The sequence below is a fragment of the Vanessa tameamea genome, chromosome 3, assembly GCF_037043105.1.
Source record: "Vanessa tameamea isolate UH-Manoa-2023 chromosome 3, ilVanTame1 primary haplotype, whole genome shotgun sequence".
NCBI lineage: Eukaryota > Metazoa > Arthropoda > Insecta > Lepidoptera > Nymphalidae > Vanessa > Vanessa tameamea.
The window spans coordinates 2,072,721-2,133,022 of NC_087311.1; the positions used below are offsets into that span (position 1 = coordinate 2,072,721).

General features: G+C 31.2%; 2 protein-coding genes across 2 annotated transcripts; one reads left to right on the top strand and one right to left on the bottom strand.

Moving 5' to 3' along the window:
• The first annotated feature begins 333 nt into the window (after nt 1-333).
• LOC113397370 (proton-coupled amino acid transporter-like protein CG1139) lies at nt 334-43,341 on the top strand. Its single transcript, XM_026635681.2, has 9 exons — nt 334-474; nt 3,102-3,221; nt 6,223-6,373; nt 19,533-19,654; nt 23,283-23,367; nt 33,926-34,170; nt 35,387-35,599; nt 41,757-41,926; nt 43,020-43,341. The coding sequence occupies exons 1-9, from the start codon at nt 461-463 to the stop codon at nt 43,259-43,261; spliced, it is 1,362 nt and encodes a 453-aa protein (XP_026491466.2). The 5' UTR covers nt 334-460; the 3' UTR covers nt 43,262-43,341.
• Nucleotides 43,342-46,597: 3,256 nt separating this feature from the next.
• Nucleotides 46,598-52,200, bottom strand: LOC113397406 (uncharacterized). The gene is made up of 6 exons (XM_026635725.2): nt 51,425-52,200; nt 50,648-50,885; nt 50,196-50,439; nt 49,006-49,239; nt 47,882-48,059; nt 46,598-47,484 (listed from the first exon to the last, which is right to left on the bottom strand). The coding sequence occupies exons 1-6, from the start codon at nt 51,935-51,937 to the stop codon at nt 47,317-47,319; spliced, it is 1,575 nt and encodes a 524-aa protein (XP_026491510.1). The 5' UTR covers nt 51,938-52,200; the 3' UTR covers nt 46,598-47,316.
• Nucleotides 52,201-60,302: the final 8,102 nt, after the last annotated feature.

Consider the following 60,302-nt stretch of genomic DNA (forward strand, 5'->3'; position numbering starts at 1 on the left):
AAATATGAAAGATTTAAACCCACTTGAACACAAATCTCCGCCAATGACATATTTTAAAACATCCCAATAGTGTCTCACGTTAGCCTGTATTTTCTACACTATTTAAATTATTGGAAGGAGATAGTCTTAATTTTAACAATCTAATATCTCTTTAGGATATGATAAATCATATATAATACTCGTTTATATTTAAAAAGATAATTAGTTTTTCTTTTTCTTCGTTATAAAAAATATGTACTGGACGTAAAATTATGTATATAGCATTGTCACCCTACAATCAATTAAATATCTATGACAAGTTGCAAATACGCTCAGTCATACCTAACCATAATACAATTCTATACGTGTTATAAAATTAAAGCGCCGCTGTGTAATATAATTAAAAAAAGTGTCGAATGTTTATTTATATTGTTGTTATTTTAGTGTGACAAAGTGAAGTGTGCTGTATCTTAACCTCAATATGACAGAAGAGAGGTTAATATATAATTTATATACATTTTATTATATATTATAGTTGATTTTGAATTTATAAACAGAAAAATGACGATTAGTACTTTCATAACGAATGTATAATGTTGCGTAATATTTCAATTTTAAATTCATGCAAAACGCGCAAAATATTATGAGCATGTTTTAAAAGTCCTTAAAAAATAAAACAATTAATAAAACGAAAACTTCCCGACCAGTTACATGGTATTAAACACATTCCGATCCGTTATTGACTTTATATAAATAAATTAATAAAATCGTGAAAAAAATATTTATAATAAGTTCCTTTTATTATTTCATTATTTTCATTTTAGTTGTATTATTTTAATTAAAAAATTAATTAGATTTTATATCCGATAATACATAATATATTAAATTACTGTGGATATTACGGTTGGCTTAATCCGTGGTTATTTTTTTGCTATTGAATAAATCAAGTTTTTGATTTCGGTCTTGTAAAGTAATGTTACTAAGTGCAAGGCAAGTGCTAAAAAATACCTTCAACTACTTAATACGAAATGAATAGACGATAAAAAACTATGGAGTCCTTTAATGATCTCTTTTTAAGACATAAATTTAATCACACGTATGTAATGCATGTGCATTTGAGATAAAGACTACAAACTACTAGTCCTTTGTAGTTTATTCTCAGTAGAGTTTACATTTCAAAATGGCAGTTGCCTTACATATTTATTGCATACTTAACACGTATACAGGTCTTCCTTACTAGACTAAAGTTTGATTAAACGGATATAACGTACTGGTCGCTCAGTTTGTGTGGACTACTTTTACGTGGCAGCTTCACTCGCTTGGCATTTATGTTTATCTCAGAAAAAAAGGCAATATCAACCGGCCCTGTACAACATACATGTATCGAGTCCATCCTTGAACCATTCAGTGAATGAAGAAAAAAAAACAAATATAAAATTGACGCTATTATATTAAAGTATAGGAATCTACTAATTAATTATCACTCGTATTTATCGTGAGACAAAATGTGGATTATAATGACGTTTAAACCTAAAATCCTACACTTAACAATGAATCTTTTTTTATGCGGAGACTGTTTATGTCGTGATTAAGGAAAAATCAAATATATTATTAAAATTGCGTACGTTTTATTTATTAGTTCATCATTATTTCATAAATAATTCATTAGTTCATAAATAGCTATACAGATATTTTATCTAGTCATAATTAATATAATTGCTTACAATATTGAACATTGATAGAAAAATACAGACGAACAATCACATCACTTCCGAGTGAAGGATGCTCTTCGCGACACAATAACATTGGCCCTTGAAGGTACTCGTTTCTCCATATACTCGTATATACACGTTACTACGTTACAAACGTGAGAGAAATCCGAGTTATGATATCCATTGTGTGATAACTATAGTTCATTCCATAACAATATATGTGAATTTAAAAACACTATCAAAACAAACTATTCAAAAAGACTATCATAAACTTTTGAATTTTAATTTTATATAGTTAATCATACATTATCGTGACCACAGTATCATTGATCACTTTAATATAATCAGTAATAGTCATTGCATGGCGTATAAATAATCTTATAACGCCAAGTTTCCGACTCCGCAAATCAATAAAACCTTCTTGGGGCCAGGTATTCGTTTATATAATGAAATTCCGCAGATATTTTTGTCTTTTTCGATTCATACATCAATATCATTTGTAAAATTATATAATATTTAAGCATACTATTCAACAAAAGATTATATAGATGACAGGTTCTATTATATACATGATAGTATTTAGCTAATATAACTTCGTATTTTAAATGTTGGAAAAGAGTTTCTTGTCGATTCTTCTCGGTAGAATCTTTATTACGAACCGGTGGTACCATTACTTAATATAGTCTTGTAAAATGACAATTAAAAACAGGTTGAAATAAAAAGCCCAATTGAATAAAGTATATTTTGATTTTGATAAGGCTAAAGCTTTGAATGTTGATTTTACCGATAAGAACTGGCATCCAATTTAGTATTAACGCTTTAAGGCGGATTACAGTAAATGCAGTGATGCTTTTGCACGATACAATTTCATGCGTTTGACATATCACATGCCTCCTGAGTAACCAATTACCGTACAATTGTCAATACCTAAATGGATAGATGAATTTGCTCTAAATAAATCTTATACACAATATAATTATTACCATAAAAGAGGAGTAGGATAAATATTCAGCGAGACATCTCGAAGACTTATTTCTGCTAGACATCAGAAATCTAACTTCGAGGTATTTTTTCGTTCTGTCTCAGTAGCCGCAAACCTAACAAAAAATTGATCCATACATTTATTGCCTTACAAATCTGCCGCTTTAGGCTCAAGTATCTCACCCTGCTGGTAAATCGACCACTGAGTTTCTATAATATAATATAATCATAATATAATCATTTGATTTAACATCAAATTTGATATGACTAAAAGATACGTACCATGAGTAAGTATCGTTAATTTTATTCGAGTTTCAATTAATGAAATGAATGATAATTCAAGTGTTAATCCCATACCTCAGTTGAATACAAGATCAATATCATTTTGACACACGGCTTATAAATTTTTTGTTATCTATTTTCGTATAGCTCGGAGCAAAAGAACAATGTTTTTCGAATGGAATCAACCGTTGCTTTGGACAGCAGCAGTTTGGATGAAAAGGAAGAGTATAATCCTTTCGAAAACAGAAACGTAACACACCCGACTTCGTAAGTACCTATCAAAATATACTTTTATCGAGTAACCACTTTTTACGTAACTAATATCAATTTAAAAAAAAAACCTAACATCTGTCCGTACAACATAACTAATTAGTTACTCTTTTCCATAAAATTAAGTTCATATATTTCATTTATTTCCATCAGTTTTCGACTTTAAAGAATCGTTAAAGAGCGTTTGTGTGCTAAAGGATATTACAACACTAATGATTTTTTAGTTGACTGCACACCTTGGGAATGAAATGATCGCCTTCAGGCTGCTTCAAATAACTAAAATATAATTATCATTGTACTTGATAATGGTTAAAAAAATATATATATATATATATATATATATCCCGCTGAGTTTCTTTCGCCGGTTCTTCTCAGGTCCGAGGTGCTAAATTCCGAACCGGTGGTAGATTTTTGACAATCAATAAGCAAGTGTAAACACTTCTATATTGAATAAAGATTTTTGACTTTGACTTTGACTTTGACTTTGAGTTTTCACTGCTTTGTTTACGCGAACATGCTGATTTCAAATTACGCCTGAAAATCGGGGAACCAATAGGCAACCATACGCACGTGGGATTGCGTATACGCGAGCGTGATCTGCATTGATAAAATATAAATAGGAAAGTATGTGTTTGAAGTTGCTGTTTGACAGTAGATAGGCTTGCACAAGGTATGGATGGTAGGGTCCACCAATTTGTCGTCGCAGTCCACATTATACTATCGCTGCTTCTTAATAAATTAAATATATTAAATTAATAAAATTAACTTTGAAACATAATTATGATGGCACGATGACGAATTCCACGCTCAGCAATCCGCGGATTCTGCTTGTGTTATATAATCCTGTTTTCTCAATTTAAAAAGATTTATCATGTATCTGGTACTGGTGGTCTGTACTTGATAGCGGTTTTGCCATAATAACAACTAATAGAGTTTTTTTTTATCTATTATCCTAATAGATACACGTCGTATGAAACTGTCGGCATCATTCTTTCCATTGAGCCCTGCCATGACAAAACATTTTAATAAATTATACGAGTATTTTTTATATGAATTTCAATTCAAAAGTTAATCTCTAAAAAACGTGCAGAAATAAATTTTAATATTTCTGTCACAAAGGTTGCCTGGACGTGATCGTTGTATTAGTTCTTTACGTGTGATTTCAATTTCACATAAACAGCGACGTCAAAGAAAAATCGAACGGCGTTAAAACAAATGAACAATTGTTCTTTTTTTTACTGTTTTCTCAAAGGAATATAATATTTATATTACGAAATTAATTTGAATTTGGAATTCTGAGTTGAATGAAAATATAAATTTTCACGCTAATATTGATACTTCAAGTTTAGATATGTAATTTTTATGTCATATTAGTAGGCGGTCTGGCAAACGAGCCACCTGACGGAATGTGGTCAACACAGTCAATAGACATCCTTGGGAACTAAGATTCTATACTAAGTCATATAGGCGGTAGAATGTGTGATGAGAAAGTGGTACCTTTCCAGACGGGATTGCACATAGCTACTAAGTAAAATTAATATATTTTAATTCGAATAATATCATTTTACTATGTTAAACGTACAGCGCTTGCTTGAATATCATATGCATATAGCAATCAAGCTCAATACCGTATCTGTTGCGGAATCACGTATCTGAGAATGTCTTTACAGTCCCTGTGTCAACGGTTTCTAAATATAAATGTCAAGATAAGATTTAGTACTAGTCCGAGGATCTAATCAAATAGCATAAACTGAGAGCTCGCATGCTTATTCATGTGGATGTTGCTATGTATTCTAATAATATAAATGCGAAAGTAACTCTATGCAAACTGCAAAAGACTTATTTTTAGTATTAACGAGTAATAACCGAGCAAACTTTAATCTCTCATATTATATGTAAGTATAAGAACATAACTATCTCACATACAACGCACAACCTAAACCAGTGGGTACAGGATGTAATTTTCTAGAGAAATTCCTTATAAAACTTAGATTCGGACTAAAGATAACTAAATAAGAATTTTTCAAAATTTCTTTCTCTAAGATGGTTATATGTCAGATGGAAATCGGTATTTAGGCGTCTGTTATTGAGGTAAAAACAGTTGTTAAACCTTATTTGAAAATTCATCGTCTAAAAGATTCTTCGTCATTTTTGAAAGTTATCAATATGAAAACCGATATTTAGGCGTATGTCTATTGCATGGACCTAAAACTCTTCAACTTCCCCTGTACCAAAAATAACGGCGTCTTCTGATTTCAACTTCTAACTTCATTTTCAAAAGATCATTAACCATTATCATTTTTACTTAATGACGGAAGCTTTAACACTAGTCTATTTATCTCTAACACCAGAAATCACAAATTTCAACCCCAATTTATCCCTCTTAGGGAATATTTTTTATATGCTTCGTATATGATATAGCCCTCACAGGTTCTTGAAGAATTATTAAATATGAGTGTAGTTTGGTTACACAATTTCGAAATCGTCCTTAGAAATACCATAGACTTGTAGAGATACAATAAAGAAAACATATTTACAAATCCATTATTAGGAACGTTAAAACCTCTAGAATATGGATACATAACGTTGATGCCACGATTAAATCGAATACAATAATATTAATAATACTAATGTCATATTCTGCTTCCGCCACTATTTGATATAGCATTGGTAGCCGAAATATTAACCATTCCTTACGTCGCCAATGCGCCACGAAACATGGGAACTGAGATGTTATGTGCCTGAGGTTACACTGACCTTGACCTTCAAACTATACAAGGGTAATAAGTATTGTGCTTGGTTATGTAATACATGAGTGGATAGTACCTAACCAGACGGGCCTCTACAAAGCCATTAAGTATTGAGTATAACAATCAATAATAAAACAAATCATGAATCGACAAAAAATGCATAGAGCAATTTAAAATTAGTTAATCTTTCATAAAAAGTAACAAAAACTTCCTCTAAGATCTTCAGTAAAAATTCTTATATTTTACAGGACTTTAGGTTCATTCTTCAACTTATTAAAGTCATCGCTAGGATCAGGGTTGCTTGCAATGCCTGCTGCCTTTAAGCACACGGGTTTGATACCAGGCTTCCTTGGAACATTCCTAGTGGCAATCATCGCTACCCATTGTGTTCATATATTGGTAAGTAATAACATATATACTTTATAACATGAGCTCTAAATCAAGATATTTTTAACTGAGCCTTTTAATAAATTGAAATTCCCTGTATATTTTTTTTACTTTTTTTTTTTTCATTTTTGAAGATTTATTTTGAATCAAATAGGTTTGTGACCACGTGATGGGTAGTACTTACAAGTGACAACCACCTATATATATATGTACAATTATAAACATTCGCAGTGTTCACACTGAAGTCAGTGCTTAACACGGTTCCAACGAATATATAAATTTACTTGTACATCTACACTCAATAGGTAGATTAAACGAGGGCATACATTTAAAAAAATTATATTGAGCACATCATGAATAAAGAATATCTTCTATACCGATGTGTCATTTTATAGGTGTGACAAATGAATTTCTTGATACCCGTGAGACTATTGCGGTTCGTCGGTTTCAATCGCTGTTTTAATCTGGTCACATGTTCATGTCATTCGATAGTACAGCACGCCCAATAGTAGCTTTCATACTTGGAAGCGTTCTGTTATAAAGACACCTATTTGCTGAGTAGTTACCATCCGCGGCTTCGCGCCCATGTGAGAGGCAGATGTTAGGAATATACAATTTTGTGTATACCTGACAACGCGTAAGCAAATTTTCATGATGACGTTTGGTAGTTGCGATGTGAAAGCGCGTGAGGGTTTGGAAGTCAGGTGTAAACATAAGAAGAAACTTGTCTTTCCTTGAGGTTCTAGCTTGCTTCATACCAAATTTTATCAAATTTTGTTCAGTAGTTTAGCCGTAAAAGATCAACAGACAAGCAGACTGAGTTTCGCATTTATAATATTTTTAAAGATTGTTTAGTGTAATATAATTTAAATGAATATTATTATTTATTAACTAGTAGAATACTTGATGAATAATCCCGTCGGAAGCATTGGAGCAACTTGAACAAAGCGGTTTTTAAAAAAAATTATAATCCATAAAATTAGAACACTGATTTCAAAAAGTTCGTCATCAATTTTGCAATAACGATATATTTATTTAATATTAATACTTCAGCCTTTCTAGTACAAAAATTAACGAACTTCAATTCAAAGTCCAAAATATCACCCTCTTGGGTGGTTTATTTTGAGAAGCACCATACCAGAAGCATTTTATTTATGAACAGAAGCCTTAACGCCGATTTCTATATTTCTCACTTTGAAAAATAACAAACTTTAACCTCTTAAGTGATAAATTTCAAGAAAGCTTGAGCAACTGTTTTACCATTTCATATTTCGTTAATCAGAAATGTAAAATTTTCAAACAAACTTCTATCCACCATTTAACCTCCTTTGAAGATGAATTTGGATAAATCGATTCCTTCTAATTACGTATGTTTCTACGTCATCCGCATGGATCCATAAAGGCATCCAAAATGTTCATCCTGTTGGTACCAGTTTAGGAACTGTAAGTATATTAGACATTTTTTATTTTTTTTATTTCGGCAACAAGAAAGTACAAGTTCAGAACTGCCACACCCTTAATATGTCTGGTTCTGATATATACGAGTTCAAATCAATAAGTCATCACATCGTTAAGTATCGTGTCTTTAATTTTCTCACCTATTATCATGTTTAAATTTACGACTAAAGTTAAATTTCCTTATATTACATGATACAACATAATAATTACAATTAATACATTATAGTTACAAATTCGTTTCTCGGAAATTGAGATGAATTTCGTCAACCATACGGTGTAACCTTAGAGATACAACGTTTGTGATGCTCGGAATCAAATAAGCAGAAACTGTATCTAAAACGCTGCCTAAACTAAACGGCATAATTTCAACATTTATTCTCCATAAATGTATTTCATAATAAACCATCCCCTAAATTGGTTTTTACGCATCTTTTCGTGTACGAAATACGAATTTTCGTAGAGTTTTATGGATGTTCGATGCGTAATATATATAATTTAGCGTTAAATCGAAATCAAACCAATCAAAACGGACAATTGGAAAATATTTGAAAAAGGTTATGTACTTAGATGTTCGTCCTTGCGCGGGAAAGAAGCGTTGACTTTGTGGCCTTAACGAAAAAATTCTAAAGAAAAAGTTAAAAAAAAACATAAATGACAAAGAGAATAATCTCAGGCATTCTTTTAAAAATCTAATAAATTAATGTGAAAAAAAATCTTCAATTTGCAAATCGTTTTTAGATATTCTCAACGAATTATTTGTATTATTGTACACGTACAAGTATTGTAGTTTATAATATGTTAAAGGAGTTTTTTTTATACATAAAATACAAAAGTAGGTGGCATTTGTATCTGTGTGCGTTCAAAGAGAAGATGGTTCTGATATATATTTTGTAGAGAGAAATATTTTTTATTATAAATTAGATTCATTTTAGTTTCAGAGCCAGACCGTGTACTTTTTATTTACGATTATGAAGCGAGTTTTACATTTTGGAAATATGGTGCTTATAAGATAATCAACAGCATTGTTTTAACTTTTTTAGGAGTTTTAGTAAGATTTTCGAATAATATGGACATATAAGATTTTAAATTAACATGGTTATTTTTATTACTAACAGTATCTAAAACGGGATATTTACCAGGAAACATGGTAAATATCCCGTTTTAGATATTGTTAGTAATATGGACATATTTATCTACCAATAGTTCAAAGAGACTATTGTTAGAACTTTACTAAATCTATTCTACTCTTATCTTAAAGGAATTCCCATGACAGTATAGACCCTCGTCAAGTGTTCCATCAAAACCAAATTTGATTTATCATTTTATAACATAACCGATTACTATCTGCAATTATAGCGAGATGATAACTTCACACATGACCCTTTACATGCTCGATTCGATCTATCTCGTAGGGTTCAGCCAGCTTTTGCAATGTAAGCGCAAAAAAATGTGTTTATTCACATCAATTTAGAAACCTCTAAAATTCTTAGTGTTTCTCTACTATATTGTGCACGTATTATACATATAAACCTTCTGAATCAATCTATATATTGAAAGCCGCATCAAAATCCGTTGTTTAACTTTAAAGATCTAAGCATACATAGGGTCGGACAGCGGTAAGCGACTTTGTTTTAAAGTATGTAATGTGTTGATAATCCGGGTGAATATAATAATATCTACGCTGTTGATTTAGCTCTTGTTTTATTATATTTTTCAATAAAATATTATATAAAACTTTGGGAATCACATGTATGAATAAAATTTAGTAATGATATTCTCCTTTGAATGAAGCAATGAAAAAATTCAAATATATCTATTGCACAGATAATTATGTTAATCCTACTCATATTTGACAATATTTACTTGTTCGGTTGTAAAAGTGTGAAATTATAACACAGTCTAAAAACGTTAATTTTGTGTAGTGCCCTTATTACCCTACTTTCTACTTCAAATACGAGATATGATATTAGTTATAATTCTATTTTACACTTAAATTTAATGTAAGCGCCAGACAGTAGTCTTGGTGATAAAATTACGACCAGAGGGTGAGGTGACCTTGGTACATTTTGGTGATCTGTGTCAGCGGGGAATAGAAATATCTATCTTAAAATAATCATACCTTATCTTTCTCAATCTTTTACAAGAATATCTTTTTTTAATTGAAAAGAAATTCATTAAGAAACAAATAAAACTAGCAAATTTATTCTTTCAAATTGGTATAATGAGCAGAAATGGCTAAAGGGAACAGAAAATCTGAAGCCTTTAATCGGCTGAATAAATTCAAATTAAGATATCGTCTTTAAATAACTTTCGCTTTGTTTCACTCCTTAATTTAAAAATGTCTCAAATATTTAAAAAAATATATATATATATATTTATTCACCTTATTACGGTATACACAGTAAAGGTTGGAGCCTTCTTTTAAGTGCAGCAGGGCACCTGTGCCAGAAGACACCGCTCTTCCATATCAATATCTTACAACAGCATATATTATAAGCGTGTGTGTGTGTCTGTGTGTGTGTGTGTGTGTGTCTGTGCGTGTGTATGTGTGTCTGTGTGTGTGTGTCTGTGTGCGTGTGTGTGTGTCATGCACCTACATAAATTATATATACATGTATATATTATTAAGTGTGTAAATTATAATATGCGTTTTAATAGTGATTCTACCTCATCATAATTGAGGGCTAGTAAATATTTTTTTAAGATGTCTTTGCAAGCATGAAGTTTTAATGAATATATTTTAAGTTTCATGTTAATCACGTTATACAAGTAACTTGATTGCGAAGCGTATTGGTTCTGGGCAAAAGCTGTTCTCGTACGAGGTGTTTTTGCAACATCATATCTATTTCTCTTGCTAAGAGGTATAAAAGGTATAGATTTATGCTTTCTTATAACTATGCCGAAAACGTATAATTTTCTAACAGAAAGTATCCTAGAGGCAGTGTAGAGTTGTGTAGTGGGAAACATATAGGGTTTAAATAACATGACTTTAATAAGGGATCGTTGGGCTCTCTCTAGTTCAATAAACATTGTTTTAGCCGCACCGCCCCACACAGTAATGCAGTATGTTATAACTGATTGAGCAAGTGTTATATATATTGTGTTTAAAACTCTTTTAGAAGCTATGTGTCGCAAGTTTTTAAATATCCATATTAATTTTCTTATTCTGTTTGATACTAAGTTTACATGTGAGTACCAAGTCATCCGATCACCGAGGTACTTTATTGTCGAGACCTTTTTCAAAACAGGACAATCACATCTGACATTTACTCCGAACTGTGCACAAGAATGTATCTTAATTTCAAAGTTAAAAGCAGGTTGGGAACGCTCGGACAAGGTAAAACACATGTAATTTGTTTTAGCAGTATTAAGTGTTAAAAGATTAAAACTAAGCCATTCAGCAATATTAGCGAGCCCTTTTTCGGCGTGATTACGCACATAATCCCAAGATTCTCCTGTAAAAAAAATGGCAGTGTCATCAGCATAAGAGAAAATTTGCCCATTCTGAATTTTTAGGTTACATAATTCAGATAGATATAAATCAAAAATAATGTTGGTCCCAACACGCTACCCTGTGGAACGCCATAGGTAATATCTGTCTCCTTGCTAATATATTTATCAATCTTAACCATTTGGGTACGCCCACTCAGATAGCGTCGGAATAAGGACAATGCAGACCTCTTATTCCTATAGACTCCAGTTTTTGCAATAGGATGGGAGCTGAGACGGTATCAAAGGCTTTTTTGAGGTCTAGAAATATTGTAAGGCATTTGTTTTTACTATCTAACTGTTGTGCTATTAGGGTGCTGAGAGCAGATACAGCATCTTCAGTTGACTTGCCACGTCTGAATCCATATTGGGAGTCAGATATAATATTTCGTTGGTCTAAATAATTAAGCAACCTATTATTAACTAACTTTTCCAATATTTTCGACAAAGCAGGAAGAACTGAGATCGGTCCCTTGTGTATAGGCGTTATGATAGATTTTTTTAAGTTTGCGGGGAAAATACCTTTACTAAAACAGATTAGCAAAATGAGTGATTATGGGAGTTATTAATTTGTGAGCAAGTTTCAGGAACTCTGTTGGAATATGGTTCCATCCTGATGCACTGCCTGTCTTTAAGTTCATAAGTACATCATTAACTTCTTTAGAATTCGTATCAAGGGGAACAAATGATGAATAATGGGAATAGGATGAATAAGAAGGAAGAAATTTGGAGATTGCTGTTTCGAATTGTTCTGGAGAACATTTTCGGGCATTTTTTTTCCAATACTAGCAAAATAGTTATTAACATAATTAATAGACTCAATAGGAAATATATAGACTAAATAGGAAAAAAAGCCTTAGTGCTTAAGAGATCTGTATTTTTATTATTTAAAATTTAAAATTATGTAAAATTTTTAATATTTTTCCACAGTAGTTTGTAGTTTTTGGTCAATTGAGGTTTTTTTTATCAAGTTATTACAGTGGTTGCGATATCTTTTGTAAATATTCCTTAAGTTGTCATCAGTGGGGTCAGAACGCAGATTTTTTTGTAGATTATTTCGGTGCCTTATGCAGCGCAAAATTCCTGGATTTATCCAAGGTTTAATTGCACGTTTGTTTTTAGGAATAAGTATTTTTTTTGAATTTGAGTCTAGAGAATCTTTAAGTTCGTTTGTATTCAATTATTATTTCAGGGTTTTCGCAATGAAGTAGACGAGAAATATTTTTACGTTCAAAACTTTTAAGTGCCTCATCAAAATTTGTAATGGTCTTAATTTTTGGGTATCTTTTTTCGTTTTTACTGTTCGTTAAGTGCAGATATATCATGGAATGATCAGTAATAGTAGTATTTATGACCGCTACAAATGCATTACATTTATTTTTTTCCAACTTTAAAATAAAATGGTCTAGGCAGTTATCTTCTCTAGTTGGTAGAATATGACCTGGGAGTAATCCATGATGTGAAATCATGTTTAGGTAATTCTATTATTACGTTCACAGGTTTGTACCACCGATTTAGGGATAATATTAATATTTATATCACCAAAATATTAGCCTGATGGTAAATCCCTGAGACGTAAATTACACCGTCTCACCGGTTCCGCCGTCAGGCTTCTATAGACACTATTATGAGTAAAGGATAAACACGTAATGTTATGACAGATATTTGCATGAAATTGACTGATAAATATCTCGAAAATTACCTTTTAACGTCTAACAACAATCATTCATTTTATGTTATTAAAATTAAAAGATGATATACGCATTGTTCATGTGAAAATATTTCCTATATTTGTTGGTCAACTTTTTTCATTTGGTTAGTTTAAAATAAAAAGCCTAAATGAGAAGATATTAATATTGTGTATGTTATTGCCCTAGCTCACTCAGCATTTACACCGAAGCTCAACGATACAAATTCCTGCTATTTAACGGTAAAATAAATGATAGGAATAAAACTCACCTACTCCCTATAAAGTGTGGTCCTACGAGTAAATAAAATATTTTAATATAATACGTGTTATTTATTTCAGTACAACAATCAACCTTCTTTTAATCGTAACATATAATATAATTACAATAAAAACGATAAATTGTATTGATTACTCATTACTACGAAAAATTTATATTAAATTATTAATGAACACATTTTTATTAAATCTTTCTATCTAATAAAATGCATTGCGTGTCAACAAATTAACGCGCCATTGTGATTCTCAATTTGAATTTTAATCCTATAATAATTAATTAAATAACACTTTTAATTTATTGAAGTAAAAAATATTATTCAAATTAATAGAATTAAAAATAATTATCATAAATATAAAAACAATAAAGTTACGATTATAATATCGTTTCAAATGCAAGTTATTTACATAATAAGTTATTCATAACAGATAGATAAGACTTATAATTCGTTAAAATTTAATAAAACGAATCAATATTTCTTAGAAGAGACTTCTTAAATGTAGTATAAGATTTTATTTTGATTTCTGATCGATATTTATAAACAACCCCAAGTGAACAAATAAATAACTTCGACATTTGATTGATTGAATTCAATTCGAATTGATTGACTGATGCGTTATCTGTGGTCTTGAATAATCTATGATATTACTCATTCGCAAAAAAATCAGCGTTTTGAATGTAGTTTCGTTTTTTCGGAACTTTAAGAGTAAAATATATGTAAGTTAAGTGGTATAGTGTTGAAATTATAAATTATATTTTTTTATGAATTAGCCATGACGTAAATGGGCCACCATAATATTATAGATTAGTGGTTACTAACTCCTAGACATTGGCGTCCCCCTTGCCTATAGTTACACTCAAAACTTCAAACCGGAAGACAACAGTACAAAGTAAAGTAAATATTAATCAAGAACTGTCTGTAGTGCACAATATAGCAGAGCTATTAGCAAATAACAGGTTATATGTAACCTTTGTTCGATTGGAATCAACTATATGTATAATAGTATTTCAAACTCATTATCCCAACTGTATCAAATTTTGTGACGTCATTCTTATGATACTAACCAATCCAAGCGACATTTTAGTAGCCGTAACTTTTTTTAAGGTATTTATAGCAAACAAAAATAAAAATATTTACAACTTTCTGTAAATAAAAGTTGTACCTCATCTTATAAAAGTAATAGAATAGATGTTATAAAATTTAAAAGAATATAATAAGGAAATATCACGTGTATTATCTGGTATTGCCAGGTGCAAAGTATTAATAGTGATTTTTACTATTAATTCAAATTCATATTTTAATATAGAAGCATTACATTACACATACTTGTTATTAGTCAGAGGAGCATATACCTTCGGCTTAAAAAAACAAAGATATAAGAAGGACCGCCGAAAGAAACACAAAGTATATAAAAAGTTCGTTTGTATTGAATTCTATTATGGCAGGTGGTGGGTTATTCTAACATATCAAATACTAACCAGCTGCACACGAGATATACTTTTGCGTGAGGCCACAAACATTTTCTTCCCTATCCTATCAGCAAATTATCACCCGTCCAAAATAAAACGATGGTAACACAATTACTGATTACAATAAAATATTATTTTTTAAAATAAATCATCCAGGATCAGACAAAGATATATTTTTATTATTTTGCTGTCCTCTATTTTAAGTTAAGTTTTCATGATAAACCCTTATGACTTATGTGACTGGAAAAGATTGCTTCGTATATGGCGTATTTTTTAACCTTAAACCTGCTATAAATATATATTGTGTTCGTATGCAATAAAATTCATAAATAAAAAAATAATACATAAAAATATCGTCATGAACAAAGTCCTACGATATGAATATATGAAAACAATCAACTACACCACTTGTAATTTTTGTACGTAGATAAATACGAGGGTTTTATCTCTTTTTAAGAATAAATTCCGTGAACATAACTCTTCACTGATAAAACATTCCATTTAAAAACACTCGTATCTTTTTATTTACTGTTTCACATTCTCGATCGACTCAGTGAAATTTTTCGATTCAAGCTTCAGTTTATTACATTTTTCTCGGGTCAAATCCCTCATTACCATAACGAAATATAAGGCGTATTTTGTTTATTGTTACTGAGATTCGAAATGTTTTCATGTATGATTTAAGCCTTTTCAACATTGAGTCTGATTAATTGATTGAGATCACGGCTACATACCAATTTAAAAATAAAATCTTTGATATACATTTTTTGGTAAACTATCCGTTAATCAATATATCAATTGTTAAAAACTCTATAATAAATATAATTTTAGTCCGTACATCTAATACTAAAAATGACGGACTTCCATACAAAAATTCATATCCAGTTTACCCTATGGAGGGATTAATTTCAGAAAACATAATACCGACTATCTTATTCATAAATAGAATCCAAAATACCGATTTCCATAATTCAAACTTTCAGAAATGAAATTTACAAAAAACTTTAACATTTGCTATTCACTCATTAACATAAGTACTAATTTCCATATACAGAAATAATTAATTTCCATAGAATCTTTCATATACCATTTAACCTCATTAAGAGGTGTAAGTTTAAAACTCCTTTCTTAGGGTTCATCTACGTTCAATAAGGATTCCTGTGCAAAATTATTCCCGTTAAACTCATCAGTCTAGGCTGTGCATTGTATGTCAGACAGTAATGTTAAACTTAACTGTAGATCAATTAAGTAGATTATTTTATATCTACACTTTGTCATAACTTATCAAAGTATTGAACTTTTTTAAATACAATAAATTACAATTTAATATATCTCAACACGAGTTTATCATTACACAATTTCTAACCATCTAAGTCTTAGAAGCTGAGTTACACTTCAAACTAAAATACAACAATGTATAATATTAATGGAATATTCGATGGAAACCATTATGAAATTATAATATTTAATACAAAAATTACGTGACTAAATTTCTGATTTATCAATCGTTCTTGGGATTTTTCTATTAATAAATCATAGAACACGTGGATGAGTTATTTTTAATCAGAAGTCCCTGAACTTTTCAAATCAGGCATGCACTGCGTAAAGTTTCTATTTTATATTGGAAAATATCACAATACCACTTGGTGGTAGGGCTTTGTTCAAGCCCGTCTGGGTAGGTACCACCCACTCATTGGATATTCTGACGTCAAGCAGCAATACTTGGAATTGTCATTTTCCGGTTTGAAGAATGAGGTAGCCAGTGTAACTACAGGCACAAGGGATATAACATCTTAGTTCCCAAGGTTGGTGGCGCATTGGCGAAGTTAATATTTCCAACAGCGCCAATGTCTATGGGTCGTCGTGACCACTTAACATCAGCCGTCAGACTAACGGTCCATATATTCTCCTGCTCTGAAAAGAGTACTTTTACTTTTATTACAGATAATAATATCATAATTATTATGAAATACTTCTACGGATAGTAGTTGAAATTAAAATAAATACAAAAGTGTAGATAACAAATTTACACGTATAATAAGAAACAGAAATTGTGACAGAGTTTACGAGCACCGTTGTAAATGTTATCAGTACAAATACAATAAATTGCGGGGTCTTCGCTGTTGACTTATACTAAAAGGGTTTTTTTATTTCATTCGTCCAAAGAAAATAAATATAGGATGTCGTAATTTGGCGTACTTCCGAAAAGTCCGTACCATTACCCATAGGTAGTGCTTCGATTCATCTGATTTTTGCTAAATATATTGAAGACCCAGCTTCAAGTAAATAGGAACGTCAAATAATTAACAATATTTAATATAGTTCACAATATTTATTTTTCCAGTTTTTGTTACAATCATCCATTATCTTCCGCTTTTCAACCCAGATTAACAATTCCCAAGTCAAATTCAAAAATATTCTTCTTCTATTTTTATTATAAAAGTGTCAAACCAAAAAGTATTCATCACATTTATATAATTCTGTGATTGAATATAACTCAATAGCTAAAAGCTATACAACCTTAATGATTATTTATAAATATTTTATATAAAATAATTTATAGGCTTACAATATGTATTTCTAGGAGCTGATAACGAATTATTTATGAGCAAAATATCCGCATTTTTTTTTATTTTCAAGCTGACATGCCCTCTAGCCAACAAATAAATTTGTTAGAATGTGCTTTTTTACTATTGAACATTTTAATTAAAAATATTTATAAAAAGTTGCGAAGTAAGATGTTAGGGCGGAAATATTTCTTAAATCAATTCTAGTCGTGGATTGTTTTATGTTATATAATATATAAAATTTCAGTGATTAAAAATTTATATCTTTACTCATATAATATATGGGATGGTAACTGTCAAACCGCTAAACCGATTTAGATGAAATTTAGCGTGGAGATAGTTTGAGTCCCGGGGAAGGACATAAGCAAACATATTTTAAGTCACCCCTCGAGAGGGTGAAATCTGGACTGACAGTTTGTGTATTTTTTAGGTAGAGTTTTATAAAATTTGCGCGGGTAAAGCCGCAGGTTCAACTAATTAAAAAATAAACAAGTATGTTGAAAATGTTCAAAAGTGTATTAAATAGGCAGATGGGTGGAGTAGGATTCAACCAGCCTTAAAAAAGTTAGTTTGGGTAGCCGACTATGTCCCAGCCAAAAGGAGAGTTATAATTTCATTGGCATTATAATCTTTCAAACAATCCTCATTTTCTATGTTTTTTTGTTCTTTATTTAAAATAGGTAGTCAAATAGTGGTCGCTATTGCTCTTATACAATGGGACCGTAAGTAATAGTTACCATTCCTTACATAGTCATTGCACTCCAACTTTTAAAACGAAGACGTCACGTCTTTTGTGCCTTTAGTTTCATTAGCTCACTCACCGTTTAAACGGAACCAAACAATTTATAACCCACCGGACTGGCTTGCACCGAAACCTACCACCAAGTGAGTAGATCCCTAGACGAAGTAGAACGACTTATATACGATATCTCTAACTACAGTAATTTTGACTGACTATGCTATCTCAGTTTTTCTTTTCTTTCGAATGGACAGTTGCTGTTGGCCAGAGTGGCCTCCACAGCGTCACCGGGCGTGCGGGCGAGCCGCGGAAGACTCTGCCGGAACTATCTCAGTGAACATTTTGTTCAATATTATATACACTTTGTGTGTTTGTTTTAACTTTTATGTTGACGGTCAAGGAAGTTTTGAAAGAAAACTCGTACTAATACATGTCAAGAATAATATAGAAACTCCTCCAAAATATATTACAAGTATTCTGCATGCATTAGCAGTCAGTAAATTTCCCATTGCTGGGCCAAGGCCTCCTCTCCCTTTGAGGAGAAGATTTGGAGCATATTCCACCACGCTGCTCCAATGCGGGTTGGTGGAATACACGTGTGGCAGAATTTCGTTGAATTTAGACACATGTAGATTTCCTCACGATGTTTTCCTTCCTTGTTAAGATGCACGCGTTCTAATCACTGGGCCACCTCGGCTTATATATTACAAATAATTATAACGAAATAGTGTTCAGTTTTAGATCAGCGAGAGCCTTCTACGAATTGGGTCTTTTCGGATAATTATTACGTTACAATTTTATTGATCTGATGATGATGAATTTCTTCGAAAGTATTACTTAATTATTAAACTTTAAAAGAAAATACAATGAAACGTATTGTTATTACGTTACAATTTTATTTATCTGATGATAATGAATTTCTTCGAAAGTATTACTTAATTATTGTATTATGATTATAACCAATATACAAATAACAATTTCAATTATGTTTATCCTAATGAAACCCAAAATTATAAATAGCAAAAATATCATCGTATATTATATTTTTAGCATTTTTGTTACTTACGTGATTTGATTTATTACTAAATGAAGACCAAATATTCTGTACGGACTTATTTAGAATACACAGAATTTATAATAAAATCTTTTTCTATACAAATCGTCTTTAGAGTAAAAGACTCACTGCTGGGCAAACGAAATTCTTGAGGGCTTTGAGCATTACACCAATTTACATGTGGCAGATTTACTTCAACATACAATGCAATGAATTACAATATCCCATTAAGATTCACGTGTTCTAGCTAGCATCTAGGCTCTCACTCGTCTGCAGTAGTTGAGCATAATATTATACGTGTAGCATTACAATGTACGTAACGACTATTATATTTTCATTTACATAAATCTTATGTCACTGTTTATGATTAAAATAATGTCATAAAGTAAAATTTCCTCGCCTTCTTTAACAACAATTTGTATGGTTTCAGGTACAAACATCAAGAGACATTTGCAAGGAATGTCGTAGGGGTTACCTGAGCTACACTGACACGTGTGTTGAAGTATTCAAACAGGGACCGAAAAAATTGAGGTCATACTCGGAATTTGTGAGGTGCTTTTAATTGTATAAATCTATTTTATATTATATTTATTTACCACTATGAAACTATCTTGTTGGTCGAGTGGCTAGTTTATAAAGTTGTAGAATACAATTCTCGGTTGAAATCGAAAACATCTGAGTCAGGTCAATAAAAAATTTTCAACTTTTTCTGTCAATCTTTGCTTTAGTTCAAAAAATAACTCCGTTTCAGGCCTCGGTCTCGAGTCGAATTAGGGTTGCGTCAAGATTTTCATACCCAGTATATATTGATATCTCTTGCACGGTTAGTTTATACTTGAGATAGTTCGCAGTTGCCATTCATTGAGGAGTACTTCAATATACATATGAAATTTCCAGTGCATAAATCATGCAACTCTTAAAGGTAGAGCGTGAACTAACATGTTCAAATTATTTGAACAATTAAACTAGCTCAGTTAATACTGTGATAAATTTAAGTTCTTGATATACTTAAGAACTTAAATATATCAAGAACTTAAATTTATCACAAATTATTATAACAAGATTTTGCATATTCTTTAACATACAGATAAATGGAATGTTTACATTTAATTTTCTTCGTAGAGGTTTTCGCAGTCGAATATTTAATATATATATATAAAATAAATTCATGATCTATATAAATAATATCGTCATGTTTTTGTTGACTACAACAAAATATGTCTGATATGAAAAAAGTATCATGTCAAGATTTGTTTAAAGTTTAGTGATTCATTGAAAGTGATAAGGAATAAAACTGTATTAAAATACAAATCTTTATAAGGTCGTTAAGTAAAATTAAAAATGTTTCTCTTGATGATATTTTATTTTTAAGCCTTAGTTCTCGTATTATTATCTAACAATTAAATAATAGATAGCCACCATAACAGACCATACCTCATTCCAATATCAATAGCATCTCATAAAAGGCCTTGCGAAACCTAATCAAGCTTTCTTAACGCAATCCGACCGAAATCCGAATCGATCGGAGGATATCAAACATCAACAAAAACCAATTTTTTTAGCAATTTTTATCGAGTAAAATATATTGAACTACTTCATCAACAACATAATTACCGTTAAATACTAGCATGCTATTAAATACCACCGACAATTAAAAAATAGCAATTCACACACGTAACACTTTAGTTATTGTAAATTGCATTTTATTACAAAAACTTGTTATTAAAATATGCAGTAACTATTTTATTCATGATTAAAATAACGAATGCAACTTATTGTATTTAAAACAAAGTGTTTTTAATTAAAACTGTAAACAATTTATGAAATAACACAATAAGAACTGGATATACCTTGAATAAATATTGTAGCAATATTAAATTAATTTAATAGATATTTTTATTTAATGTAGATTAGGCAAATAAAGTCTATGATGACGATTATAAACTAAACTAATATACTTTTAAATATTTTAAACTCTCATAAAGCGTGTACAACTGATATGACATCATGTCGCTGAAATTTGACTCTTGTCGAAGAAGTTTCAATAAAGACTAGCGGGTCGCACGCGAAACTTCGCGTTCATGCAACAGATTTTTACAAATTTCGAAACCTGTGACACGTTTGTTTTGATTTAATTTCATTGTAAACTGACGACGTCTATTCGCACGTTTTACGTTCGTTTTTGTTTTTTATGCAGCCATAGCGCCGCTCTCTACCCGACCAGTAACTTTTAAAATGAATCCTTTATTAAATCGTAACAATTTAATAAATTTCAATAAAGAATCCTCTTTAATTTTCTACACATTTAAGACTGGAGCTCTTCAATATGAGACCATAACCGATTTTTTATGTGCAACTATCGTCCCATATTCACTGGGACGAAAATCGGCTTACGCTATAAATATATAAGATGTAATCTTTATGTAGATCTGGTATCATTTCCTGTTCAAATTACCATTTAAATATCATCATAAAAAAGAGTTCTTAATGACAATTGTTTGTCTCTCTCTTCCGGTAGAAGCAACTCTTTTAATACGAAATTGATATGATATCAATTAATGATTTTTAATAAATCTACGCTATAAGTAGTTAAATGGAAGATATATTATCTTATGTCCAAAAGTCGTCTTGTACTGCTTAATATAACGGAGCTATAAACAAATCTCATAATTGGTATTTTTCCATATAAAATTAGTAGGTCGTCTATCCAATGGGCCATCGCACACAGACATTGGGGCCATAAGAAATATTAACATTTCCTCAAAAATCATTGCGCTACTAATGGGTGCTAAGATGTTATGTTCCTTGTACCTGTGGTTGTACTGGCTCACTCACCCTTCAAACCGGAAAAACCATACTAAATGATACTATTTGGCGGGAGAATATCTGATGAATGGGTGGTACCTACAAAGATGGACTTGCACAAAGTCTTATCACCAAATATATACCAAGTAATCTACGGCTAAGGCAAGCTACATGAATTTATATGCACTTTTCTTGGCTGATTATTTACCCATTGTAAATAATCATATTTATCATATTATTAATAATCGTATATAACATTATTGTATTAGTCGTTTTTGAGATAACGTCAACTACTCGTAGTAGAAGTTTTCACTTTTGTTATGCACTTTAAGTACAAGTACCTTCATAGAATAATCGTCTTACGATATAACTAAAATATACATCATTTTAATAAATTAAAAATGAATGAAATCGAAGATTGATGAATAATAAAATACGTATTATTTATTAATAATATAATTATTTTATTTTTATAGACAATTATTATTATCTACTAAGTGGTAGAGTCATTATTGTTGTGTTTCAGTTTGAAGGTTGAGTGAGCCAGTTTAACAGGCACAAGGAACATAACATTTTAGTTCCCAAAGTTGGTGGCGCATTGACGGTGTAAGGTATGTTTAATATTTCTCGCAGCGCTATTGTCTATGGCCGGTGGTGACCACTTACTATCAGGTGGGCCATTTGCTCGTCCGCCAGCCTATTACATAAAAAATATATATTTAGTAATAATAATAATCGTCTTAATAATAATATATTAATATATATTCAAATTAACCTGATTTAGTTCTTTAGCTTTATTACAACTTCGCGTATATTATTTGCAACAATTAAAAAGCAAAATTCTTCGGTTTCGAGTATCAAATTCTGTGGTCTGACTCAGATCCGTTAAATTAAACTATATATATATATAAAATTTCTGCGTTTACTAAATAAATTTCTCCTCGAGGTCGTCTGATAGACGCCTTAATGGATGGATGGATAATCACAAAGAGCCTTCATTTTTTATTCTAAGGCTTCACAGCTGTAACATATTTTATCCCCACCGACATCTATGCTAATATTATAAATGCGAAAGTAACTCTATCTGTCTGTCTATTGGTGAAATTTTATATAAAGCAAGTTTGAACTCCAAGGCATAGGCGAATACAATGTATTTTTGCGTAACACCCGACGACCAAAGGATAATTACGACTAGTATGTTTTATGTAGATTGATTTATTCATATTCATAAGGTGTAGATTCTAAATGAAACAATAGGATTCAATATTAAAACGACTATGATTTTTATCCTACTCTACTTTTTGAATGTTCCCACTGTTGGCAATAAGGTAGAAATATTTAAGCCATGTTAAATATTGAGCTTACCTGTTTACAGGCACTTCGTTGATTACGCAATGGCAGGAGTGTGCCTCGGAGGTACGAGCGTGTACGTGATTTTCATTGCCTCTTCTTTGAAAAACGTGAGTAAACCTTTCCTGAAATTACAATTAAATGTCAAAATATTTACTGATACAAGCTGACAGTTTATTTTTATTGCTGTTCATCGGGTTGAATGACGACTGAGTCAGAAATATCACCGGAACAAAGGACATAACTTCGGAGTAAACACAAGGTTCACCTTAAAACGAAAGGAAAGACTTACTTAAACTTGATGGAATCTAAAATATATATAAAATCAAATGAGCGGGTAAAAAAGATACGAAGTAAAATGGCGTCACAGTTCACCTTACATACGTAAAAACAAAATAATCTTGCTATGGGAGACTAAATTGCTTTATTGAGTTATGTTATGATATATATAGAATATTTATTAATAAATATCTGTGTTATTGATAAATATAATAATTTCTTGTTGAACTCTAAATTTGTAGCAGAATTCATGGTCAGTATTTTCTGAAAATTTGAACTGACTATAACTACTTAGCTTATTAAATCCGCTAAATTTTTATATCATATCTCTGTGATTGAAAGTGACTACATATCAAACTCAATTTTTCTGTTTCAAAACTCTTTTAAAATTGTAGAGCATAAAAAATAACTTGACCGATAATAATACCTATGAATCGTTTAGAATACGTGTATCTTATAGTCTACACACATGTACGTTAAATCGAAAATAAAAAATAATGAAAGAATACAAAAAATAAATATATTTTTGGAACATTTACTGTTTTCAAGATCACTTAATCGGACTACAATTCCAAAATAGTCCACGCGAAACGGCAATCAGCGAAGCGATATATTCACTCTCTCTGTAGCCTCGGCCGGTACTAATCACTAATATTAGGGTATTAACTTGCATAGAGCAAGAAACAAATCATATCACTCAAAAATCAAAATCAAAATATACTTTATTCAAGTAGGCTTTTGAATCTTCATTTAACAAACTATATTAAGTGAATCTATCACCGGTTCGGAATGTATATTCTACCGAGAAGAACCGGCAAGAAACTCAGTAGTTACTCTTTTTCAACATCAAAAAATACAGTCATGCTAGTTAAATATAATTATATATCCTGCCTGGAAGTCATCAAGCATTAACTCCACGCTTTTTTATCATCTGTATAATCTTGTAACTAATCTGTATTTATAAAATAACACATCCTGCCTGACTATTTAAGCGTTTCTGGATATTCTAACTCTAAAGGGGTGCAATAAGAGTTGAAAGTGTCCATGGAAGTTAGTCATTAGATACGTATTTAAGCGTTTCTGGATATCCTACCCCTAAGGGGGTGAATAAGGGTTGAAAATTTGTATGGGAGTCCGATATTTTTTAAGTTAGAAAAAAGGAACTTTCATTTTGGAATACTGATTAAAAATGAGTAGATACGTATTTAAGCGTTTCTGGATATTCTACCCTAAGGGGTGAAATACACACCAATCATATAAAATCTTAAATTAACGTAATATTTTAAGTTAAATATATTCAATTACTACACGAGCAAAGCCGCGGGCAACAGCTAGTACTATTATATAAATTGAAACATTGTTTTAATTTATAACAATATAAACCTAGTATTGCATAAAATTATTATATTTATCAAATTACGAGTATTGTTTTGTATTCGTAATATCGTTTTGTTTTATTTGAACTTAAATTAACTGGTGGAAACTGTATAATAACATTTATAATAACTTTAATAATATTAATAAAATTAATAAGCAAAATAAATACAAGCTAATAACAAAAAAAAATTGTTTCAATGAAAACAATCGTATCTTTTGAGTGTATTAAATAATCCTATAATGAGATTAGGAAAATCTCATAAAAGTTGTCTAATAAGATTAATTTTAAAGATAAGTATTAAATTCAAGGTCAAAGTTAAATGTATCTTTTCTGATGTTATTTCTTCTCTCTTTCACATCACATATTTGTCACGTGTTAATACATATAATAATTTTTTAACGTCATTCAAAAAGTTTTATACATCAAAAAGTGCAGTAAAGACTCTGATAAAGTTTTCGGTACAGTTTCAAGGCAAAAGGGTAAATATGAGATAACTCAGACGGTTGTACACAGCAAACAATTATTTTATTAACAGAATTGATGTTTATGAAACTTATTTTGATATTCACAAAGGATGTCTATGTCGCTAATAGTAAATAATCTTTCGTCAAAATAAAATCAAATATATAGAAAAAATATAAATATATATTCTGTAAAAAAGATTCAAACAATACACGAAGATTAGCCTCAAAACGAGATAAGCGCCACTGAATTTTCACGTACTTGAATCATGTCAATAATATTTATTTCTTGTTTGACAGTGCTGGTAAGCATTGTAAGAAAATATCTGTATGAAATTCTGCCACATAGCTAACGAGTTTTGGTCACTCGAACAGCGTGGTGAAAATACGTCTCAACTTCTCCCCTTAAAAGGAGGGGAGACTTTTATCAAGCAGTGAAATATTTTATATGACAAACCGATATTATTTAGAAAAATATTGTTTCTGCAAACTCTACCCGGCCAAGTTCAAACACTTGATGTTCATGAAAAATCAATGACTATCGTATATGAGTAGATATAAAAAAGTTTAACAAACAACGACGACATCAATCAATTATTCATATTCCGAAAGGTTGGATGTAAACGCGAAGGTAAAGTAGGGAAAAGCCATTATAGGTGCTCAGTGTCTAGTTTATTCTATATGGAAAGTTAATATTGTGTAAAATATTCACAAACTTGACGGCATTTTCGTTGGAACACATTGCTGACGACCGAAAAGTTGAAATTTGGTATATATATTTATTTTAGTTCCGCAATCTTGAACCGAAATTGCCCAGTAAATATAAGGAGCGTACAATTTGAACCGCAGCGTGTCAGCTTACACGGCGTATAAACGATAAGTATTCTCGTTCTTAATTAAACGAGAAAATATCGTCCTGCGAAAACAAGCACAATTCTAAATACATTTCCAAATCATAGTGAATATATTTGTTAAAAGACAAGATTGAGATTAGCAGTGTGACATTTATGTAGGTAGGTTAGGAGCGACTATATTGAAGATATTAATCTAGGTTTATATTAGTATATAAAAGGTACAGCATATAAATATACAGCAGATATATATATCTGTAATAGTACAATTAGGTTTCAGTGAAGATATTAGACTATTCCCTGAAGAACGAGAAATCGCACGAGCATAACGCCGCGTTAGTATAGTTCGACTTCGGGCTTCTCAAATAAGAGCAATGGAAGGCATTCCGTGAAACCGCTCGAATCTGCCTCTGTCTGACATGCCTCGAGCTGCCTCTCTGACAAAGTGAAATTGCCATTATTGACTTAGCCACCCGAGCCATGCATTCATTCATTGCTTCCTGGCGAAATACCAGAATCACGACAATTTCTAGCGAAAATTCAAAAATTACTTCATTTGCAAACATTATCAAAGAACGCAGATGTTGAAGAGATTAATTTTTCTTTTCAATAAAAGTTTTAAGAAAAAAACATGCTTAAATTTAGTTCCGAATATAGTTGGAAAAGTTTTGTTACATCTCTGTAATTGTCTCTAAAGTAAACTGATATTATAAAAATATATTTATTATAATTATGTATCAGTAATACAGTTTAGCTCGAAATGTTTAGGCACTTTCAGAAAAAACAAAAAATAACTACCTGAACAACTTACACAAACCAGAGGAAGACAGATCCACGAAACCACGAAACTTAAATTATTGAGAAGGCTAAATCACCTTCTGATAACTTTACACGAAGAAATTTTATCAAAACGGCTGTTTCTCTGATTCAACCATACCTTCCTCAACGAATGTCTATCGCAAACATTCCACAGAATATCAAAACTCGTATCCGACATATAATACCTGCTATAACAACTGCGACATCAAACTCAACAACCCCACCAATGTCGCAAAAAAATAATAAAAGTGTTCTTTTGCATAAAATGCATCATAGCAATTCGTGGAGAATACATGAAACACGTTTGCTCAAGTTGTTATAACTAAATTAGATGAAAGGAGATACTGAACAATGTGGAACTAAGATTTTACGCCAAAAAATATATTTTAATTTCGTTAAATATCTTAGTAGATTTTTTGTTTTCTATAATTATTGATCTCTCATTGTTATTTACCCTAAAAAGGTACATCATACTAGTATGAGAAAATATAGAAGGCGTTGTTTAAAATAATCACAACACAGAAAATTTAACAATTATATCTTATCTTGTCCTATAGATGTAGTGAATAACGTTCATAATAGCTTTTTGTATAAGAAAAAAATAATAAATATTTGTATTTCATTCAATATTGTCTTTATATATTAACATATTTCCATAAAATTAATTATCATCCATTTTTATTATTCGTTAAAAAAAAGAACATAAGATATTATACTGAGTCCAGTGCACCCGGTAGCAAGTATGTGTGTTACATTAAGACGCGAGTCCTTAAGTAAAGTTAACATACATTGGTCAAGCTCCGTTGGTGCACATGTCAAATGATGACTGCAAAGACGTGATCACATTAGGTAAGTGCAGTTGGAGTTCACGAACGCTGATTTACGGCTCCAACAATAGATGAATTTGTAATACTAATTTTTGGTGGTAATTTAGAAACATGTAATATTTTGCTTAAGCGTATGTATGAATACACTGTTCATATCACGCTCCAATAGCCAATCACTAATAAGCTATTGAACTTAATAATTTATTATCTACTAATTTAATTACGTTTATAAAATTCTAAATAAATTTAAGATAAAAGTTAACAAGACATTTTTTACTGTTAGGCGTGCGTTGCCCAGTCTAGTGTGTAAGATATAAATATTATGATAAAGATGCTTGAAAGTTTAAAATAAATATATGAAACGATACTACTATATGACATAATATCTTACAATATATTCGCTCGATGTCTGCAAACAGATGTCATGAATCGCATTTACTTGAAACGAACGTGACCAAGGTTAATATTGTTTACATAGACAGTATGAATTTTGAGTATAATAAACACATGTAATTTATTTGTACGTTTCAAGTCATTTCATTATCTAAGTACTAAGTTTTCGCATGCGGCTTCGTTTGCGTGACAAAGAGGGGAATGTCAGGTGTTATTAGTATAGTCGTTTTAAACGTCAGCACAAACATTTCAAATTCAAATTTGAAAACTTTAAGATATTTCACCTGCACAGAAAATGCTTACGCTAAATACCCATTAATCTCTAATTCTGTCAGTTAAGGTAAGCTTGAAAGGGTGTCCAGAGTAAGTTTTGTAAAATTGATTCGTTACTGATCAACTGTTTCGACATTAACTAAATGAAAATTTGTTTACGATGCTTTTCGTAAACAAATTTTCATATATAGCGAATATTTTTAAACAAATTCTATTTCTAAGAAGGTAATTTAACATTTCAGTGTAATGAAGCATTCGTTTCACATGACTGGTTATTTATTTAATCGTTTAGAAACTGACTGTAAAAGATAATCTTTTCAAATTATGATAATCATTATAAATAGAATAAAATATGCAACTAATATACGCAATAACCTAACAACATAACATAAAAATAACCGAATCCATCCAATTAAACTATTAATAAATTATATAAATAAAATTAAACTATTAATAAAATATATAACTATTGATAAAGTCTTGTCTCAGCAGATTTTTAAATTAAACCTTATTATACAAGTTTTGAGATTTTTGAGCCGAGATGACCTAGTAGTTAAAACGCGTGCATCTTAACCGATGCTTTCGGGTTCAAACCCAGGCAAGCATCACTGAATTTTCGTGTGCTTAATTTGTGTTTATAAATGAATTATACTCGTGCTCGGCGGTGAAGGAAAACATCGTGAGGAAACCTACATGTGTCTAATTTCAACGAAATTCTGCCACATGTGTATTCCACCAACGCATTGGAGGAGCGTGGTTGAATATGCTCCAAAGCTTCTCCTCAAAGGGAGAGGAGGCCTTAGCCCAGCAGTAGGAAATTTACAGACTGCTAATGTTATAAAATTTTTGAAATTCACTAATAAAGAATTATACATGGCAACATGCAATTAACGACAAAAATCGATACTATTTCATACTTACAAATATCGAACGACATAAATGGGACGCCATCTATAACTGTCACTTGCAAAATTTTATATAACAATAACACGTTTTTTATTATTATACAATTAAATACACTCGATTGATGAACGTTTCATTCAAAGGACGATCGATGACTTGCAAAAGTTTGTACGGTAAACGCGTAAAATATCTAATCTATACGCTCGCGTGACAACAACATTTTTAAACAAAACAAAACATTGAAATCATTAGAAAAAAATTGAATTTCGAATTTCGAAACTTGGTAAGCCTTAAAAGAGTCCCTCTTTTAAGGCTTACCAAGTTCTTCTACATTGACAGGATCATAAATTTACGATTGATGATGACTATTTTGTAAATGAGATTAGTGCTAATTAGGAATAAGAAGATTAAAAATCTATTAGTACCAAATAGGTCACGTTTTGTGGAATACCAACTATCGCCGGTAGAAATAAGTCAGTTCGGTAGAGGCCTTTACATTTATTAAAAAAAATACATGCAAATCATATTTTGATATGAAAACATACCTCTATGTACTATTAAAGCGGTGCCGTTTTATTGGAACCGCAACAACAAAATCAAAATCGAAATATACTTTATTCAAGTAAGCTTTTACAAGCACTTTTGAATCATAATCATAATCATTTAACAAACTATATTAAGTAAAGCTACCACCGGTTCGGAATGTAGATTCTACCGAGAAGAACTGGCAAGAAACTCAGTAGTTACTCTTTTTCAATAGCTAAAAATACAGTCATGTTAGTTAAATACAAATATATATGTATGTAATATATCCTGCCTGGATGTCAAGAACACATTCACAAATCGAATCCAGAGTCATTCAAATCATAAGGTAGTACTTTTCAAGCTGTACATTATATAACAAAATATCAGGAAATGTATTGCGTCGTGTTTCCAGAAATTAATTGAATTGAGTAACTTTTATTGAATTTTCTGAAGTAACCTCAGAAACCTGGAAAGAATACTCAACCGCTTCGAAATGAATTATCGGTATAATTAATTGATGGAATATTTTCATAACTGTTTCTCGCTCATAAAATATTATTTAAATTACCTAATAAAATACATTTGAACGTGTAATGGCCGAGATGGCTCAGTGGTTAGAACGCCTGCTTCTTAACCGATGATTGCGGGTTCAAACCGAGGCAAGCATTACTGAATTTTCATGTGCATAATTAGTGTTTATAATTCAGCTCGTGCTCGGCGGTGAAGGAATACATCGTGAGGAAAACTGCATGTGTCTAATTTCAACGAAATTCTGCTATATGTGTATGCTCCAATATATGAATAAGCTCCAAACTTTCTCCTCAAAGAGAGAGGAGGCCTTAGCCCAACAGTGGGAAATTTAAAGGCTGTTAATGTTGAACGTGTAAATATTACCCATAAATAATTAAATTAAACTAACGACATATTTCGGTAAAAATCATTAATAACATCATATATTATATTGCTCAGTATATAGCAGTAATTTTTAACAACAGTCTGGACACGAGTTAATTTCCGAAATTGTTAAAACTTAAAATGTAGACTGGAAACAGAAGCGATCCCAATGATTACAGGCCTACTTCTATAATCGTAAGCTGCAAATATGAAACTGCTGACAATTGTATCCATCGTGGCCATTCTCAACGGCGAGTAGCCGCAAGAAATATTACGGTGTACTGAGTAATAAGACTCTGTGCAAGCCAGACGGGTAGGTACCACACACTCATCATATATTCTACCGCCAAATAGCAATACTATGTATTGTTGTGTTTCGGTTTGAATGTTGAGTGAGCCAGTGTAACTACACGGCACATAACGTCGTATTTCTCAAAGTTAGTAGTGCATTGGAGAAGCAAATAATGGTTAGAATTTTATGCAGCGCCAATGTCTATGGGCTGTGATAAATGCAGAGCTAACGTCTTTACCTGCGTGTATTCACTCTGCTTATTTCGAAACTCTAAATTCCAGGCTTCTATTAAAAATATCTCAAGAAAGGCAAAAAAATATTTTCCTTAGCTTGTGCTATAAACCTACGATAATCTGTGATTTAATTTCAACGTTCAAATCGTCTTGAACACGTCTAGTCTTTAATACGTTGACCCACGAAAAATATTTTACTAAGCCTTTTAGCTTGATATTGATGAAAATTTTGTACAACATGGATATACTTACTATGAATATGATATTTTTCTTTGAAAATAGATTTTGAATTTATATTGATAGCTATCAGATAGTTAATAATAATCTACAAAATAGGGATCCTTGACCAATATTTTTATCCGTTACTGCCAATCTACTAAACATAATCTTGTTAACAATAGTGTTGACTTCAAACGAGACTCCGATGTACTCAATGGAAACGCTGATGGGTGTTCTTTTTTTTATGGTATAGGTTGACGAACGATCATATGAGCCACCTGATGGTAAGTGGCATCTACCGCCCATAGACAATAGCTCTGTAAGAAATATTAACCATTCCTTACATCGCCAATGCGTCACTAACCTTAGGAACTAAGATGTTATATCCCTTGTGCCTGTAGTTACACTGGATCACTCATCCTTCAAACCGGAACACAACAATACTGAGTAGTGTTGTTTGGCGGTAGAATATCTGATGAGTGGGTGGTACCAAACCACCACCAGCTCCACCTACTAACCATCGTAGCTTCATTTCATTAGGTGTTGTTCTGTCTTGCTTCGTCTTTTGCGATTCCTCGTCTTAATTAATTAACAGTAAATACTAACCATTGTAAATCTGATGATTTAAAAGAGTTTGCATTCCGAAACGCTGGTAAGTTGAAATTTTGACGATTCAAAAATGCTTTATTGTAAAGTTTACTTGAGTTAAGTACACATGAATCGAACGGAATTTGACTCAACGCCAAATCCTAGTGTACCTGTAATCGAAACTGTTTACTACGGTTATATAAACAACAATATCCTAGCTGACTAACTGAATCAATGCTCTACCTTAACTGTATTGCGTAGGTACTCGAGAATTGGATGTAAAGGTGAACTTAAAGGATTTTAGAAAATTTTGATCTCGAAGGAGTGCGCCGGAACCACTCGAATTTCAACTTAAAATTAGGTAGTAAGACCAGCTGAAAGCATATTTTTATAAGCGCGCCTAGATGCTAATGTTTATTTTTATCGAATTGGCGAAAACATGTTTACATATAATTATATAGTAAAAATACAATTTACTAATATATAAATTAAAAATATATAAATTTCTGCTAGCAAAGCCTGTACGTAATTATAATTAATCACCATGTGACATCTACCGTCTCATATTGTACCGCCAAAGCAGTACTTATTACTGTACTGACTGCACACCTTGGGAATGAAATGATCGCCTCCAGGCTGTTTCAAATAACTAAAATATAATAATTATTGTACATGCAAAATGAAAAAAAAAAAAAAAATATCCCGCTGAGTTTCTTTCGCCGGTTCTTCTCAGGTCCGAGGTGCTAAATTCCGAACCGGTGGTAGATTTTTGACAATCAATAAGCAAGTGTAAACACTTCTATATTGAATAAAGATTTTTGATTTGATTTGATTTGATTTTGTATTCTAGTTTGAAAACAGAATGAGCCAGGGTAACATGTACATGCACAAACTACGTCCATAGCTTTCAAGGTAAGAAGTGGATAATATGTCTATGGGAAGTTCTGACCACTTCTCTGTGATGACTTGTTCATCATTCTGCTTACCTATAAGTTACATGTGCTGGTCCAATCTTGCAAATATACTTTAAAGAGGTTCCACGAAACCAAATTGAAATGTCACGATTTTTGTCAGTACAAATTATTATTTTTTTACACACATACACACACATCCATGTTTTTATTCGCAGCGCTCATTTATATAAAACGCGAATTTAATTTTTGTTTAAAGTACTCATGTATGCAATGTTACTTTTAATTTTCCATTAGAGGATGGCCTAATTATCCTTAATACGGGTAATGTAAGTAGCAAACTCACACGTAAATAGACTACTTAGCTAATAATATTTTATTACAGGCATACTTATTTTGTGCCCTTTTATATATACAAACTTTTTTTGTAATTCTTGCGCCAATTAATTGTTGTTATTTTGATATTATGGAGTAAATTTAAGAACTATCTGACAATTCGTTTTTAAACTGACTAGAAACTGTGAGGTATAATTCCTGGAGGATGGAGCTATAGGCACCATTTTGGTGTTCTTAGCTTTATAATGTGATATAATAATTATTATTTTTTTACTTAATTCTTAAATCTTGCAATTCTAATAGCTTTATCATCAGATGTAGAAGATCGGTCAAAAGCTATCTCCAATCACTATTACGATATCCTCCAAACTAAATCTGCTAAATTTGGTTATTTCCACGAATCCTGACATTACACCTAATTATATTATTACTGATAAAAGCGTGTTATTTAGTCCATTTTTAGTATAAATAACTTTTTGTTTTCAGATTTTCGACTACTTCTTCCCAGATCAAAGTTATCCGGTCGAAGTATACTGCGCCATCTTACTTGTACCTCTGATTTTGTTTACACAAGTGAGACATCTGAAATTTCTCGTTCCATTCTCAATATTGGCCAACTTTTGTCTCCTCGTGACATTCGCTATCACATGTTATTATACTTTCAATAATATCCCAAGCCTGTCGCATGTAAACCTAGCTGCAAATGTAGTGGAGTGGCCTTTGTTTTTAAGGTAAGGATTTATTTATTTAAGGTCAATTTGAACCCGCAATCATCGGCAAAGATCACATGCTCTAACCACTGGGCTATCTTGACACTCAAGTACGTTACGTTACGGGTCAATATACGGAGTTAAAATAATTATAAAGCATTTTGCGTTCATTAAAATTCCAAGAACATCGTTCAAATTATCGAGATCATAATTATTTGCACTTCCCTTTAAAATATAACAATGAACAAGAACTATTTAAAAGTAATTATTTCAGTACTTGTTTTGATTTTATTCAATAAGAGAAATAATTATATATAAATAACTTTGTTTGAAAATCCTAAAAGTAACCGAAATCAAAAATGAGTCAGAATCAGTTTTTACGAGATTGTCTGCGTGCATTTAGTTATTAAATTTCATCGAGCTCGTTAGTGACAAAGCCTTGTCTAAATTCTACGTGTAAACTAACACACCACCGAGCAGCGTGATGGAATAAAATTAAAAACTGCTTTTTAAAGGGGGAACTTTGTCCAACAGTGGTACGTTTATGGGTATAATTAAGCCAGATCCACGCCCCCCTGATGTGCCACGCAAGTCATTGCGTTATTAACATCATGCAAAAAAGTCCTAAGTAACAGTCCAAGTTGTTTAATATACTCGTTTTATTTGCCTCATATTTATTCTTGAACACGACGGATAGCATCGCGGATAGTAAGTTAAACAACGAAAAAGGTTCGAACCGTAATCCTTCGTTCGACATTATTTTTAATATTTTTTTCGATGTTTTATCTATTTAATATTAATAAGCACCATAATATATGGCAAATAAGTATATTATGTATTTTTTTTGAATGGAGATTTTTTTATACTCCTTAGTTGTAACTCGTCGTCTGAGGGCGCAGCAACTTATCAATTTCTATATCGTTCAACTGAAAGTCATGGCACTTAAAAGGACCACGTTTGCCGTGTTTTCTGGTTTAATATATTATAGGTACTCGTAGCTCAAACATGGCGTTCGAATCTTGTAATCACAAGGCGCACATTAAGCTTTGGATCGATATACAGGAATCATTTTATTCTGATTAATGAATAGCCTTCTAAAGAATAGATTATATGGATATTACCATATCAAAGATCAACGTTTCACTATGTTCATCCTCGGGAAATAATCACGTATACTAAAATTATTTTTTTACGGTTTTTCCAAATCGCTTATATTTAACGAATTATATATTTTCAGCACAGCCATATTTGCAATGGAAGGCATAAATGTGGTGATGCCTGTTGAAAATGAAATGGCTAATCCTGGCCATTTTCTGGGTTGCCCTGGCGTCCTCAATATAACAATGTGCCTTGTAGGATCCCTCTACGCTGTGGTCGGGCTGTTTGGGTATATGAAATACGGAAACGATGTCCTCGGAAGCGTTACCTTGAACCTGCCAGAAAATGAAGTGTGAGTATGTATTGTTTTTATACTATTACTTATTCAATATATGAAGTATATAAAACATCAAGTCTCACAAGAACTATTCGTATTATATAACTGTTTCCTTAGAATTTCTTAATTTCAAATATAAATAATATTATTTTGGATGTATGGACGTAAGCATATTAGTATTATGAAAATATATTTCTCACTAACTAGACGATACTAAATATTGCTGTTTATCGGAAGAATGCTTGATGAGTCGGACCCAGACAGTCTTTTTTCAGTTCATCGAATTTTTGTAATTACAGAATTCCTGCTAATTTTATTTTTAAACGTATTATACAAATTCATTAATTCCATTAATATCTGAAGGATTTTATATAGAAAAAAAAACGTACATATGGCATAATATGATTTGATTTCATTATACGATGTTTTAGAAATATTTCAACCTTTGCTTCGGTGCCTCAAACGCATTCTTAATTGGATTCCTTGTGATCTCAAACTCAGCTATCAACGTTTGCATCGAATCATTTATATTGAATATGGACAAAGCATTTTCAATTAAGCTACGAAGTGCTGGTAAATACCGACATAAAAGTGTAAGAGAATCAGACTGACTCTGTGTCAATTATTTCACCTTCTTTGAATTTTCATTATTTTACGTCGCCGATTCTTGGAGCTCCTATAATTAAAACATTACGTAATGGTAACAGATACTCTCAGGTTTGTTCCTTTCTTGTAATTAGTTAATTTTGTAGAATTATTAAATTGAATTGGCGATGTTAACAATTACAATTTAAAACTAACAGATCAACATGGTATCTGTATTTGTATTTCAAATATTTAGGGACACAGCATCTCAGTTCCCAAGGCTAGTGGCGTATTGGCGATGTAAGAAATGAATAAAACTTCTTACGGAGCCAATGAGTGTACAGTTGCTTACCATCAAGTGACACGTTCGCTCGTCCGCCGACCTATGCTATAAAAAGTCAGCAGACAAAATATACTGCTAACAAAACATTCAATGTTTATTTTATAAAGATAGTAATAGCAAGCGGGCGATACCACGATTTTGCTATGTATTTTTGCTTGTATTTTTGTTACGTACATTTTATTATAATATTCATTATTATTCTTACTGGTATACCGATTTTACCTTTTCAAGAGCTGAGCAAGCCCTTCGGCTCACTTTTGTTTTATTAATCTATCCTACCGCCGAATATCAAGCTTGTATAATACAATTAATTTAATACATTCTTGTTTGAAAGGTGAGTGAGCCAGTATAACCAACGGCACAATAAGCAAGGAAGATCTGCTGATATTCAGTAAAAATATAAAATGTATAAAAGTAGAAAAAAAGGGACCATTGCATCTCAGATCCAATTTATCGTGGGTTCCTAATGTACACTGTCAGTGTAAATGTCTCCTTTATCTGACTATCTTTCTGATATGGATGTAAAAAAAAATGCAGAATTAAAAATAAATTAGTACCTATATTATATTACGTTATTTGTCTTATTTAACTACTAATTCAATATAAAATTAATTATTTTTACTAAGTTCTCTGACATAGACCCCAATCACACATATCCTTCTGGCGTACTGTAAATTATAATACTTACTTCACTGTATACGTAATTATTATTACAGAAATCTTAGAAAATATATTCCATTCATACAAAGCATTCTGACGTGCTGGAAGTTTATACAATATAGACAATGAGAATTAGACATAAACGATTTCACAATATTTTTATGATTTGACTATCTTTCTTTTATAACAAAGGTGGACGAGCAAATGGGCCAACTGATGGTAAGTACTCACTACCGCCCAAAAACATTGGCGCTGTAAGAAATTTTAATTTCTTACATTGCCAATACGCGATTAATCTTGGGAAATAATTTGTTATGTCCCTTGTGACCGATATTACACTGGCTCAGTCACCTTTCAAACAGGAACACAACAGGAGTGAGTTGAACCTACCCAGACGGGTATGCACAAAGCCTTACCACCAAAAAACACTTTGCAATAGTATTGTGGTTCCTATAATAAGTATTAATCATTAAAACAATACCTAACGCCTGAATAGGTCATCTGATGGAGAATGGTCACCACCGCGTTGAAGCTATAAAAATTTACAAATATTTTAATTTATCTACTTTATAAATATTTACACGAATGAATGACCTACAACGCACAACCTAAACAGTTTACAATTTTATACGATAATCTATCGGTGTTAAGTCTTATAGGACGTAAATGAACACTAAGATTTTATTAGAATTCACTCTCTCTAAACATTCTTAAAAATTAATTACCTAAGGGAATGAAACTTAGATTGAAAGATCGCCATTATTTAAAATGAATTATATGGAAATCATTATTTAGGGATTTGTTAAAGCGTCTCTGGAAATAAGTCTCCTAAAAGGGTCAAATTGGGGATGAATGTTTGTATAGGAGTTCGCCTTTCTTCGATGTTTGCAAAATGAAAATCGGTTTTTAGCCTTTTATTTATAACAGCGGTATAGCGTTTTGGTAATTTACCATTTAAAAAGTTGAAATTGCGAATAAATACTTTGATTTCTAAGATGTTAGAAATATATAAATCAGTGTTGCTTCCATTTAAAGTTAATTATATTAATTAAGCGTTTTAAAGAAATCAATAAATATAAGAGCTCGTTAAGGATAAATATTTGTATGTATGTTCGTCATTTATCAAATTTAAAACGTGAAATAAGTTAGTTTGGCAGTTTCCGTACATAACAAAATATGCAACTGCACTGCAAACTCCAACTTTTGGTGTTGCAAACCAATGCATCCAAGTAAAAACAGGAATCAAAGATTAACAATTTCTTAAAGGTACAAGATAAAAAGTAAAAGAACATACTGTAAAAAGTCCTACCTAACTTCAACACTCCATTACTATTATGCACAGAAATACTATTTAAGCAGAAATTAACAAAACAAATGTAAAATAGACAAAACCAACAGATATATTCGGTATATTGAATATGAAGCTCGAATTTGGTGCTAAACTTCTGTTAGAACCACTCAAAAAGAACAACAACGAAAGTTTTCGAAAACTTGAAATCTCCCGAGCGCAGTTAGTACAAAAATTAACCTTTAACAAACAGATAAACTTTAAGTTCGAATCCACTTTGGAAGAGACGGCGTATTCACCCTAAAGGTATACAGTTTACAACAAAGTTTAACTTAGGGATAAAGTTTATTTCTGAGTCTGTTCAATGCTTTCAATGAAGAGAAGTAGTCACAAATTATACCTAAAACCTACCTAATATTTTTTTTAGCTTTTAGTTCATCTACATAATTATCTTTCTTTTCATTAAAACCGTGTAACTAAAACTTATCTTTTGCCAATTTTATTTCAATTAGTGTCAATAAAACTTTATATGATTTATAACAAACCGTATAGGTTTCATTCTATGTTCCTTAAATTAATGATCAAGTAAAACGTTAATGATTACAACTGCGGTAACCGAGTTGGACTTTTTATTAGACCAATTTAATCCTTTATTAGACAAAGTAATGTAACTCGAGATTTTACATCTGTTTTATCGCGTTTCTACCTTTCAGTTACTTTCGAGAGTCTGTCAAGGATTCTGTAATGATAATAAAATAAAAGATATGACGACGATTATTAATTTTGCGTAGGTTATGGATTTGACTCAACACGAAGACTGATATATATAAATATTTCTGCCATACCAATTTTGTTACAGTCTACGTAAATTCGTGCGAGAATTTTAATACTGAACCAATTAAAATAGTTACCTACATATTTTCACTTTTTAAATAAATACTAGCAACAGTTGAATAAAACGATTTCGTACTGCTGAAATTCTTACTGAGTTCCCCTTTCGATTTCGGTGCGGTAATTGTTAGTCAAGTCAAACTATTTTATACATAAAGATGGTTAATAATTTTCTTATATGTAGCTACTTAATAAAGAACTCATTTGCCATTTTTTTATTACTTTGAGCATGAGAAAATTTATACATGCGGCATGTAATGGATGTGGTCACGATATTGTCTCTTTTAGTGAAATCAAAATTTCGGGATGAAAAACGACTACGCAATTGCTGTCACATTCGGTTGTATATTTCGACCGGTACATCGCAATTAAAAAATATTTCTAACCACACACTCAACTGAACTGATTTACTGATAAACACGTTCTTTCAACCTTATTGAATGAAACCACAACCAATTCGGAATCTTAATGAGCCACTGGACGTAGAGGATGTATCATTAATTATTATACCAAAGATTAATTAGGGTCATTGAGCTTTAAAATATAAACTCGTTTTACCACATCTAAGGCACATTGTTATCATTGAACAAACATATTATTAGTTCTCTTGTCTCTCATTGTTCTTTTATCATCATCATTACATAGTATAAAACAAAGTCGTTTGCCGCTGTCTGTCCCTATGTATGCTTAGATCTTTAAAATTACACAATGGTTTTTGATGCGGTCTTTTAACAGATAGTTTGATTCAAGAGGAAGGTTTATCTTTATAATACATGCACAATATAGGAGAAAAACACTTATAATTTTAGAGGTTTCTAAAGTGATGTCGTAAATAAACACATTTTTTGCGCTTACATTGCAAACGCTGGCTGAACCCTACGACATAGATCAAAATAATGTATGTATAACAGATGTAAGCCTTCAAAAGGTCTTCAAAAAAGTCCGCAAAGGTATATGTTTATCTCTAAGGAATAACCCACAATAACCATTTTTTATCCTTTACTTTTTACGAGAAATAATGGCTTATTTTCGAAACGATTTTAAGCAATACATTATTAATTCTTATCCAATTAAGTACCTTGATTACATTTTGCATTTAATATAGATCGAAATGGCTCTTACAGCATGTAATTTAAATTAATATTTTCGAAGATATTACAGATTAAAAACGCAGGGACATAACGGTTTCTATTGTCTAATAACTGAGAAACTGTGAACATTCTGTAGCATATTTAGTATCAGCATTGCACCCGTGCGAAGCCAGGGCGGGTTGCTAGTTTTAATATAAATGAAAAAGCAACCAATTATTTTTACACGTAAAGACGTTGGCACATTTTTATAGTCATATAAGATTCCTGTTGCATTCTACTGTACATAAGAGTGTCGGATTATAGAGTGCACCTGAGTTTACACTCGCTTTTGCAACTGCGAGTACGATATCCCCCGGAAAGATAGCATGATGTACTTGTAGAAAAAATTACAAACTATTATACTATACAATATATTTTTTCTTTATTATATCCCATATTTAGATCTACTTGGAGTTCTTGTCAGTATCTAAGCCAAAATTATCCAGTGGACGGGTAACGCAGACCAAAGAAATTAAACATCGATGTTGACATCCGATTCAGATGCCGTCTTATCTTTGTTTAACTTTACATTGTACGGTTTGTGAAAAAGAGATGAAGCGAATGTGATATGCGTAAAGTTAAAGGGAGACAGGACGAATGCGTTTAATGTTATCGTACTTTGAATTGACATTCAAAGCTTTTTTAGATGTAGTGAAAACGGTTACCCATCTACATCAAATCGATGACATCCGATATTCTAATTCTAATCTTATTTTCGTTGTATCGATATATCGAACACATGCCTCATATATAAGAAGTGTTTAAATTTTCATACAGTGCCAATGTCCACGGGCAGTGGTGAACACTTACTATCAGATGGCCCATTTCCTCATCCACCCGCCTTTGCCATAAAAAGGCGTCCAGTTGTAGTAGTCTAATATATAAATGTATATAATATTGTAGTATGCTACATTTTTAATATGCAATAGATATATTTTTGCGTGTTTGATGTCCAACTGTACATTAAGGAAATTCGTGTATGTATGTATTATTATTTGGCACCGAGATGGCCCAGTGGTTAGAGCGAGTGCTCATAACCGATGATTGCGGATTTAAACCCAAGCAAGCGCCACTGAATTAATATGTGTTCATATTAATTCCACCTATATCTAAGCGAGCTAGAATAAGCTCCACATCTTCTCCCCAAATAGAAAGGAAGCCTTAGCCTAATAGTGGGACATTTACCTATATATTTAATTTAATGATTACAATATTAACTCTTATCTAGTACAAAATCAAAAATTTGTGTTTTTTTTATGATGTTCTATTTCGCAGGTTAGCCTTAACAGCGAAGATTCTAGTGGCGATAGCTGTTTTCTTCACATACTTTCTACAAATGTACGCGCCAATGGACATATTGTGGATGAGACTAAAAGGAAAAATAAGTCAGAGGTTTCAAAATCACGGGCAAATTTTGATGAGGTCTTTGAGTGTTATTCTAACTGGTGAGTTAATTCTAAATCAATCAAACAGGTCTTATCTATATGAAGTTCAGTCCAAACAAACGAGTTCCAAACAGTCGTTATTTGAATTGTTGTGTTCTAAACGTGAGTTCTGACACATAGGAAATAACTATATTTCCACAATTGAACAATACTTCCACATTGGACAATAGTATCAATAACAGGTGACCGATTTGCTCGCCTTTCTCCCTGTTTCCAAAAATAGAAATAATAATAAATCGTTTATATAAAATCATATTCATGATACTATTTTTAATGGGAGAGAAAATTCTCCTCAGCATTGCTATATAAAGTATGTTAACTTTATGATTAGGAAACGCCACTCCTCTTTCATTATAGATTATAATAAATTAAGCGCTTTAATATCTAGTTTAAGTCAAAAGAAGAAATTTATTTTTTTATGAAATACATTTCAGAAATGATTACGTTTTAAATTTTATGTGTAATGTAGTTGAAAGTCGACAAATTTGCTTTTACTAATAGACAAATTATGGAGGAAACGACTTTGGCAAAGCCTAAGGAATATTTTTTCATATTTTTATAAAGCTTATAGTTTGCGAGAAAAACTGATAAAAGTAACATAATAAAAAATGCATAATATGAAAATTTACACACATTCATAGAAATGAATGAACCGGTAATAAATAAACGTGTCACGTAGCCGTCAAAATGACTAGTCCCAAAAATAAATTTAGTCTAAATAATGTAACAACTAGCCCCTCATACATTATTCAGGTAGGGCAGTTTCAACAACTGTTACCAAAAAAAGATTTACATATCCGTTTTTCTCTCACTTAACTTATTTTTGTTTTAAAAGATTTGTTCTTACCTTTCAAATGAATGAATTCATTTTTATAATGATGTAAGGACACTGTAAATATTTGTTTGACCTTTTTTAATAAAAAATTGTGTTGTTGAAACTATAATATAAAAAAAATCCGAGACAATACACACTCACGAAACAGAAGAGAATAATAGGGATTGGAAAGCGAATCCATCCCCCCCCCCTCTCATACCTAATCACAGAAAATATTCGAATATAATGTAACTTCAAGAAATATTTCTTTATTTTCAGTTATATTAGCAGTTGCTGTGCCAGATCTAGAGATACTTATTGGATTAGTGGGCGCCATTTTTTTCTCAACACTTGGCCTACTAATTCCTATTATTGTGCAAACTGTTCATAAATGGAATAGGGGTTTAGGAAAGTATTCCTATATACTATTTAAAAATATGATATTAATTGTATTTTACATCATTGTTTTGATATCTGGATGTTATTCGTCGATCACGGCAATTATTAGTCGGTTTTCATAATATAAGTAATTTCTTTGGCCTCAAGTTTGTTTAAAAGCGTGAAAAAGTAGTCCAGCTGGAATTTATTCATTTATAGCCAATATTTTGAAGTTAGGTAATAGTTGAGTGTACACATATATAGCCTATTCCAGTAGAAGTAGGAATGAAGATAAACATACCTTAAATTTACATATTTCATGCGATTTGCTAATATCTCTATAACTAAGAGTTTATGATTAATTTTTATCTTTGTTTATAATACAACACTATTATACTTAACTACTTATATCCACTATAATTTTACTTCCAAAATTCCGATAACATTTTCGTCGACGTTCAAAACGCCATTTTTACGCATATCCATAGTGAATATCATAGATTAATCATGATCGCGTCAATTTGCTGTCAAATGTTGTTTATTTGGCTTTTTACATGTTATGGTCGGAATAGAGTATAAATGAGTATACGACATATTTTATAATATTAGTTATTGAAAATTATTGTGATAAATGATCCATCGAATTATGCATGATTGTTAAATTTATACAAATGATTCGACAATCTGTCCAATATTATCATGTTATAGACCTTATAAAGCAATCAAGAATTATGCGACAGCGAAATATATTGGTTGCTTACCTTACGTAATCACATAGTTAGGTTTCGTAATCAAATAGAGTGTTGCCATGTGTTATTATTAATATAGATCGCCTAAACGCTTGGTTGCCCAATGTATGAAAAACCTGCTACCGTTCCGGTTGTTTGATTTTCAAAACAAATTATTTAAAAAAACCTATAGTATTTATTGTAATATAATTGAAAGATAATGTTATTTAATTATACTGTCTCGAATGACATTTAAAATATTAAATTTTTCACGCTTTTAAAACATTAAAAATATTAAGGTATTTGTAATTTTAAAATAAGTTTTTTAGTTTGTATAATTTATATCTTTTTCACAAAAATGTGTTCGTGACTTTTTGATACTTTGTACTATAAATATTGATATTTTAAGGCTCCATAACATTAATTATTAATAGGAATTATACATAATATATATTATATGGCTGATTTTTATAAGGAAAGTTACTTGTAAGTTTTTCATTAAAACAAATTCTACCAGGTTTCTTAAAAAAAATTAAAAAGGCAAAAATTTTACCACAAATATTTATTCTTACTCAATAACAATTCATATATGAATAAGTGCATACATTTCACTATGACTAGAGATATCAAAGGAACCACAGATGAATAAAAATTATTAAAAACAATAAAGTTTACATTTTCAGCAATAATAAACTTTTAACTGGTTGTATTAGATATAATTATATATATAACAAATATACCTACAGATATATATAAACAATTATTCAATATATATATTTCTTTATATTTGGCTTTTTATTTTAAATACGGTTAAATACAACTGCATTATAATAATCTTGCATCTCATTCTAAATCAATAATTTAGTATAAAATATCAGATTTTAGAACGAGATGCAAAATAAGCTAATAAAATGAATAAAATTAATTCCATTCGCGACCAATGATTTAAGTTGTCAACACTTACAAGTTAATGAATAATCAAAGTTTAATATTGGCTCTTTTTCGTTCTATGTAAGAATTAGACACAAAATATATACATAGAATTGTGCGAAATGTCAGTGCGATAATTATCATTAAAAAAAGAAAAAGCAACAAAAACTTCAGCTAACAATTCTTGTTTAAATTAATATCACAAATAAATAGTATTTAAAAAATGGACGGGAAGCATTCACCTTTTAAAATTTAAATGCACAAAACTAACTCAAATTTAAATCTAACAAAAAAAAAAAACTATATTTTGCATAAATATAATTATAAACGTTTTCGGAGGTAATTTGGTATATAAATATTTTTATGTGCGAACGATAAATATTATTTATCTGTACATAATATAATTTGACATAAAATATGTATATATAATTTTTTACTATTATTTAAATTGTATACAAAAATACGATGAGGCAAACATAGATTATTTTTGATCCACAGAAAATTCACATAATAGCATATACGGAAATAAATAAAATAATATTAGATTATATAATCAGTTTAAATTTACATCACTATGTAATCTCCGTATAATTAAATATTTTTATTATTTATTATATGGAAGTCAAACCATTTATTTATAAATATTATTTACTAAGAAGTTAAATAGTTTATTTAGTATGTATGTTTAATTACTAATATAATCACTGTCACATTTAAAGTCCAGCAGATTTATTCTATAAGAACAAATATTAGCGTCAAGTGAATTATGAAGTGAGTTCTTAGAGAATAGCTCGGCTGTACACGCTCATGGAGGCTTCAGTCAAATATTATTATCGATTGAATGATGTAATGATATAAACATTTCATCAGTAAATCAATTTCTTTCAATTTCATCAATTCTGTTTTCGTCAAAATAGTCCGGGACGCTATGGAATTGGAATAAAATTTCGAATATTTGTCTGGTTTATAATAGATAAGCCGAGATGGCCCAGTGGTTAGCACGCGTGCATCTTAACCGATAATTTCGGGTTCAAACCCAGAGAAGCACCACTGAATTTTCATGTGCTTAATTTGTGTTCATAATTCATCTCGTGCTCGGCGGTGAAGGAAAACATCTTGAGTCTAATTTCAACGAAATTCTGCCAAGTGTATCCACCAACCCGCATTGGAGCAGCATGGTGGAATATGCTCCAAACCTTCTCCTCAAAGGGAGAGTAGGCTTTAGCCCAGCAGTGGGAAATTTATAGGCTGTTAATGTAGATAAATTATTATAGATTCAGTGATTTTAAGCATTATTTAGGTCCGATTGAAGCATTATGTACCTAATTATATTAAAACCGTTTGGGTATACTTATTTTGCAATTAGTATCATCACCTCCTGGACTATATTGATGAGCGTTTAAGTGATCTATGACTAGACGACAAAGGGTATAATAATGTAATATTTTATTCTATATACTATAATATAATATTAATTATTGAATATATTTGATATGCTTATTTAAACGAATGTAAGATATAATTATATGGAATGTTTATTTCAGCCTTAGAAGTCCTTAGAATTTTTATTTTAAATAAAGAAATAATATTTTTATTTTAAAGACTGATTGACTGACAGAAAGAAGTAAATTTAATATTAAAAATCACGTTTGTATTAAAACAATTACAAAAAAATAAGTTTGAATACTTTTACATAAACCCGTATTTATTGAATAGAGAAAGAGTTAAAAGTTGCTTAACTAGTTGAGCTTAACGCTTTTTCCTTACGATTTCTGACCGTTCACTGTACTGTAAAAACAACTTTTATTTCAAAGATAAAACTAAAGTAATCTTTATCATGTATTACATAAGGTTTAGATTTAAATTCTGTATTACCACGTTATGGCCCTTTTAAGTTTTTAAACAGTAAGTAATAAGGTATAGTGAATGAAAATGTTGGTCAAAATAGCTTTGTTTACCATTAATTGGCCATTGGCCAAAATAATCATGTTGGCCTTACATACACTGTTTATGAATACATATTTATACAAATTGTGACATACATATTAGGAGTACGAATGGAAGTCATTATAACATCTGACCATTGCCTTTTAAGGATTCACAGGACCCCATAAAACAGAACAATTATCATTATAAATTATAATATAAAAATATATTAAGTAACATTTATGTGCTGTACAACTTGATACTTAACCCATCTGCTGAGCTTCTATCTCCAATTCTTGTCGAGTCTGACGTATTTCTTTCCAAATTAATAATAAGGCTGACATACGAAACGAACGAAAACGAAAAGCTGATTACAGTGCGAAATGTTACAGTATAAAAAAATATTTCAATGAATACATTCGATTTAAGTTTGAAATATTCCGTTCTATATTCATAATAAACTTAAATTCGTACACTATCATAAAATTGCAAATGAACAAAAATATATACATTCCATTAACCTTTACTAATTAAGTCATATTTATACATAATGTAAATATTATTTTGTCAAATATTATACATTGCTTTCTTTGTATGAATAAAATACAGATCAATCATCCGATACTTTGTAATGTATGTTTAAATTGTAGAAGTTTACTGAGATTCACGTGCACCAAATCCTGTGGATTTGATATGACGAAGTAAACCAATCCTAGTATTGACAACACTGCGCGCCATATTGAAAAGTGCGTCCATGTATGATAAAAAGTTGGTATTGTGGGCTGAAACAAATAATAGAAACATTTGCTATACATGATCAGGACATTTTAATTTAAAAAATGGGGATAGTTTTCAGAAAAAAAAAAATACTTCAAATAATTTGAAATAAGAATTGTAGAATATTAAAAAATATATTTAAACAGTTTTCGTTATTAATTTTTATATAATATTAATTAAGGATTCCTTAAAAGACTCATAACATTTTGATGCGACAAATATCTCAACAATGCTTATTAAAAAAAATTAAGGGCCGAGAAGGCGCCGCAAACTGCATCATCTATTTTACGTAATTACACTGGCTCACCGATCATTCAAACTAATTTTGGGCTGTAGAATAACTGGTAAGCTATACTCATTCAGATAGTTCTGAAGGATCAAATAAAATTAAACAAAACTCACAGTGGTGACATTGCCAGTAAAATTGGCCACCAACGGTGCATACTGGTACACCATCAGCTCGTCGTACATCCTGGCAGCGGTACAAACCAACAGACACGCCGTGTACAGGATGACAAGGACGATGGGTTGGAACCACGGTTGAAGACCACGGGTCAGGTCAATGCTGGTTACGTCCAACCTGAAAATCAAAGTATTTACATATTGTAACAAAATATTAATTATTTTATTAGTAATTATTACAACTACAATTCGGCATAGATGGCTGTTACATAGCTTTCTGGCGTACTGACAAATAAGATGCAACAAATCAAAGACAATGAGATATGGACATAGACAACTTTACTACTTTTTACTTATTTGATACATTCCTAACACACAATTATTATAAAGGTGTTTTATTTTTAATTTTACTACAAATAAAATTGATCTGTTATATTAGATATATTAAAATTAGTTACTCCTGGGTGTTGAAGGCTGTTTAAGGCTGTGAAGGTACCTAATACCTTAAATGTATGTCCGGCATGGGAAAATTTGTGATGATCGCTTGAGTAGTTACCACGTGTTACGTACACAAACAAAGAAACAAATTCACTGTCACTTTTATAATGTCAGTTAGGTTATTGTAATTATTGTTGTATATCGATAGACTATCGATGGTTAAGGTGTTAGCGATAGTATCGATAATCTATCGATACTATTGTCACGTGTCAAAACAATCGATAGCATCAATAGTATCGCTGCTACCAATAGTATTGCTCACCGAGAGCTGTAGATACTATCGATAGTATTGATCAAAACGATACTATCGATAGTACTATCGATATCCTAAATAGTTTTCGAGATCAACTATCGATAGTTATGCAACGCTGATTGTAATAGCTATTGGTTCTAAATCGTACGAGTCATATAGAATCTCCTCAAGATTTTTTTTAATGCTAAATTAAGTGCTAATCCACCTTACATCCCTAAAGTAGTAAATTGACAGTGCAATAGACAGTAATAAGGAACCTAATATCTATGCTTGGTCATTAAATTTGAAAGTTTATAAATATTTAAGTTTATTTCTATTTTGATTACAAGTATAATTTACAATTAAGAATATAATATCAAAATTCTTAACTCACCTGTCCAATACAGACAACAAACTCAGCACACAGAATAAATAGTAAGATGCTACATAGGGCATTGTGACCACAGCATGGAAAGACAAGTGTCCAGCATCCAAGCTGTCAGAGTAGCTTATAAGCAGGAGATGCATGAGGGACAGCCCGCCAAGTATACCGTGACAAGCTGGTGCGCAATTACGCCAAGCTTTCTGGACCGTGATGGCGACATCTAATGGGGTCAGATCTCCTAATCTGTAACATATTGAAGATAAAATATTTATTAGATTATGTCTCTTAGTGATATCATTAAATGATTGTTATTTTTATATTATAATGATATTTATAAGCACCTTAGACAAACTAACATCAATAAAAAAAAAATCTTATTGAATAAACCATATAATCCATACTTAGGAAAGCTAAATCTCTACATAGTATAAAACACAGTCACTTTCCGTCATCTGTATGTTTATATTACACTACACTATGTGGGGCTGGTAGGGCTATGTGCAAGCCCGTCTAGGTAGGTACCAACCTCTAATCAAATATTCTACCGCCAAATAGCAGTACTCAGTATTGCTGTGTTCCAGTTTAAAGAGTGAGTGAGCCAGTGTAACAACACACACAAGGGACATTAAATCTTAGTTCCCAAGGTTGGTGGCGTTTGGCGATGTAAGGAATGGTTTACTAATCTGCTTACCAGTATCATAAAAAAAATATTCTTTTAAGCCATGCAATGGATTTTAATGTAGTTTCCATAAATAAATACAGTGATTCAAAAGAAAGGTTTACATATATCTTGGATTCCTCTACTATAATATGCATAATATTATTGTAGACAAAGCCAAGAATTTCAAAAAACCAATATTTTTCTTTTTACGTTTGTTCTTCAATCTAAAATTTGAATGTACACCCCTATTGTACCCAAGTGAAACCAGGACAGGATGATTTTTATAGTGATACCATATGAAATATTTTGTTTTGTGGAAATTAAAAAATTGATAATGTGTAGCAAATTAAATTGTTACAGAAACACCTCTGTAAATACACTTATACTAAAACAATAACTATTAGTTAAAAATAACAATAATATTATATTATGGACACACACATTCTTATTGTAGTGCGAGTCGAAAAAGTTAATGTATAATTTTATTTTTAACTAATAATTAAAATAAAGTGGTAAATGCTACCAGTAAAAAAAATACCTTAAATATTTATCTCCATCCCTTGATTGTTGTGACTCTAATATTCTGTCGCGAGACACTGCCCTAAACGTACCACCACCTTGCAAGTATATTTTTTCAGGTCTACGGCCATAGGGATCCAGTCTTTCATCATTCGGTGAAGTAAGTGGTGATGGTGATGAAAATGGATTATCAATATACTGGTCATGATATGGAACACTTGCTTCTAGGCTTTCCAACATAGTAGTCAGATCTGTGGGTCGGGCTGAAATAAGAATATTTTTATTATTATGAAACACCTGCATTGATATTTTATAATATATATTTAATCTCCTATTTTTTTATAAGAACATATTAAGTCAATATGTTTAAACCTTTTCAATTACAACTTTAATTTCTACCTTAAAAAATGTAACAAATGCATGAAAACATAATGTATTATTTTAAGGATTTAAATATTTCAGTAAACTTACTTGCTTTAGCACTTGTCTTTGCCCGGGTACCAGTCTTAAAAACCTTAGGACTAACGTCCTTCCCATTGGCGATAGCATCCTGACGTTCCTCTCTCACTTTCCGTCTGGTCTTCCTTGGCTTGTGCCGCAGCTCTTTTGTCATACCATTATTATTTTCAACGTCATTAGCTTCAATCTCCAATTCACCGCTGAGAGTGACCACTTCTTCTTTATTGTATTCTTTTAAATAGTCGTCAACCTGAAGTTACATATAAATATTGCTTAGTAAGCTTAAAACTAGCTCAGTAATATTTACAATTAAAGTATACTTTATTCAAGCAGGCTCTTGGAATCACTACCACCAGTTTGGAATGTAAATGAAATACATGTTTGAATTATTTATTTGAAAATAGATTCGGTTTAAATTGAACTAACTTTCAATAAGCAAAATTAAGTAAAGCCTTACATTTCTTATCTTATTGGTAACATATATGAAGATAATTTACTTAAAGAAAATTTGGTTCTTATTCCAATATACTACTTCCTTATATCTATACTATTTAAGACAAATAACATAAGAATTGATAACATTAAGTGCTTAACGGTGAAATGCTGCTAGCATTCTTGCCATCATTCCACGCTGTCAAGATTTATACAGTAATTTTTTTATTCATACTTAAAGTGAAATATATTTCATAATTGTTAATCTAATCATATTAGATGTAAGTAAAACAATTAATAAGTATTTATTTTTTAAAACATCAATAATAATATGTTATATTTTATGTATATCCTCACCTTTTCTAAGGCTATAAGACTGGAACCAGGTATTTCAAAATCATGCAATTCTCTGTCTCGGTGTTTTGATGAATGTCGTTTCTTTTTTCTATAGGAAGGGCTCCGTTTCTCTTTGTGACCGCTCGATGGTCTTGACAGTGTCTTCATGAACTTCTCATCTAAACCATTAGGATCATGAGAATAAAACACAAATGATGGATTCTTGTCAGACTTCTTGATTTCCTTCTCAACAAAACCAAGTATACCCATTTTTATTTGATCATGGATCGGTAATTCTGTGTCGAGTGACTCCTGCTCTGATTTCGTCCAGTTATCTCTGGATTTTGCCTTCTCTGGTGGTTCCTCAGTTGTTATTTCGGGGGTTTCTGGATGAGCATGACCGTTAGATAATTTACGTGAATCCGAACGACTTCGTGAGCGTTCCCTGCCTTTCTGCCTCGGCGATGGAGACCGAGCTGCTGTGTGGACTTCTACTATCTCCTCTTTAGTTTCCAAGCTCTTACCTGGCTTCATATTTAAACTATCCTCACCCACGCACACCTAAGTATTTTAAATCAACCGCGATATTTTAAGAAGTCTAATATATTAAACTAAAATAGTATGTTACAACTTAATATGTTTCTCATGTTTGTTTATGTTTATATTGTAGTTTTAACACACTTTTCCTATTATTTAACGTGCTTGCACAACTTTGCTCATATTAAAAACAAAGGAACTTCGAAATACCAACTTAAATGCCAAATGTCAATCGCCAATGACGTCACGTTGACGTCATCCAAAAACAAGCATTCCTTTTCACACTTCAAGCTTTTAAGTTCTTCGACCTGCATTATTGCTAAAAAGTATTTTGTAGTATGTCGCTATAGACAAACGCATTAAAATAAAGTTACCATTTATTTGCATTATTTAAATATAACTATGGCTTAACTTCAAAATCTGTAGACATTTTGAAGTTCTACAAATCCAACTCGCAAAGTTTTTATTTTATTTTTGGCAGCATTATTTGGAAAGTGCCCAAATCGCCCATTTTCTCTTCAAGTATTTGACATTGCGAGGCTTTTATGGCTAGTATCATTTAAATTTGTAAGGGTAAAAAACTTGCGAGAATACGTCTTTTTTTATCAGATATACCTGATATTGACTATGCATTTCATAATACAGGTCAATAGAATTTTGATTATAATAAATAATTCTTTATTAAAAAATCTCTTATTTCCTAATATTCCTTTCAACAGTTATTTTTGTGACTCCGCGAATGTAAATCTAATTGAATAATCATCATCATCATTACATAGTATAAAAAAACGTCGCTTACCGCTGTCTGTCCCCATGTTACTTAGATCTTTAAAATTATACAACGGATTTTGATGCGGGTTTTTTTAATAGATAGATTGATTCGAGAGGAAGGTTTATATGTATAATACATGCACAATATAATGGTTATCTCTGAGAATAACCATTTTTTATCTTTTACTTTTTACGAGGTATAATAGTTTATTTTCGAAACAATTGTAAGCAATACAGCATTAATCCTTATCCAATTAAGTACCTCAAATACATTGTGCATTTAATGTAGATCAATATGCCCTTTTGCAGCATGAAATTTAAATGAATATTTTTAAATATTACAGATTTAAATCGCAGAGACATAGCGGATTGTATTGTCTAATGACTAAAAAACTGTGAGCGTTGCAAGACATTCTGTAGTTTGGTATTTAGTATTAGCATTGCACACGTGCGAAGCCGGCCGGGTCGCTAGATGAAATATAATTGATGTAAAGGCGAATAGGAATATTTGCCATTACAGCCATTTGCCATTACTTACACACACTTTTATGAGACAAAACTACAACCAGCATTTTTACCCGTGTAGGTCGAAAATTATAACTTTTTTATTTATGTATTGAATGTTGTGAAATTATTTCACGTAGTTTCGATAGTATGTTGATTTTTTTTTCGTTTCGGCGTCATGACAAAATTTACCTTGGCACACAAAAGTTTGACATCACAAATAAGAGTAAGGAAAACCAGTCATCTAATAGATTCAGTTGCAGCCTCACAATAATTGACGCCTACAAAACGGACAGCTAAAAATATAAAACAAATTATTCTAATTTATATTATACCTAATAGTATTAAAAATATGATGTAAATAATGTACCAAAGGATTCATTTTGTTTCGGATTAATAAGTATTGAAACATATTTGAAACTCGAATGAGTTATGAACAAAAAATGATTTTATATAAAGTTACAATTTATTTTTCACCAACTTGTAAAAATAATAAGTTGGACCGTGGAATGGAATGTAATGGCGAGTGCTTTTTATATGTTTTCGTTCAATAAATAAAAACGACTAGACCAATTTGGATGATTAAATTATATTTTTACACTTTTTTGAAAATCGGGAGCACCTTATTTACTAGAAGCAAGTATGTATATACCTACGTAATTATACAATTACTTAAACTGTCTTATTAATTACAACATTTATTTTGTCGAATTTTTGTTTAAGAACTTTACTGTATGTATGTACACACATTCATTTTTAAGAATTAATATTCATTGGAAACAAAACATTCGAGGTAAGTATATGTATTATAGTATAAACAAACATCGCTACCATAAGAAAACGTAGTGAGCATAATATGTTTATTAGTCATTTTTATTGGTTTGTACTTTAGAAATAGTTCGTTCACAATAATCTGCCATCGCCTGTCGTTAAACTTCGCTTCAATATCGTCCAATCTTGTTGACACCTGTCAGATCCAATCGTTGAATGCATGTTTGTTTAGGCTGGTGACGATTTCGATCCTCAGACTTTCTCTGGATTCATGCGTAATGTGTGGTTGATATAATTCCACTGCATGTCTTTAAGTGTTCATTTGTAGAAGACACCCTGCTAAAGTATTCGTAGCTATATAAAATTGCTTTAAGTTAACGCGTTTGCTTAAAGCGTCAATAGCGCAATTATGTAAGGTAGCTATATAAAAAGTCGCAGGATTAATGCCGACCCCTTGGGCTATTGTCGTCCTCACCCCCAACACAAGTTTCAAGCTTAAATGGAGGGGTAAATATGAAAATTGCTACTATTCCTTCTTTTAAGTTGCTCGAGTTTGCAATGAACTACAAACTGCTGATACATACTAACCACATATTATAACGTCTTTATTTTTTGTAAGACAGTAAAAATTGATCAGGCAGGTAATATATTTTAAATTTGACTTACTGTCGGCTTGCCTTTAAGAACAAATTATGTAACCAGCTAATAGAGTAATAAAGTATGCTCTGGTAAACTCGTCATATTGTCATAAGCTTTAAATTTCCATACACTTGATTAATCATTTAAGTATACATTTAATATTCATGAATGTATTCTAGTATTATATTTTAACATAAAATGCCTACAATAGTTATGGTATGGTTAGCGCCGTACCAGGTGGAGATTGGACTGGACTCACAATTTTGGAATGTAACCGACCTTTAGCCAACGCCTATTTTCCGTCTAAAGAAAGAGCGGCAAGCGATTAAATAAAAATGTACTTTACAAGCTTTATTTTGAAACAACATTTAAACATTAAAAGAAATTAATAAAAAAAATTTCTTCGAAGATATTGTTAAGTTAATATTCAACGATGGGAGGAATTTTATGACCAATGTATACTTTTAAAACATCTGTTGATATAAATTTAGAAATAACATAAAAAAATAATGTAACACACCTATTATAGAAAAAGTAATAAAAACAAAAATGCACAACTGCAACATTTTTTATCAATTCGACTACGATCAAATGCTTTTTTAAATAATCTTAAATGGTCCATATCATGTGGCTCTGAATAAAATCCGCGTTTTATATTACGAGTCACTACAAGTTTGCATGTCCCTCATTTGTGTATAAATTTTCTATTGTGTTTAACCTGTGTTTAGAATGAATTTTAGCCACCAATAACCCGACGATGAACGTCAAATAATAATTAATAATTTAAATTGTGTTTAAATTTAGTGTTGGAGCTCCTATAATAGGTCTGATAGGTACAGCGCTACGCGCACCTTCTCCCACCGCCCCAATAGGCGTCGCAGGGACTAGGGGGGATATCAGTACCCCGAGAACCCCCTCTAGGTGTTGGAGGCCCGCATAGGCGGGCCGACCGTCAGTGCGTCACGGTAGCATGCGCAAGCGATCCCGTGGCGCCCGCCGAAAGACGGAGTTTTTAGTGGGTAAACCCGGCTTACCTGGGCGCATTCGGCGTCCAGGGCTCCGGGGAGTCTCACCCCCCCCCACTTTCCATCACGTGGGGGAAGCGCGTTTTCAAGCGAGAAAAAAAAAAGGTCTGATATGTACGAATACATAGGTCTCATCCCATTAATATGAGATTTATTGGCAACACTCAACTACTGTTTCAGCAGCCGTAATTATATTGCGAGCCAGAAAGAAGATACATTTAAATTAAGGGTTAAACAATAAACAAATTTAACAATACGCTTTCTGAAAATTGACATTCAAACAACCTACACAAAATGCATCTGGATTAAGACGAGACTTATTTTGAAATTGCTTTCACAATATTCTTTACAATTACCGTGAAAGCGTTTTTTAAATTCGCTTTCGTGCAAATTTATACATCATTATCCCGTTTTAGTACAGAATAAATAAAGCTATATTTAGTATATAAATGTGCATTGTTTTTTTAACTTATACCAAACGCAACATTCGAGTTAAACAACGGGCGAAGGAGGAGGAAATTATTATTTAATTATTTAAATTAATTCACATTATAAAACACTACAAACGAAGTTTATTGTGGTATATAATTATTGGCATATTAAGTTGTTCGCGTAAATTTTAATAGAAAGTACTTCGAAAAAGCGCTTTTGTACACGTAGTTTATTTATAATTAAATTATAAGTGGATTTAAATGACCTATGATATTAATGTATTACTATATATTACATAGAATGTCAGTATTTAACTGAGTTTGATAGATTTCGAAATGTTTGGCCAATCACAAGGAATGATGACACACATAATAAAAAAAATATAAATTTAATGATGATTTATAATAATATACGTCATTTTAATTTACGCACTATATATAGATAATTAAAATGACTACAGTTCAATGTTTTTTCTTGTTAAGATGTCAGAAGTATATGTATAACTTAAAATGTAATAATTTAGTCAAACTTATTGACAAATGCCTTTTTAGGTTTCATTGTAATATGTACCTATATATTTTTGTGTCCCAGTAAAATACTTTAAGCCAGGTCACAAAATTGACTCATATATATTTACATAATTTTATTAACAAGTTATTTATATGAAATTTAAAAGTACATTTTGTAAATTTGCTACATACTGTTTAGCTCCACCGCCGTTAACCAGACTATCGCTATTTTTGAAATATAATTTTCTATTTTATAATTTTCCGAATAGAAAATTAGAATATATCTATTCCAGCAGTAAAAAATAATTAATGATTTAAAGCATAAAGCTTATGACGACTGTCCTACATAACAACATTCAAGTACATAATGTCTATACTAAATTTTATCAGTATTGACTAATTCTGTTGGTTTTCATATAAGTCCTGAAATGGCGGTCTAGCCATTCCAAAATCAAACAACATACACTGTTGCATAATATTACAAAAATTATTATAACAAATAATTAATTTTACCAGAGTCAATGATTGAATTTTTCAAATTTTGAAAATAGAATATGTTCTTAACCTTTTTTTTGCGAAACATAAACGTATAATGTAATTTCGAGTATAAAAATATAAGGTAATTCCCTCGCCCCTCCAATTAGATGAACATCGATTAAAAAAGAAACATAACTGGCAAAAAGCAATACATTAATATTCGTAAGATTTTCCTTGTAACTTTAAGTTTGTTAATTTTTATTTGAAATCGTTTATGAGTTGATTTAAATATTTTTTAATTTAAATTTTTGTTAATAGTCTATTTATATATATCCACTGAATGATATAAGTAGTATTACGTCGACCCAGATGGTTTAAGTTACGCTAAAAGTTTTAAAATTTTGGGTCTTGATTAAGCAATCAATGTTTTCAGCAACATATGGGTTTATATACATAAATATTGTTTATTGGGTGATTAGTTCAACAATATTGCGTCCTTTTCGTTCGATTATCCAATCACTGATGGCAGAACGAGAGAAATCTGTGTTTAACTACCCGCTTAACAACGCTCATATTAGTAAGGCCGAGAGTAATTTTTTTGTTATTTTTAAGTTCTTTAATACAGCTGTATTTAAAGCATGGTATTATGAGTGACGTATTATATTTTGTTAAAATCATTTGTATCAATGTATGTACCTACTAAGTTTGTATTTATTTAAATTTTATTAAGGAATTAAATAGTAACTAACGATTTTTGGAGGCTAACAGACATTTTGTTGAATATAAAAACAATATGTATACTATAGTATACTATAGTATCTGAAAAGTTTATTGAGTTTCTTTGAGCGTGCTTTTCTCAAGATAACTAACGCCGGGTTATATGGGATTTACACTGCGATGGTCGTCGTCGACATGAATCGGAGAGGCTGCAGGGTCATGTTGATAACACATCCACTGCTTCAACGTCAATTTTTTTATCTCTCTCGTTTCAACAGCGATGCAACAAGTAATTTATAAAATAAATATATACATATTGGAAGTACGGGTGACATGTGACAAGAGCAGCGCCATTGTCTATGGGCGGTGGGGATCACCTACCATCAGGTGGCCAATTTGCTCGACCCACCGCCTAAAAAGAGTAGTAGCGTTAGATTATTTTAATTTTAAATCAATTTTGAAAGAGGAAAATCGCGATATTTTCCTATCGGGAAAATTTTGGGTTGCATGGTTGGTTGGTAGGGTTGCACCCTTAAAAATTTCATAATGACTATTCGTATTTATATGTAAATAAAAGATTAACAATTTTCCTATATTATATTTTTTCCTTTCACTTAAATTAGACATTTTAATCATTAATCTGAGATGGCCCAGTGGTTAGAACGCGTGCATCGTAACCGATGATTTCGGGTTCAAACCCAGGCCAACCACTGAATTTTCATGTGCTTAATTTGTGTTTATAATTCATCTCGTGCTCGGCGGTGAAGGAAAACATCGCGAGGAAACCTGCATGTGTCTAATTTCAACGAAATTCTGCCACATGTGTATTCCACCAACCCGCATTGGAGCAGCGTGGTGGAATATGCTCCAAACCTTCTCCTCAAAGGGAGAGGAGGCCTTAGCCCAGCAGTGGGAAATTTACAGGCTGTTAATGTAAAAAAATGTAATGTAATCATTAATCAATTATTTAAGTTTAGTCACGAGTCTGCTTATTACAGTGAAGCAGTGGCCCATCGCGGTATTCTTCGGATACGGATAGAGATAAAATATACTCTCAAAGGGCGACTATAGTTTTTCAAGAGCCGCCGATGATTAAGCTGACGCTTAGTATTATTCTGCAGAGAGAGGAATACAAAGGAATTTCGAGTATTCAAGATTCTGTCTAGTACGAACTAAAATTATAAAGATTCTAAATAATGGCGGAAAGAAAAATAATGAGGTCTCAAAAATGTACTATAGTACGTCAAGATGTTATGTATAATGCTGTAGCGCCTGAATTTAGCAACAATACTTGCAAAAAATCTCAATATTTTCTATATAATAACAAAATTAAATAAGATATCGAAATACACCCATCTCTAATTTAAGTCCACCCTTGGATATTATAGTTTTAAATTACCTTTTGGTATTTTTTTTAATTTCGTCATAGAAGCACACAAATAATTCGATTGAATATCGAGAACTTTATCTATCCAAAATTTAAGGGAATTTAACAAGTCACTTATATACGACTACTACTCATGTGTACAGGTTTTGGTTAAGTGTAAATTGTTAATGTTTACTATTTGTTTACTTAATTCTGTACTTTATAAAACTAGAATACCTACTTTTATTTTCGGAGTGTCACATTATAAATATGATAAATTGACAAAAATAGGTAATGAAAAAAAAATGCTTTTTTTATCACATAATACAATAAAATCACAAAAGAAATAACATTTAATTGGATTTGGTTTAAAGACGGATACAATAAGGGTATAGAACTATTTGATTTAAGAACAAACATCATGAAAAATTGTTGCCTTGTAACAGCTACGAAAGTTGAAATTCTCGGCAGCTCTGTATAATATGCATGTAGTACGTATAAACCTTACTCTGGAATCACTCTATTAATTGATGAAAACCGCATTAAATTCATTCATTCATAGTTAAAAAGATCTAAGCGAACAAATATGAAGCGACTCTGTTGTATACTATATTCAGATATAGAGCAACCACCGGATATAGCTCCTACAAAGAAGAGTAGGTATACAAATAATTTAGTAACTAATCTTTTTCGCTAATTAATTACATACGTTCGTTAAATTACAATATAACCTAAACACAACCACTGATAAGTCCATGTTCTTTTTTCATCGATATAATCTTTTATTAAGTGATACCTCACTATTACTAGCTTACTGAATATTCAAATTTATTAATTACCAGTGTCTGACACATTTGCGAATTCAAATTTCGACATTATTTTATGAATTATAAACGTTCGATTTGATTGTTTAAAGAGCTTCCACAAACAATCTTAATTATTTTCCCTACTGCCTCGATTCAATCATCAGAACTTGGGATGATATTTCTTATTTATATAGATTTAGCATAAGTCCATAAATATGCTGGTATTAATAATATTCTTTGTCAGTGGACATAACTTACTTATACTTACTGTCCTGTACTGTACGTAGTATTGGGACCTTCTGAGCATGATTTTCATCTATCTAATAATATACATATTCTTTGATT

Coding starts and splice junctions, on each gene's coding strand:
- LOC113397370 (XM_026635681.2), top strand. Junction 34,171..35,386: donor GAGTGGCCTTTGTTTTTAAG/GTAAGGATTTAT, acceptor ATATATTTTCAG/CACAGCCATATTTGCAATGG. Junction 41,927..43,019: donor TTTGAGTGTTATTCTAACTG/GTGAGTTAATTC, acceptor CTTTATTTTCAG/TTATATTAGCAGTTGCTGTG.
- LOC113397406 (XM_026635725.2), bottom strand. CDS start 51,937: ATGAAGCCAGGTAAGAGCTTGGAAACTAAAGAGGAGATAGTAGAAGTC. Junction 50,886..51,424: donor GTCTTATAGCCTTAGAAAAG/GTGAGGATATAC, acceptor ATGTAACTTCAG/GTTGACGACTATTTAAAAGA. Junction 47,485..47,881: donor TTACTGGCAATGTCACCACT/GTGAGTTTTGTT, acceptor TATTTGTTTCAG/CCCACAATACCAACTTTTTA.